Raw genomic sequence first — 72,089 nt, 5'->3', positions numbered from 1 at the left:
TAAAGTGAGACAAGTCTAAACTGAAAGACCCTCTACAAAACAAACAAACAAACAAAAAAAACCCCCAAAAAACCAGAGAAATACTCCTCAAAGATATTAAGGTGGTGAAAACCCAGGAAAGACTGAGACACTTGTCATAGATTAGATGAGACTAAGGAGACAGGACAATATATGGATCCCAGGTTGGATCCTCTAGGAGCTAATGATATTAGTTGATAAATAATAATCCGAATGAATTCTTGAAGTTTAGATAATAGTAATGTGTCAATGATGCTTTCTTAACTTTGACTAGTGTATTATTATAAATTAAGATGTTAACACTAGGGGAAGTTGGGTAAAAGGTATGTGGGACTTATCTATACTATTTCAACAAACATTTTGAAAATCTAAAATCGTTTTCAAATTTAAAGATATATTTAAAGTAATTATTAAAAAATATGCCATTCCAATCAAAATTCCACCAGTATTTTTCAAAGAGCTGGAGCAAATAATACTAAAATTTGTATGGAATCGGAAGAGACCCCGAATTGCTAAGGAAATGTTGAAAAACAAAAATAAAACTGGTGGCAAAACGTTACCTGATTTCAAGCTTTACTACAAAGCTGTGATCACCAAGACAGCATGGTACTGGCATAAAAACAGACACATGGACCAGTGGAACAGAGTAGAGAGCCCAGATATGGACCCTCATCTCTATGGTCAAATAATCTTTGACAAAACAGGAAAAAATATCCAGTGGAAAAAAGACAGTCTCTTCAATAAATGGTGCTGGGAAAACTGGACAGCTATATGTAGAAGAATGAAACTTGACCATTCTCTTACACCGTACACAAAGATAAACTCGAAATGGATAAAAGACCTCAACGTGAGACAGGAATCCATCAGAATCCTCGAGGAGAACATAGGGAGTAACCTCTTTGATATCAGCCACAGCAACTTCTTTCAAGATATGTCTCCAAAGGCGAAGGAAACAAAGGCAAAGATGAACTTCTGGGACTTCATCAAGATAAAAAGCTTCTGCACAGCAAAAGAAACAGTCATCAAAACAAAGAGGCAACCCACGGAATGGGAGAAGATATTTGCAATTGACAGTACAGATAAAAGGTTGATATCCAGGATCTATAAAGAACTCCTCAAACTCAACACACACAAAACAGATAATCATATTAAAAAATGGGCAGAAGATATGAACAGACACTTCTCCAAGGAAGAAATACAAATGGCTACCAGACACATGAAAAAATGTTCATCATCACTAGCCATCAGGGAGATTCAAATCAAAACCACATTGAGATACCACCTTACACCAGTTAGAATGGCCAAAATTAGCAAGACAGGAAACAACGTGTGTTGGAGAGGATGTGGAGAAAGGGGAACCCTCTTACACTGTTGGTGGGAATGCAAACTGGTGCAGCCACTTTGGAGAACAGTGTGGAGATTCCTCAGGAAATTAAAAATAGAGCTTCCCTATGACCCTGCAATTGCACTGCTGGGTATTTACCCCAAAGATACAGATGTAGTGAAAAGAAGGGCCATCTGTACCCCAATGTTTATAGCAGCAATGGCCACGGTCGCCAAACTGTGGAAAGAACCAAGATGCCCTTCAACGGATGAATGGATAAGGAAGATGTGGTCCATATACACTATGGAGTATTATGCCTCCATCAGAAAGGACGAATACCCAACTTTTGTAGCAACATGGACAGGACTGGAAGAGATTATGCTGAGTGAAATAAGTCAAACAGAGAAAGTCAAGTATCATATGGTTTCACTTATTGGTGGAGCATAACAAATAATATAGAGGACAAGGGTAGATGGAGAGGAGAAGGCAGTTGAGGGAAATTGGAAGGGGAGGTGAACCATGAGAGACTATGGACTCTGAAAAACAACCTGAAGGGGCGGGGTGGGAGGGTGGGGGAACCAGGTGGTGGGTATTAGGGAGGGCACAGATTGCATGGAGCACTGGGTGTGGTGAAAAAACAATGAATACTGTTACGCTGAAAATAAATAAAAAATTAAAAAAAAAATAAAGTAATTATTAAAAAATAGTTCCAGAAGAGAAACTTATTTTCATAGACTTCAGAGCAGATATTCGTGTTGTATCACACAGACCCCACCAATGTCAGCATGACCCTCTTAGGACATTCAGGCACAGGTTTGCAATTCTTGAGAAATTGAATGTTTCTAAAATTATAGATAAGGAACATGTCTACAAATTCATTTGGATAGCTTTATTATAAAATTGAGATCACCTAACAGTCAAATACAATACATAATGCTTGTATATTAGTATGTTGAGGTAGGTTATGTTTATTGTTGTAAAGTATTGTCATGCTTACATTAATTTTTTTGTAGACAGGGAGAGAGAGAGAGACTGAGTGTTTGAGTGTAGGACAGGGGAGGGGCAGAGAGAAAGAGAGTGAGAGGGAATCTCAAGGAGGCTCCGTGCCCAATGTGGAATCCAAGGCAGTGCTCCGTCTTATGACACTGAGATCATGACTTGAGCCCAAATCGAGAGTTGGACACTTAACTGACTGAGCAACCCAGTTACCCCTGTCATGCTAACATTTTCTAGGGATGTTTGGAATCATTGGAGTTTATTGAGTAATCCTAATTTATGAAGGAATTTTGCAAACTGAATCAGGATAATTTTCGCAGTCTCATATTTTGTATTATTACGCTTTACTAAGTAAAATGTATTTCATGTGTTATTTTTCATTTAATGAAAAATTTCCAATAAAGAAAAATTAAAATAGTTTCATATGATCTGTTTGGTAGTGTGGTTTCCAAAAAGTTCTTTGTCCAAGAGTGTGAAATGTAAATAGGGAATGAAAGAATATTTTTTAAAAAGCCACAGCTTATGAAAGGCTCTAAAGTTCTTGTCTAAAAAGTTATATAATGAAAAAGAATAAAGAATTAAAAAGGAGTAATCAACTCTAATTACCAGTAGTTCCGGTATATTTACTGCTGGACACAAACAATTAGTCTATTCATTAATTTAACAAGTGTTTGTTGAGAAATTAGTATGAGCCAGGCCACAGTTTAATTACTGAGGATGAAGTTGTTAGTAAAGAAGACAAAGCTGCTCTTCTTGTGCAGTATACATTCTAGGTAGGTAGGTAAATAAATAAACAAGCTAACGAACAAGTAAATAGAAATTTTAAGGAGTGATCGGGACTATGAAAAGTAAAGCAAGCTGGGAACATTGTTCATGGGGAGTGGGGAGACTATGATACGATACCATTTAAGCAAAGACCTAAGGGAAGTGAGGAAGCTTTCTGAAAATTGGCAACAGCAAGTACAAAGACCCTGAGGCAAGAGAGAGCTTTGATTGTCCAGGAACAGCAGGGAACTCAGTGTGAGTGAAGTGGAAGGCACAAGTAGGAGAGTGACAAGACGTGACATAGCTCATCTGAAAGCAAAGTGTCCCTGCATGAGGGAAACTAGTCACTTTGTAGTATTTCCAGAGAGAAAAATATAATATCATACTGTATTCATCTTACACAATTGAAGAGTTGGTAGAGTTGAAGAAATTTTGAACAAACAAAAGTTCTTTGTTATCAATTGATCATGTTTTGTTGTACTCTTGTTCTCTTGCTTTTGAAAATTATCCAGTGATCATACTTTTTCTAAAAACAGTACTGAAGATAGAAAAATTAATTCCTTTGAAATATTATACATTTGTAGCTCTAAATAAATGTACCCTGAAAAGCATATATCTTTATTTAAAAATTTATGTATTTTTTTTAATTTTTTATTTATTTTCAGCATAACAGTATTCATTGTTTTTTCACCACACCCAGTGCTCCATGCAATCTGTGCCCTCCCCAATACCCACCACCTGGTTCCCCCAACCTCCCACCCCCCACCCCTTCAAAACCCTCAGGTTGTTTTTCAGAGTCCATAGTCTCTCATGGTTCACCTCCCCTTCCAATTTCCCTCAACTGCCTTCTCCTCTCCATCTACCCTTGTCCTCCATATTATTTGTTATGCTCCACGAATAAGTGAAACCATATGATACTTGACTCTCTCTGTTTGACTTATTTCACTCAGCATAATCTCTTCCAGTCCTGTCCATGTTGCTACAAAGGTTGGGTATTTGTCCTTTCTGATGGAGGCATAATACTCCATAGTGTATATGGACCACATCTTCCTTATCCATTCATCCGTTGAAGGGCATCTTGGTTCTTTCCACAGTTTGGCGACCGTGGCCATTGCTGCTATAAACATTGGGGTACAGATGGCCCTTCTTTTCACTATATCTGTATCTTTGGGGTAAATACCCAGCAGTGCAATTGCAGGGTCATAGGGAAGCTCTATTTTTAATTTCCTGAGGAATCTCCACACTGTTCTCCAAAGTGGCTGCACCAGTTTGCATTCCCACCAACAGTGTAAGAGGGTTCCCCTTTCTCCACATCCTCTCCAACATACGTTGTTTCCTGTCTTGCTAATTTTGGCCATTCTAACTGGTGTAAGGTGGTATCTCAATGTGGTTTTGATTTGAATCTCCCTGATGGCTAGTGATGATGAACATTTTTTCATGTGTCTGGTAGCCATTTGTATGTCTTCATTGGAGAAGTGTCTCTTCATATCTTCTGCCCATTTTTTAATATGATCATCTGTTTTGTGTGTGTTGAGTTTGAGGAGTTCTTTATAGATCCTGGATATCAACCTTTTGTCTGTACTGTCATTTGCAAATATCTTCTCCCATTCCGTGGGTTGCCTCTTTGTTTTGTTGACTGTTTCTTTTGCTGTGCAGAAGCTTTTGATCTTGATGAAGTCCCAAAAGTTCATCTTTGCCTTTGTTTCCTTCGCCTTTGGAGACATATCTTGAAAGAAGTTGCTGTGGCTGATATCAAAGAGGTTACTGCCTATGTTCTCCTCGAGGATTCTGATGGATTCCTATCTCACGTTGAGGTCTTTTATCCATTTCGAGTTTATCTTGTGTACGGTGTAAGAGAATGGTCAAGTCTCATTCTTCTACATAAAGCTGTCCAGTTTTCCCAGCACCATTTATTGAAGAGACTGTCTTTTTTCCACTGGATATTTTTTCCTGTTTTGTTGAAGATTATTTGGCCATAGAGTTGAGGGTCCATATCTGGGCTCTCTACTCTGTTCCACTGGTCCATGTGTCTGTTTTTATGCCAGTACCATGCTGTCTTGGTGATCACAGCTTTGTAGTAAAGCTTGAAATCAGGTAACGTGATGCCACCAGTTTTATTTTTGTTTTTCAACATTTCCTTAGTAATTCGGGGTCTCTTCTGATTCCATACAAATTTTAGTATTATTTGCTCCAGCTCTTTGAAAAATACTGGTGGAATTTTGATCGGAATGGCATTAAAAGTATAGATTGCTCTGGGCAGTATAGACATTTTAACGATGTTTATTCTTCCGATCCAAGAGCATGGAATGGTCTTCCATCTTTTTGTGTCTTCTTCGATTTCTTTTAGGAGTGTTCTGTAGTTCCTCGAGTACAGATCTTTAACCTCTTTGGTTAGGTTTATTCCGAGGTATCTTATGGTTCTTGGTGCTATAGTAAATGGAATCGATTCTCTAATTTGCCTTTCTGTATTTTCATTATTAGTGTATAAGAAAGCCACTGATTTCTGGACATTGACTTTGTATCCTGCCACATTACTGAATTGCTGTATGAGTTCTAGTAGTTTGGGGGTGGAGTCTTTCGGGTTTTCCATATAAAGAATCATGTCATCTGCGAAGAGAGATAGTTTGACTTCTTCCTCGCCAATTTGGATACCTTTTATTTCTCTTTGTTGTCTGATTGCTGTTGCTAGGACTTCTAATACTATGTTGAACAAGAGTGGTGAGAGTAGGCATCCTTGTCGTGTTCCTGATCTCAACGGGAAGGCTGCAAGCTTTTTCCCATTGAGGATGATATTTGCTGTGGGTTTTTCATAGATAGATTTGATGAAGTTCAGGAATGTTCCCTCTATCCCTATACTTTGAAGCGTTTTAATCAGGAACGGATGTTGGATTTTGTCAAAAGCTTTTTCTGCATCAATTGAAAGGATCATGTGGTTCTTCTCTCTTCTCTTATTGATTTGTTCTATCACATTGATTGAATTGCGAATGTTGAACCATCCTTGTAACCCAGGGATGAATCCCACCTGGTCATGGTGGATAATCTTTTTAATGTGCTGTTGGATCCTGTTTGCTAGGATCTTGTTGAGAATCTTAGCATCCATATTCATCAGGGATATTGGTCTGAAATTCTCCTTTTTGGTAGGGTCTTTGCCTGGTTTGGGGATCAGGGTAATGCTGGCTTCATAAAAAGAGTCTGGAAGTTTTCCTTCTGCTTCAATTTTTTGAAACAGCTTCAGGAGAATAGGTGCTATTTCTTCTTTGAAAGTTTGGTAGAATTCCCCAGGGAATCCGTCAGGTCCTGGGCTCTTGTTTTTTGGGAGGTTTTTGATCACTGCTTCAATCTCGTTACTAGATATCGGTCTATTCAGGTTGTCAATTTCTTCCTGGTTCAATTTTGGGAGTTTATAGTTTTCCAGGAATGCATCTATTTCATCTAGGTTGCTTAGTTTATTGGCATATAACTGTTGATAATAACTTCTGATGATTGTTTCTACTTCCTTGGTGTTGGTTGTGATCTCTCCCTTTTCATTCATAATTTTATTAATTTGGGCTTTCTCTCTTTTCTTTTGGATTAGTGTGGCCAGTGGTTTATCGATCTTATTGATTCTTTCAAAAAACCAGCTTCTAGTTTCATTGATACGTTCTACTGTATCTCTGGTTTCTACCTCATTGATCTCTGCTCTAATCTTGATTATTTCCCTTCTTACATGTGGAGTTGGTTTGATTTGTTGTTGATTCTCCAGTTCTTTAAGGTGTAGAGACAGCTGGTGTATTCTGGATTTTTCAATTTTTTTGAGGGAGGCTTGGATGGCTATGAATTTCCCCCTTAGGACCGCCTTTGCTGTATCCCATAGGTTTTGGAGTGAAGTGTCTTCATTCTCATTGGTTTCCATAAATTGTTTGAGTTCTTCTTTGATCTCCTGGTTGATCCAAGCATTCTTAAGCAAGGTGGTCTTTAGCTTCCAGGTGTTTGAGTTCCTTCTGAACTTTTCCTTGTGATTGAGCTCCAGTTTCAAAGCATTGTGATCTGAGAATATGCAGGGAATAATCTCAGTCTTTTGGTATCGGTTGAGCCCTGATTTGTGACCCAGTATGTGGTCTATTCTGGAGAAGGTTCCATGTGCACTTGAGAAGAATGAGTATTCTCTTGTTTTAGGGTGGAATGTTCTGTATATATCTATGAGGTCCATCTGGTCCAATGTGTCATTCAATGCTCTTATTTCTTTATTGATTTTCTGCTTCGATGATCTGTCTATTTCTGAGAGAGGCGTGTTAAGATCTCCTACTATTAATGTATTCATATCAATATGACTCTTTATCTTGATTAATAGTTTTCTTATGTAATTGGCTGCTCCCATATTGGGGGCATAGATATTTACAATTGTTAGATCATCTTGGTGGATAGTCCCTTTAAGAATGATGTAGTGTCCTTCTGTATCTCTGACTACCGTCTTTAGTTTAAAATCTAATTTATCTGATATGAGAATTGCTACCCCGGCCTTCTTTTGAGGCCCATTGGCATGAAAGATGCTTCTCCATCCCTTCACTTTCAGTCTGGGTGTATCTTTAGGTTCAAAATGGGTCTCTTGTAGACAACATATGGATGGGTCCTGTCGTTTTATCCAATCTGCAACCCTGTGTCGTTTTATGGGCGCATTTAGGCCATTCACATTGAGAGTGATTATTGAGAGATACGTTTTTATTGACATTGTGTTATCTTTGAAGTCTTTCTTTCTGTTGATTGTCTCTATATTTCTGTTCAATGCTATTCTTATGATTTTTCCTCTTTTATAGAACCCCCCTTAATATTTCCTGCAGTGTCGGCTTGGTGGTCGCATAGTCTTTTAAGCCTTGCCGTCTTGGAAACTCTTTATCTCTCCATCCATTTTGAATGTCAGTCTTGCTGGATAAAGTATTCTTGGCTGCATGTTCTTCTCATTTAGTGCCCTGAATATATCTTGCCAGCCCTTTCTGGCTTGCCAGGTCTCTGTGGACAGGTCTGACGTTATTCTGATGGGCATTCCTCTGTATGTAAGGAGCTTCTTTGTCCTAGCAGCTTTCAAGAGATTGTATCTACAATTATGATTCCTCAATTTTACTATGAGATGCCTGGATGTTTTTTTGGAATTTATAATCTTGGGGGGGAGACCTTTCTACTTCTAGTACATGAACACTTGTTCCATTCGCAAGATTCGGAAAATTTTCATGAAAAACTTGTTCCACTATATCTTCTAGACTTCTTTCTTTCTCCTCCCCTTCAGGGATTCCAATAATTCTGACGTTGGAACGTTTCATGGCATCATTTATTTCCCTGATTCTGTTTTCGTGGCTTCTAAGCTGTTTGTTCCAGGCTTCCTCCTGATCCTTTCTCTCTATCTGTTTGTCCTCCAGATCACTAATTCTATCTTTTGTCTCAGTTACCCTAGCTTTTAGAGAATTTAGATTAGATTGGAACTCATTGAGAGCATTGTGAACCTCATCCCTGGTGGCCTTCAGCTCTGCCCTAACATTATGAACATCCTCCCTGGTGGCTTTCAGTTCTGCCCTAATCATTTCTGTTTGGTCATCCATGGCTTTCTCCAACCTAGCTATTGCCTGGATAATTGTTAGCCTAAATTCTCTTTCCGACATATTATCTATGTTGATAGCCGTTAGCTCTGTTGCAGAAGGCCCACCCTCTGTATTTTTCTTCTGTTGGGGATTCCTCCTCCTAGTCATTTTGGTGAGAGATGACTAGACAGATGTAGCTGGATATATTGACTGTGGTGCCGTCAAGGTGCACCCTGGAACGGTTCTGAGCACTCAGGATTCCCCACCCAAACGAGAGAAAAAAGAAAAGAAAAAGAAAAAAGAGAGAGAGAGAGAGAGATACAGGAAAAAAAGGGAAGATAAAAGAGAAGGTTCAGCCCAAATGGGCCCCAGGGTAAGATTTATGACGTATACAAACAAAAACAGACAAACAAAAAGACTGATAAAAGTATATGACGAGAGAAAAAAATATATATATATAAGCAAAAAAAGGAGGAGCCTCGTCAAGAAGAACCCCAAGTGTAAGATTTATATACTATCAGGACAAACATAAATACACAGAGATACTGGCAGAAGAAAAAGATGGGAGTATGGTTATAGATTCTCAGTGTGGGCGAGGAAGGTTATTTTGATTCTTCCTGGATGTATCTTGATATCTTTGTTAAAGGACTCAACTTTCCTAAGAAAAAGGGGGGTTAAAAATTGGTTCACCTATAGAGGTAGCATTGATTGGAGAAAGGGGGTTTTCTTGAAGTTTAACTCTATATGAATATTAGAAAATAAAAATAAAAAAGGAATAAACTGGACTAAACTAAAATTTTTTAAAAAATTAAAAAAATAGAAAAGCAAAAGAAAAACACGTGTGTATGTATCAAAAAATTCAGGTTAGAAGTTTATTATGGAATTTGATGTACTGGACATCTCACTGTGATGGTAAATAGGTTAAAAAATTATCTATATAAAAAAAGAAAAAAAAATGAACCAGAATAGTGGGAATGAATTAAAAATAAAAGTTGTATCTATGAAGTAGTGGTGGTTGTTCCCTTGTAGTCTTTTTTTTTTTTTTTCTTTCCTGACTTGTATTCTGGGGGAGGGGGCTGCCACGTGGGGTTTCAGTCAATGATGTTCCCTGAGTTAAGTCCTCCCGCCCCCCTCAAGGGAGTGGGCTCTGGGAAAAACAGTTTTTTCAGGCTTTTGTTTTCTGGAGGTTTTTATGTTTGTTCACTTCTTTTCTCTCGCCTTGACAGCTTTTGATGGTTTTTGGAGGTTTAGAGGAAAGTAAACTGCACCCCGACCTCCCTCTCAGAGAGAAGCCTCAGTCTGCTCCCCTGCAGGTGCTGCAGCCACTGGGCCACTGGCAGAGCAGGTTCTGAGTCGTGGTCCCTGGGGACGCAGGATCTCCTGCTTGTATGCAAAACCAAGGCAGCGGTGGCTATCTGGGCAGCTTCAGACCGGTTCCAAGCAGCGATTGCACACTGAAATTTTCCCGCTGGCTGGGGCTAAGAGCGCCAGGCTTGCGCGCACCTTTCCCAGGGGAGGGTTTGGAGCGCGGCGTCTCCAGCTCTATCGGCTCTATTGGCTCTATTGTGGCGTGGGTCCGAGAACACCAGGCTGGGCGTTCGTGCACCTCTCTCAGGGGAGGGTGAGGCACGTGTGCATCTCCAGGAAGGTGCGCGTTCTGCCATCTGGTGTGGCTCCCAGCCCCTCACGCGAGCCGGACTCCACTCGTTCTCGGGCGCGCTGGCGGCTCAGGGACAAAGACCAGGTTTCTCCGCCGCACTCTCTGGCTCAGCGCCAGGGGAGGCTGTCCTGGGTCTGGGGACTTAAGCCCCTGTCCCTAGCCGCCCCGATTCCCACAATATCCCCCCGCGATTCTTTGCTCTTTTGAGTGCTTTCAACCAGACTCCAAGTTAATGCTGGTCCCCAGATGCAGGGCACTCTCGTATTGGGGTATTATTTTCCAATCGGTCGCCTCTGGTGGCTCCCTCCCCCTTTTGTTTATCTTCCGATATCAGTCCTACGTTCCCACTCCACTTTACCTGCCCACTGGCATCTTCTGCCCCCCGTAGAGATCCAGACGTGTATAATTCTGATCTCAGGCTGATTTCATGGGTGATCGGAGTTCTTTGGTAGGTAATCAGCTCACTTTAGGGTACAGGTTGAAAAGGCACCTCCTCCTACTTCCCCGCCATCTTGTCTCCCCCCCTCTTCTGCCCATTTTTTAATATGATTGTCTGTTTTGTGTGTGTTGAGTTTGAGGAGTTCTTTATAGATCCTGGATATCAACCTTTTGTCTGTACTGTCATTTGCAAATATCTTCTCCCATTCCGTGGGTTGCCTCTTTGTTTTGTTGACTGTTTCTTTTGCTGTGCAGAAGCTTTTGATCTTGATGAAGTCCCAAAAGTTCATCTTTGCCTTTGTTTCCTTCACCTTTGGAGACATATCTTGAAAGAAGTTGCTGTGGCTGATATCAAAGAGGTTACTGCCTATGCTCTCCTCGAGGATTCTGATGGATTCCTGTCTAACGTTGAGGTCTTTTATCCATTTTGAGTTTATCTTTGTGTACGGTGTAAGAGAATGGTCGAGTTTCATTCTTCTACATATAGCTGTCCAGTTTTCCCAGCATTCCCTGCATAATCTCAGATCACAATGCTTTGAAACTGGAGCTCAATCACAAGGAAAAGTTCAGAAGGAACTCAAACACCTGGAAGCTAAAGACCACCTTGCTTAAGAATGCTTGGATCAACCAGGAGATCAAAGAAGAACTCAAACAATTTATGGAAACCAATGAGAATGAAGACACTTCACTCCAAAACCTATGGGATACAGCAAAGGCGGTCCTAAGGGGGAAATTCATAGCCATCCAAGCCTCCCTCAAAAAAATTGAAAAATCCAGAATACACCAGCTGTCTCTACACCTTAAAGAACTGGAGAATCAACAACAAATCAAACCAACTCCACATGTAAGAAGGGAAATAATCAAGATTAGAGCAGAGATCAATGAGGTAGAAACCAGAGATACAGTAGAACGTATCAATGAAACTAGAAGCTGGTTTTTTGAAAGAATCAATAAGATCGATAAACCACTGGCCACACTAATCCAAAAGAAAAGAGAGAAAGCCCAAATTAATAAAATTATGAATGAAAAGGGAGAGATCACAACCAACACCAAGGAAGTAGAAACAATCATCAGAAGTTATTATCAACAGTTATATGCCAATAAACTAAGCAACCTAGATGAAATAGATGCATTCCTGGAAAACTATAAACTCCCAAAATTGAACCAGGAAGAAATTGACAACCTGAATAGACCGATATCTAGTAACGAGATTGAAGCAGTGATCAAAAACCTCCCAAAAAACAAGAGCCCAGGACCTGACGGATTCCCTGGGGAATTCTACCAAACTTTCAAAGAAGAAATAGCACCTATTCTCCTGAAGCTGTTTCAAAAAATTGAAGCAGAAGGAAAACTTCCAGACTCTTTTTATGAAGCCAGCATTACCCTGATCCCCAAACCAGGCAAAGACCCTACCAAAAAGGAGAATTTCAGACCAATATCCCTGATGAATATGGATGCCAAGATTCTCAACAAGATCCTAGCAAACAGGATCCAACAGCACATTAAAAAGATTATCCACCATGACCAGGTGGGATTCATCCCTGGGTTACAAGGATGGTTCAACATTCGCAAATCAAAAATTTGTGTAATTTTTTTGTTAAAAAATTTTTTTATTATGTTATGTTAGTCACCATACAGTACCCCAGTAGTTTTTTTTTTAAGATTTTATTTATATATTTGACAGGCAGAGATCACAAGTAGGCAGAGAGGCAGGCAGAGAGTGAGGAGGAAGCAGGCTCCCTGCTCAGCAGAGAGCCCGATGTGGGGCTCGATCCCAGCACCCTGGGATCTTGACCTGAGCCGAAGGCAGAGGCTTTAACCCACTGAGCCACCCAGGCACCCCTACCCCAGTAGTTTTTGATGTAGTGTTCCATGATTCATTGTTTGTGTATAATATCCACTGCTTCAGTTTGGTCTCTTGAAAGTTTTTCAACTAGAGAAAAAAAAGTTAGACATAAATTCATATTCTGATACTTAAGTTGATTATTTGAACTTTTTAATTAGAAACTAACCAGACTGCATCCAACTTCTTGAACAAATTCCCCATTCCTGTGTTTATGTGCACATATGGGATTCTTGCATATGCTTCTATTCATGGGTTTGTGTACTCCATGGTTTACTTATAGGCTTGCATTGCCATATAGTAGAGTACATATAACATGTAATTAATAAGGTTCATTATGAGCGGGGTCCCAAAATTCTTATGGTCCCCCTTGGTCATTCTTGTTCAGATATCACATGTTTGGAATACTATTTCCTTTTTTAAAGGATAGACTTTGGAATAGGAAACGTTATCAAGCACCTCAGTAATTGAGGTGCAGTGCAGGCATTAAAATGTTACGTGGTTCAGTCATATGTGGAATTCAGGAAACAAAACGAATGACCAAAGAAAACAAGTGACAAACAGAAAACAGACTCAAATACAGAGAACTTGTGGTTGTCAGTTGGTGAGTTGGGTAGGGGGTTGGGTGAAATGAATTAAGGGGATTAAGAGGTCAAACATCCAGTTACAAAATAAGTAAGTCATGGAGATGAAAAGTACAGCAGAGGGAATATAGTCAGTAAGATGATAATAATGGTATTTGGTGACAGATGGTGCCTATAACTCTTGTGGTAAGCACTGAGTAATGTATGGAATTGTTGAATCATTATTTGCACACCTGAACTAATATAACACTAGATGTTAATTATACTTTGAATTAAAAAATGTGAGTCATTACATGTTGAAGATCTGAGAGGAATGAAAGTAGGTCACTGTGGATCCTACACTTTAAGAGGTAAATCCTAGAGATAATTTCACCTTCTCAACCACTTTCTTAAATGCAGTTTTAACCTCTTTGTTCCTCGGGCTATATACCAGGGGATTCAGCATGGGGATGACCATAGTGTAGAACACAGATGCGATTTTGTCTGAGTCCATGGAATGGGTAGAGCTAGGCTGGGAGTACATGAAGATGACTGTCCCATAGAAGATGGACACTGTAGTGAGGTGGGAGGCACAGGTGGATAAAGCCTTCTGATATCCCTCAGCTGAGTGCATTTTCAAGATAGTAATAAAAATGAACAGGTAGGAAATCAAGATAATGAGGAGAGCAATAAGAATATTGAAACTTGCTACAACAACAAGAACCAGCTCACTGACGTGTCTGTCAGAGCAAGAGAGAGCCATAACTGCTGGAACATCACAGAAAAAGTGATGGACTAGATTGGACATGCAGAAAGAGAGACTGAACGTGTCCCGAATGTGGATGGAGGCATTTAGGAAACCACAAACATAGGAGCCTATGGAAAGATGTGCACACACATTGGTTGTCATTATGGTGGTGTAATGTAGGGGTTTACACATGGCTGTATAGCGGTCATAGGCCATTGAAGCCAAAAGTAGGTTTTCTGCAGTGGCAAAGGCTACAAAAAAGAACATCTGAGCAGCACATGCATTGTAGGAGATGACCTTGTCTCCTACAAGTAACCCAGCCATGACCTTGGGAGTGACAGCTGTAGAATAACAAAAGTCCACCAAAGACAGGTTGCTGAGGAAAAAGTACATGGGCATGTGGAGATGGGAGTCCAAGAGAATCAGCACCATCATACCCAGGTTCCCAACCACATTGATGAGGTAAATGAGGGTGAACACAATAAAGAGGGGGATCTGCAGCTCTGGGGCATTGGTTAGTCCCAGCAGGATGAATTCAGTCACTTCTGTGTTGTTTTCCATGGGTGTTGTTGGGGAATCACAGGAAGCACTGTAGCAATGAGAAAAAATGGAACAGAGTCAAAAACAAAAAGGCAATTTAAGTGTAATTGAAACAGATACCCGAAGAGAGAGAGAGAGAAACAAAGAGAGAGGAGAAAGAAAGAAAGAGAGAAAAGAAAGAAAGTTGATAGATGTGCATTTTTTCATTATAACAGTAATTCTTCAAAATTATTCAAGTCTCTAGTATGAACTTAACAAAGAAATTTAATGCATGAATTACCTATATAGTTATACATTGATGAAACTAAAGGATCTTTCTGGATCATTTCCCACCATCTAAATTTTGTAAACTTGTAAATTGAGATGTGGAAAAAGGAATGTCTTGATCAAGATGGCGCGTCTGGAATCAAATATACCTGTCATTTCAGTTCAACGAGCTTGTAAATTTTGATACTTCTATGTTGTTTGTGTGCCAAGAACTATTCTACACAATATGTATGTATCTATTTTCTCAAAAAACCCCACGAGATTGAATAGTAATTAAGCCCATTTAAGTTATGAGGCACAGAGATTGATTAATGTATCTAATTTATAAAATTATTACTGCCAAGGGGCGCCTGGGTGGCTCAGTAGTAAAGTGTCTGCCTTCAGCTCAGGTCATGATCCCAGAGTCCTGGGATCCAGCCCCACATCAGGCTCCCTGCTCAGCAGGAAGCCTGCTTCTCCCTCTCCCACTCCCCTTGCTTGTGTTCTGTCTCTCACTGTCTCTGTCAAATAAATACATAAAATCCTAAAAAAAAATTATTACTGTCAAAACCAAGTTTTATACCCAAAGATTTGTTCTTTAGGCCACTGGTTTTAATTTTTAAAACACTGAGCTTACTTGGAATACTGCATTAAAAACTAATGATGTGTTTTATGGTGACTAACATAACACAATAAAACAAATGCAACATATATACTATGGAGTGTTATGCCTCCATCGGAAAGGATGAATACCCAACTTTTGTATCAACATGGTCAGGACTGGAAGAGATTATGCTGAGTGAAATAAGTCAAGCAGAGAGAGTCTATTATATGGTTTTGCTTATTTGTGGAGCATAAAAAATAACATGGAGGACAAGGGGAGATGGAGAGGAGAAGGGAGTTGGGGGAAAATGGAGGGGGAGATGAACCATGTGAGACTGTGGACTCTGAAAAACAATCTGAGGGTTTTGGAGGGGCAGGAGGTGGGAGGTTGGGTGAGCCTGGTGGTGGGTATTATGGAGGACATGTATTGCATGGAGCACTGGGTTTGGTGCATAAGCAATGAATTCTGGAACACTGAAAAGAAATTTAAAAAATAAATAAAAATTTTAAAAAATGCAACAGGTCTCTGTAATATAAATAAATAAACAAATAAATAACCCACTGAGTTTAACTCAATTTACAGTTACTCATTGTCTCCATTGTCCCAAAATCAGTGTTTAGAGGTTTATACTTAGGTAACTGAGGCATATAAGCAGAGTAGATGTAGTGGGCTAACAGGAGCAGTAAGGGCATAAACAACCATCAGAGGCAATGCAGAGAGCAAGGCACAACATTCAGTGTAGAGCTTGGGCTCTGGGAAGAGGTGCACATTAGCCCTGTCATTGACTACTGAAGGGTCATTAGTTCCAACCTTGGTACCTGGACTTGATTTTTTCCATATACAAAATGAAGATTGTCATGAGATCTACCTCAAAGTATTGTTTTGCTTTTTAGGTTTTTTTTTTTTTAATTCAACTTTTAATTTAAATTCTGGTTAGTTAACAAATATGGTAAAATTGGTTTCAGGTGTGGAACTTAGTAATTTATCACTTATTTATAACATCCAGTGCTAACTACTAGTGCCCTCCTTAATACCCATCACCCGCTTAGCCCATCCACTGCCCACCTTCTGCCATCAACCCTCAGTTTGTTCTCCATCATTAAGAGTCTCTTGTGGTTTGCCTCTCTCTCTCTCTCTTTCTTTATAGAAAGAAAGAGATCATGCACTAAAAACAATGAACAAAATGCTGAGTGTTTCGCATGGCCTGATATATATGCTAGCTGTAGTAGTATTCTTAGGATGGAATGATAGCCCTTAAGTTTGTTTGAGAAAGGTGAGTGGTGACATATAGGAATTCAGGGGTGGGTCAGTTCTGAAGCCTTATAGCCTCTCTTTGATTTCCTTGTTCTCACACATTTGATCCATGGATGATTTTGTTCCATCCAGGGTTCCTCAGTCTGTGCCCTCTGCCCGCTTGAGTGGCTGTTCTAGCCATTCCAAATAAGCCATTCTTTTGCTTAATTTCTTTCTTAAAATCCATATTTTAGCACAAGTCAAAGAATGTCCTTTCTGAAACTCATTCTTCCTCTCATTACTATCATTTCATAGTTGAATCACCAAGGTCAAGGGCGGAAAGGTCCTGGTCTGTTGGCTGACTTTAACCTGCAAGTCTGTTTTGGTGGTGAGCTCCACATTTAAAAATTTTTTATGTGATATGTTCTTGTGTAGGAACAGTGTCTTAAATCTTTTTAATTTGAATCTGAAGCCTTTAGAAAGACATCTCTCTTCTGCTAATCCTTCTCTACCACTGTCCTCTTGATTCTGCACATCTCTCAACAAGCCCAGGCTCTAACATCATCAGGTTTGTCAACCTCTGGCAGTTGGAACCACTCTTAGAATGTGGCATATTCTACAAACAGTAAGAGCTATATACATTTATATTTTTCTGTATGCACATCTGTACATGCATACATTTATGCATATGTTTACATACATGTATATAAACACATCTTATTTCATTGAAATTCATGGTAATATTGAGGTAAGTAGAATTATTTCTCCCAAGTTACCATTAAAATAACTGAGGATTTGGGGAGTTATGTATAGCTCTACAATTATACAGCTCAGATGAGGAAGATTCACGATTCAAATACAACTGTGACCAAATCAACCTCACCAGCAGCACTTGTCGATGTGGTAGCAGTAATAACAAGGATGACATTGCATGGGAAAGATTATAGTAGAGAACGAATCTGGTTAATTTAATTATAACACTTTTGCACTTTATAGAGTGGTTATTTCACTGTCTTCCATTTTTCTTTTTTTTTTTTAATTTTAATTTTATTTTTTCAGTGTTCCAAGATTCATTGTTTATACACCACACCCAGTTCTCCATGCAATACGTGTCCTCCTTAACCTCCAGTGAGAGGACAGAGAGAGCAAATAAAATGAATTTAAAAGTTACTGAATAAGAGCATCACTTCTCTTTTTTGTTTGGATGATCTTTTTAAAGACAGCAGCATGATGACATTCCATAAGTATCACTAATCCCCATTGATGGAAGTCTTGATGTTTAAAGCCCAGCCTCAGCTCACTGCTTTAGGAATAATGTTCAATTCACCTATTTCTTTGCTCAAATATATAGTAAGTAGAGCTGCCCCCACAGCTTTTGCATGAATTATAGTTCTCACTAAAGTATATATGGAACAATGAAGCTTACCTTGCTGCTGGAAAAAAAGGGACAGGCAATCTTGAATAGTGAGTCTGAAATCAGACTTTTCGCCATGGAATGATGCAGATATACTCTTAGAGATGTTCTCTATCAGGTATCAGTCAAATATTTCAAGACCTCTAAGGCAGGTAAAGATGGAGGAAAGATTCCGATAGGGAGTCACAAATCTGATCCATGTCTTGAATCTACCATTAATTCTTACTATGTTTTTGGAGGAGTCACTGTTCTTTCCTTATTTGTAAGATAAAGAATAAAATGACTTCTCCTACATCACTCAGCCTCATTCACGAATTGTGTCTGTGATAAGCAAAGGAGGGAAGCTCAATAAAACTCTTTGCTGAGGGGTTAGCTCTTTAAAGTCAATCAATATAATTTTCATGTTGAGATGTTTTCCCTGCCCATGATTGCAGGATTGAAGCACATCCTCAGGTCCAAGGTCAGGGAGGAAGGTGTGCATGTACTAGCAACTACTACCAGTCAGATGAATAAATGATGGCCAAAGGGGCTGAGCACATGGTCTGGCCCCTCCAAAAATGATGTCACGCTGAGTCATGTTGGGATTTCAGCAGCTAACTCATGGAGTCAGGAGGGAATTATGTAAGCATGGAGTTCTCTGTGCATGTCTCCCAGGAGGGCATCTGTAGCTCTCATCCACTTTCTTAGGGGGAACCAATGAAGCAGCCTGTGGGGCCCTAGCTGGATTTGATTAAGGTGCACACATGCTTTCATATCACTTGCTATTTCATATTTTTCCCCATCTTCTAATTAAAGTAGAATTTATAAACAATAACATCCCTGGTTTCTATTGTATAAATCTCAGAGTTTGGTCACACTTACAAGGTCATGTAACCACTAGCACAATCGTGACATAGAAGAGTTCCATCATCTAAACCAAACCCTCCAGCTTCTTTGTGAGCAACCCCTTCTCCCACCTGCCACCCCTGGAAACCACTAAATTGCTTTTGTCTGTGTAATTTTGCCTTTGCAAGAATGTCCTATAGATTGAATCCCAGTGTGTGTAGCCTTTGTATCTGGATTCCTTCACTTAGCACCTTGTGTCTGAGATTCATCCATCCTGTTAACTGTATTAATTTCCTAAGACTGTCATTAAAAAATACCACAAAATGGATGGTTTAAACAACAGAAATTTATTGTCTCACATTTCTGGCCTAGGAGTCGGTAGTTAATGTGTTGATGAGGTTGGTTCTGCTGGTGGCTTGTGGTTTCTGAAAGGGAGAATTTTTCTCACATTTGTCTCTGAGCACCTGGGTGATGTGTTGGCATTCTTTGGCATTCCTTGGTCTGCTACATCTCCTTGACTTCTATCTTCATCTACCCATGTGTTCCCCCTTATTCCTGTGTCTGTCTAAATTTCCCTTTTTAAAGAGACATGAGTCCTATTAGAGTTGGAGCTCACTCTAACACCAGTATGACCCCATCTTAAATAACTAACCCTGCAACAACTCTATTTCCAAATAAGATCACATTGTGAGGTATGGTGGGTTAGGACTTCAACAAAGGAGACATTGAACTGGAATTTGGACTTCTCATAAAAGCATTTTGTTACTTATATTGCTAAATCTGTGTTTCTATGGGGGGGGGTGTGGATTTGGACTTCCTATTCCTCAATTCTGCTAATCTCACTTTGTGGTCATTCGTTTATTTTTTAAATTTTTCTGTTTTAATTAATTTTTTGATTGTTTTACCTTTTTTCTTTTTTTCATTTAATTTTATTTTTTTGGTGTTCTAAGATTCATTGCTTATGCACCACCCCCAGTGCTCCATGCAATACATGTCCTCCTTAATACTCACCACCAGGCTCACCCATCTTTCCACCCTCCTCCCTTCCAAAATCCTGTTTGTTTCTCAGAGTCCATAGTCTCTCATGGTTTGTCTCCCCCTCTGATTTAGCCCAACTCACTTCTCCTCTCCAACTCCCAATATCCTCTGTATTATTCCTTATGCTCCACAAGTAAGTGAAGCCATATGATAATTGATTCTCTCTGTTTGACTTATTTCACTCAGCATAATCTCTTCCAGTCCCGTCCATGTTGATACAAAAGTTGGGTATTCATCCTTTCTAAGGGAGGTGTAATATTCCATTGTATATATGGACCATATCTTCTTTATCCATTTGTCTGTTGAAGGGCATCTTGGTTCTTTCCACAGTTAGGCGCTTGTGGCCATTGCTGCTATGAACATTGGGGTACAGATGGCCCTTCTTTTCACTATAGCTGTATCTTTGGGGTAAATACTCAGTAATGCAATTGCAGGGTCATAGGGAAGCTCTATTTTTAATTTCTTAAGGCATCTCCACACTGTTTTCCAAAGTGGCTGCACCAACTTGCATTCCCACCAACGGTGTAAGAGGGTTCCCCTTTCTCCATATCCTCTCCAACACACGTTGTTTACTGTCCTGTTAATTTGGTCCATTCTAACTGGTGTAAGGTGGTATCAAAATGTGGTTTTGATTTGAATCTCCCTGATTGCTAATGATGATGAACATTTTTTCATGCGTCTGTTAGCCATTTGTATGTCTTCTTTGGAGAAGTGTCTGTTGGTGTCTTCTGCCCATTTTTTAATGTGATTATCTGTTTTTTGAGTGTTTAGTTTGAAGAGTTCTTTATAGATCTTGGGTATCAGCCCTTTGTCTGTAGTGTCATTTGTGAATATCTTCTCCCATTCCATGGGTTGCCTCTTTGTTTTGTTGACCGTTTAACTAATTTATTTTTATTATGTTATGTTAGTCATCGTAAAGTACTTCATTAGTTTTTGATGTAGTGTTCCATGATTCATTGTCTGCATATAATACCCAGTGCTCATTGCAATAGTGCCTTCCTTAATACCTGCCACCAGACTAACCCACCTCCCCACCCACCTCTCCTCTAAAACCCTCAGTTTGTTTCTCAGAATCCATAGTCTCTCATGGTTTGTCTCTCCCTTTTATTCCCCCCCCTTCATTTTTCCCTTCCTTCTCCCAATGTCCTCCATGCTATTACTTATGTTCCATGTATAAGTGAAACCATATGATAATTGTCTTTCTCTGTTTGACTTATTTTATTTGTAAGTAGTACACTTTTTAAAACTGAAGTATATTTGACAGATAATGTTACATTAGTTTCAGGCATAGGACATAGCGATTAGACAAGTCTATATTTTATGTTGTTCTCACCATAAATGTAGCTACCATATGACCCCATACAATGCTATTACAATACCATTGACTATATTCCCTACATTGTATTTTTTATTACTGTAAATTATTCATTCCATATCTAGCAACCTGTTTCTCCCACTCCTCTTCACCTATTTTGCACTTCTCTGCACACCCCTCCCCTCTGGAAACCATTAGTTTGCTCTTTGTATTTGTGGGTCTGTTTCTTCTTTTTATTTGTTAATTTGTTCATTTGTTTTTTAGGTCCCATATACAAGTGAAATTATATGGTATTTGTCTTTCTCTGACTGACATTTCACTTAGCATTATACCATCTATGTCCATCCATGTTGTTGTAAATGGCAAGATCCCATCCTCTTTTACGGATGAGTAATATAATGAAATATTTCTCTATCAGTGGATACCTGGGTTGCTTCCATGTTTTGGCTGTTGTAAATAATGCTGCAATAAACATTTTATTTTGATGAAGTGCCATACTGTTTCACACAGTGGTTGCACCAATTTACCTTCCCACTAACAGTGTGTGAGTGATCCTTTTCCTCCACATACTTGCCAACACTGTTATTTCCTGTCTTTTTGATTTTAGACATTATGACAGGTGTAAAGTTATATCTCACTGTGGTTTTGGCTTGCATTTCCTTGATGGTGAGTGATATTGAATATCTCTTCATGTGTCTCTTGGCTGTCTGTATGTCTTCTTTGGGAAAAATGTCTATTCAGGTCTTCTGTCCACTTTTAAATCAAATTATTATCTATTTTTTTGGTGTTGAGTTCCATAAATTCTTTATATATTTTGTATATTAACCCTTTATCAGATATATGATTTGCAAATATCTTCTCCCACTCAGTAGTTGCCTTTTTGTTTTGTTGATGGTTTCCTTCACTGTGCAAAAGCTGTTTATATTGATAGTTTATTTTTGTTTTTGTTTCCTGTGCCTGAGGAGACATATCTAGAGCAATGTTGATATGGTTGATGTCAAAGAATTTACTGTGTATGTGTTTTCTAGAAGTTTTATGGCTTCAGGTGCACATTTTTGTCTTCAATCAATTCTGAGTTTAAATTTCTGCATCTTGTGTAAGAAAGTGGTTCAGTTTCATTCTTTTGCATGTAGCCGTCCAGTTTTCCCAGCCCCATTTATGGAAGACACTGTCTTTTCCTCATTGTATATTCTTTACTTCTTTGTCAAAGATTAGTTGAGCACATAAGCATGGGTTTATTTCTAGGCTCTCTGTCCTTTTCTAGTAGTCGATGTGTCTAGTCTTGTGCCAGTACCATACTGTTTTGATGACTACAACTTTGTAGTATATTTTGAAATCTGGGATTGTGATACCATCAGCTTTGTTCTTTTTCCAGGTTCTTTGACCATTTGGAGTCTTTTGTGGTTCCATATAAATTTTAGGATTATTTGTTCTAGTTCTGTAAAAAAATATTTTTGGTATATTGATAGGAATTTCACCAAATCTGTAGATTACTTTGGATAGTATGGACATTTTAACAGCACATTTTTCAATCTATGAACATGCAATATCTTTTCATTTGTTATTTTCACCTTCAATTTCTTTCATCAGTGTTTTGTAATTTTCATAGCATAGGTCTTTTACTTCCTTGGTTAAGTTTGTTCCTTGGTTGTTTTTTTTTTTTTTTAAGATTTTATTTATTTGACAGACAGAGATCACAAGTAGGCAGAGAGGAAGGCAGGGGCGGGGGGGAAGCAGGCTCCCCACCGAGCAGAGAGCCCAATGTGGGGCTCAATCCCAGGACCCTGGGATCATGACCTGAGCAGAAGGCAGAGGTTTAACCCACTGAGCCACCCAGGTGCCCCTCCTTGGTATTTTTTTAAAAAGACTATTTATTTTAGAGAGAGAAAGAGAGAAATAGAGTGGGGGAGGATGGGGCACAGTGAAAGGGAGAAAGTCATTTTTTTAAAGATTTTTTATTTATTTATTTGAGAGAAAGAGTGAGAGAGAACATGGGAGGGGGGCAGAGGGAGAAGCAGATTCCCTGCAGAGCAGGGAGCCTCTTATGGGACACGATCCCTGGATCCCCAGATTAGAAGCTGAGCCAAAGGCAGCCACTTAACCGACTGAGCCACAAAGGCACTGTGAGGGAGAAAGAGTCTTAAGCAGACTCTGCCCTGAGCACAGAGCTCAGCACAGGGTTCAATCCCATGACCCTGAGATCATAACCTGACCTTAAATTAAGAACCAGACATTTAACTGACTGGACCACCCAGGAGCCCCCACTAAGTGTTCTTTTTTTGGGTGCAATAGTAAATGGAATTATTTTCTTAATTTCTCTTTCTGGTACTTCACTATTAGTGTATAGAAATGCAATCAATTTCTGTGTATTAATTTTGTATTCTGCAACTTTACTGAATTCTTTTTTTCTGATTTTTTTAGTCTTTTCTTCAGAGTTTTCTATGTACAGTATCATGTCATCTATAAATAAGATAGTTTAACTTCTTCCTTACTGGTTTGGAAGCCCTTTATTCCTTTTTTTTGTCTGATTACTGTGGTTAGGTCTTCCAGTACTGTGTTCAATACAAGTGACAAACATGACTCATTTCTTTAATTAGGACTTAGAAAAGTTATTCAAATAAAGAAATCAATAAGACCCCAATGTTCATAGCACCAATGTCCACAATAGCCAAACTGTGGAAGGAGCCAAGGTGTCTTTCAACAGGTGAATGGATAAAGAAGATGTGGTCCATATAGGCAATGGAATATTACTCAACCATCTGAAAAGATGAATATCCAACTTCTGCATCAACATGAATGAGACTGGAGGAGATTATGCTAAGTGAAATAAGTCAGGCAGAGATTGTCGATTATCATATGGTTTCACTTACTTGGACATAAGGAATAACATGGAGGACATTAGAAGAAGGAAGGGGAAAGTGCAAGGGGAGGGAAATCAGAGGGGAAGACAAACCATGAGAGACTGTGGACTCCAAGAAACACACTGAGGGTTTTAGAGGGGAGGATGGTGGAGGGGTGGGTTGGTCTGGAGATGGGTATTAAGGAGGGCATGTATTGCATGGACCACTGGGGGTTATATGTAAACAATGAATCTTGAAACACTACATCAAAAACTAATGATATACTATATGATGACTAACATAACATAAAAAATTTAAAAAATTTTTAAAGAAATTCAAATATAGAAGCATAATTTCATTACAACAATAATTTTTCTTCAAAATTCTCCAAATCTAAATCACAAGCATGACATTGCAATTTTAGGTATAATTTATCTATAAAGCAATAGACATTTAAAATTTTTTCAGCAAGGTATTTTACAAATATCAACACACTGATTCTAAACCATAAGAGACTCTTGATCTCAGGAAACAAACTGAGGGTTGCTGGAGGGTGTGGGATATGGATTGGGTGCTTGGGTTATGGACATTGGGGAGGGTATGTGCCATGGTGAGTGCTGTGAATTTTGTAAGACTGATGATTCACAGACCTGTACCTCTGAAGCAAATAATACATTATATGTTAACAAAATAAAATAATAAAATAAAATAAAGTTTATACAGAGAGGCAAGAACAGTATAGCTAGTGCAGTATAGAAGAAGAACAACATCGGAAAATTGACCCCACCCAACTTCAAGATTTTCTGTAAAGCTGTGGTAATCAAGACAGTGTGGTGTTGGGGAAAAAAAGACACATAAGTCAATGTGATGGAATAGAGAGCCCAGAAATAGACCTCCGTTCATGTAGTCAATTGACCTTTGACAAAGGAACAAAAGCAATCCAATAAAACAAAGATATTCTTTTCAACAAATGGTGATGGAACAACTGGATATCCACATGCAAACTGAATCTAGAAACAGAACTTACTTACAGTCTTCACAAAAATTAAGTCATAGACCAAAATGTAAAATGCAAAACTATAAAATTCCTAGAAGATAACACAAGAAAAGTAACTTAGATGATCTTGGGCACGGGGATGACTCTGTGGATACAACACTAAAGGCACAATTCATAAAAGAAGTAATAAACTAGACTTCATTAATACCAGAAACTTTTGCTCTGTGAAAATGTCAAGAGAATGGGAGAACAACCCTCAAACTGAAAGAAAATACTTGCAAGTGACACATCTGGCAAAAACAAAACAAAACAAAAAACTGTTATGCCAAACATACAAGGAACTCTTAAAACTTAATAAGAAAACAACTCAATTTTAAAATGGACCAGAGCTTTAACAGACACCTCGCCAAAGACAATAATACAGGGGCTCCTGAGTGGCTCAGCTGGTTAAGTGTCCAACTCTTGATTTCAGCTCAAGTCATGATCTCATGGTTGTGATATTGAACCCCAATGCTGCTCATGGAGTCTGCTTAAGAGTCTCTCCCTCCCTTTCCCTCTGCCCCTCGCCACCACTCTCCCTCTCTTAAAAAAAAAAATAGAAGAAGAAGATAATACAGATGGCAAATAAGTGCTTTAAAAGATGATCCATATCCTGTGTCATAAGGGAAACATCAAAAGTAAAACATCAATAGATTTCACTATACACCTATTAAAAATGGCCCAAATCCAGAACACTGACAACATCAGGGAGGGTGGGGCAACAAGAACTTTCATTCATTGCTGGCCAAAATACAAAATGGGGGAACCACTTTGGAAGACAGTATAGAGGTTTGTTAAAAAACTAAACATACTCTTTCCATATCATGCAGCAATCTTTATTACTGGTATTTACCCAAATGAGTTGAAAACTTGTGTTCACACAAAAACTTGCACATGCATGTTACAAAATGGGGGAACCACTTTGGAAGACAGTATAGAGGTTTGTTAAAAAACTAAACATACTCTTTCCATATCATGCAGCAATCTTTATTACTGGTATTTACCCAAATGAGTTGAAAACTTGTGTTCACACAAAAACTTGCACATGCATGTTACAGCAACTTCATGCTTACTTGCCAAAACTGGAAGCAAACAAGATGTCCTTCGTTAGTTTAATGGATAAATAAACTGTGGCATCATTATTCAGCACTAAAAAGAAATGCACTATGAAGCCATGGAAAGACATGTAGGAACTTAAAATGTGTTGTACTACATGAAAGAAGCCAATCTGAAAAGCCTATGTACTGTATGATTCCAACTATATGAGAATCTGGTAAAGACAGAACTATGGAGGCACAAAAGATCAGTAACTGCCAGGGACTTGGGGAGAGAGGAGTGACTAGGCAGACCACAGGTCATTTTGAGAGCAGTGAAAATACTCTGTATGATACTATAATGATGGATACAATCCATTATACATTTGTCCAAAGCCATAATATATAACACCAAGAAAGAACCCTAAGATAAGCTATGGAATTTAGGTGATCCTATTCTTTATCTTTTTGAAAATTATAATGTGAACATGTTGATTCTGCAAGATGCATCAGTCAAGACAGAAGTATTAATTCCTTTAGATCTGATCTATATCACTCAATAAAATGTGACAAAAAGTACATACTCTCATTAAAAGTACATGGCACTTCTAATCAGAATCTTAAAACAATTTCTCAGTGAAATAAATAATTATAATTAGACATAACTTTATATTTAATATTTCAGTTAACTACTTAAATTATTTTTGTAAAAAACTAGCCAGACTCCATTTGCCTCTGACAAATTTCTCACTGCAAATGTGTATGTGCCTCCATGGACCACACACATGTGCTTTGTTCATGGGCTTGCTTGGGCTCCTACTTGACATGTATGTTTGCACTGACATGTGGCAGAGAAAAAGTAAGTGTAACAAGTGAATAAATCAAATATTATTAGCCAGGTTTGACAAGTGGGTTCCCAAATTTCTGATGCTTCCCATTAGCCATCCTCATTCAGGTATTATATTTCTGAATATGTTTTCTTTTTTACCAGACAATAAAGTTTTGAAGAGGTAACGATGTTACTTCAGAAATTTAAATGCAGCATGGGACTTAAAAAGTAGTTCATTGCATGGGGAAAGTCTGAGTGGAATTAAACAAAATTATTATGCATACTGAAATGTTAAATTGCCAATCCTATAGAAAAATTTGCTTTTTCCAATGCCTTCCTGAATGCACACTTTACCTCTTTGTTCCTCAGGCTATAGACCACAGGGTTCAGCATGGGGATGACCATAGAATAAAACACAGCTGCCATTTTGTCTGTGTCCATGGAATGGCTGGAGCTGGGCTGTAAGTACATGAAAATGACTGTCCCATAGAAGATGGACACTGCAGAGAGGTGGGAAGCGCAGGTGGATAAAGCCTTTTGGTGCCCTTGAGCTGACTGCATCTTCAAGATGATTATAAATATGAATAGGTTGGAAATCAATATAACCAGAAGAGCAAAAAGGGCATTAAAGCTTGACATAAAAACAAGAGCCACCTCACTAGCATGTTTCTCAGAGCAAGAGAGAGCCATGACTGCTGGAACATCACAGAAAAAGTGATGGATCATATTGGAATTACATAAAGACAGACTGAATATGTCCCCAGCATGGAAGGAGGCATTCAGGAAACCACAGATGTAGGAGCCTATGGCCAGACGAGCACACACACACCTGTTGTCATGATGGTGGTATAATGGAGGGGTTTGCACACAGCTGCGTAGCGGTCATAGGCCATTGAGGCTAAGAGATAATTTTCCACGGTGGCAAAGGCTACAAAAAAGAACATCTGAGCAGCACATGCATTGTGGGAGATGACCTTGTCTCCTCTAAGTAATCCAGGCATGACCTTGGGAGTGACAGCTGTAGAATAACAAAAGTCCACCAGAGACAGTTTACTGAGGAAGAAGTACATGGGAGTGTGGAGACGAGAGTCCAACAGAATCAACACCATCATCCCCAAGTTTCCAACCACATTGATGAGGTAAATGAGAGTAAACATGATAAAGAGGGGTATCTGTAGCTCTGGGGCATTGGTTAGTCCCAGCAGGATGAACTGTGTCCCTTCTGTGTTGTTATCCATCAATGTTATTTGGGAATTATGAGATATCCTGTAGCAATGAGAAATAAAGGAGAAAAGTAACAAACAAAAAAGAAATTCTAGTGAAACTGAAATGTATAAATACCATGTGCATTATTTCATTAATAATTTGTACTTCAAAATGATCCTGGTCTAATGTGAATGGCCTTAGATATAAATGTGTGTGTGTGTGTGTGTGTGTGTGTGTGTTTGCATACAGTGGATAGTATTATTATTTTTATTTTACCATTAAAGGAATTAAGGATTTGAAAAGTTATATGATATTTTACAATTATGTCACTAATATGGAGATGATTCAAGTTTGAAATTCAGTTTGACTTAATCAGAATCTGTGTGCTTTTAGCCCCCTCACAGACAGCATATATAAAGGTGACAGTGATAGTAAGGATGAGATTATAGGACAAAGTTTACACTGCAGTTAATCTTGCTAATTCATTTAGTTCCCTGTGTAGCTTAAAGTGGAGTCACTTCACCATTAGCTTCCTGCTGGAACATGACCCAGATCCTCGCCAATGTGACTGGGTCCAGTCAGATCCTGTGAGAAAACTCCAGGAGATGGAGGGCAAGAGTCTTCCTGGGCCAACACCCGGAATAAACATGGGAGGATCCCTCGAGTGTTTTCAAGTCATCCTTTAGATAGATCTGATAAGTGTGGCGAATCCTTAACTTGTTCTTGTCATTTAGAGGTAAGAGATATTGTCATTTAAAGCTAAGATATAATCGTTGTTGTTCACTTGTCTCAGTTGATTGCCTGTGGGTAAATCACATCTCACATGTAGCCCATGCCCTGCACATACGTCTAGATCCTGTTTGTAATTGGATCTTGTGAAAAGTATAAAAGAAGTGATTGTAAGAAACAAAGTTGTCTACTGATCGTCAGTCAGTAGTCCCCCCATCACTTCAGCTCCTCCAATCACCAGGATCCCCACCTCGTGAAGGTGACAGCCCCCCACCTTTCTTTTACTGCCAATGAGAGATGAACTGATAGTGAACAAAACAAAATTATTGTGTACTCAAACAGTGTTATCTATCTTATTTTTTATAGGGAAGTAGCAGGATGTTTCACAGGTATCACTAAAATCCCTACTAATGGAAGTTTTGACACTTACACTCCAGCTTCAACTTACTGTTTTTGAAAAAAATGTTCAAAACATCTATTTCTCAGCTCAAACAACTTATAGTATGCATAGTTCCATTTGCATGAATTACATTTTTCACTAACAGTATATATAGAATACAGTAGCTTACCTTGCTCCTTGAAGAGAAGGACCAGGCAACCCTGAATAGTGAGTGTGCAATGAGAAATTCATCCATGAAATAACCCATAAATAATGTAAAGAAGCTATATCTTAGGTATGATCAAAAGTATCCACATTCTCTAGGGCAGGAAAAGATGGATGAAAACACACAAAGAAGGACACAGGAACCTGGGCTTAAGTTCCAAATCTACCATTAATTCCTACCGTGCCCTTGGAGGAGTCACTTACCTTCTCCTTATTTGTAAGATAAATATAGTAAAAATACTTCTCCCACACATTTTACAGAGTTGTGTCTGTAAATAGCAAATAAGGCAAAGTCTACAAAATAACTCAGTAGGGGGTTGACATTTTAAAGCCACTCAATACAACTTTTATCTTGAGGTGAGTTCCTTGGCCACGGTAGCAGGCTCAAAGCAATTTCTCAGGTAGGGAGGAAACCCGAGTGCCATGATGACTATTAACATTCAGATGAATATATGATGATCACAGAGCCCAGTGTGCAATCTAGTCTTTCTAAAATGATGCCATGTGGACAGTTGTTGCTATTTCGGAGACTAATATAGGGGATCTGGAGTGAGATAGAGAGAGATGGGGTTCAAGGGATGGTCCCTTGAGAGCATCTGCAGCTCCTCATCCCATCTTATTACAGAAGAAGCAATTAAACTACCAATGGGGACCTAGCTACATGTATTGAATGGACATGCACAGTTGTCATCACCTGTTGGTATTTCTTTTTTTTTTTCTAAATATGTGATTTAGCTATTATTCAGCCTAGGCAGGGTCATATGGGAATATTTTGTACTAGCTTTGAAAGTTTTCTGTAATTCTGAAAAAATTATAAAATTAAATAATTAAATAATTAGGGGCATCTGAGTGGTGCAGTCAGTGACCAACTCTTGGTTTCATCTCAGGTCGTGATCTGAGATGGGAGGGATTGAGTCCCTCGTCAGGCTTGCACTAGGTGTGAGTCTACTTGAGATTCCCTCTTCCTCTCCCTCTGCCCCTCCCAGTTGTGCTCTCTCTTTATCCCTAAAATAAATAAATAAAATCTTTAAAAAATAAAATTAATTAAATTTCAATAATAGAAACATCACTATAAAGACAGAAGGGAGTCTTTTGATACACTACACTGTCCCACAAAAAGTAGCATGAACAGACACATGGGAAAATGTTCATCATCACTAGCCATCAGGGAGATTCTATCAAAACCACATTGAGATACCACCTTACACCAATTAGAATGACCAAAATTAACAAGACAGTAAACAACGTGTGTTGGAGAGGATGTGGAGAAAGGAGAACCCTCTTACACTGTTGGTAGGAATGCAAGTTGGTGCAGCCACTCTGAAAAACAATGTGGAGATTCCTCAAGAAATTAAAAATAGAGCTACCCTATGACCCTGCAATTGCACTACCCCAAAGATACAAATATAGTGAAGAGAAGGGCTATCTGTACCTCAATGTTCATAGCAGCAATGGCCACAGTCGCCAAACTGTGGAAAGAACCAAGATGCCCTTCAACAGATGAATGGATAAGGAAGATGTGGTCCATATACTATGGAGTGTTGTGCCTCCATCAGAAAGGATGAATACCCAGCTTTTGAGTCAACATGGACGGGACTAGAAGAGATTATGCTGAGTGAAATAACTCAAGCAGAGAGAGTCAATTATCATATGGTTTCACTTACTTGTGGAGAATAAGGAATAACACGGAGGACATGGGGAGATGGAAGAGGAGAAGGGAGTTGGGGGAAATCGTATGGGGAGACAAAGCATGAGAGACTGTGGACTCTGAGAGACAAACTGAGGGTTTTGGAGGGCAGTAGGGTGGGGAGTTGGGTGAGCCTGGTGGTGGGTATTATGGAGGGCACATATTGCATGGAACACTGGGTGTGATGCATAAACAATGAATTCTGGAACACTGAAAAGAAATTTTAAAAAATAAATAAAAATTTTTAAAAAATAGCATGACCATCCTAATGCATTCATGCAAAATCTTACAAATAGGGAGATGTTGAAGCCTATAATTAGACGGAGACAAAAAATGAAGCTCTGAGTGCACATTCCCAGAGGTAGTTTTAGTATAGAATGGGGCTCCTTAAGGAACAAATTAAATGCATAAACACTGTGCATTGCTTTGGGATTTTTGAAAGCATGTTATGTTTATTACTGACAGATATTTTCTGGCTTAGATTCTACATGGACATTTTGAATCACTTCTGTTAGGTGTATAATCAGTGCATATGAAGTAATTTTCCAAATTAAATCAGGCAGCAAACTTTTATATAATCTTATATTAATGTATTTCTGCAATTTATTAAATAGCATTTATCTGATGTTTACTTGGCACTTTATAAGCTATTACTTCTGAGTAAAAATTATAAAATGATTTGAAATCACCCAGCTGTTGAGATTTCCAGGAAATCAAGCCAAAAGTGAGGAGTGCAGGCACTGAGTGACAACATATATTGAAATATTTCAGCAAAGCAGAAAACAAGCTATAACTCTGGAAATGTTCTAGAAGTATATCTAGACCGTTACTTCAGGGAATAAACTACAATCATCAAAGACTCAAAGACTTAACAAATGGTACAACTGGACTCAAACTTAATTTATTCATTGTTTATAATTATTTATTAAGGATCTACAATGAATCACATAGTCATTTAGGTATTGGTGATCACGTGATAAAACAAATAAATTCACCATTCTTACGGAGTTGCATTCTAGTTAAGAGAGATAGTTAGCAAAGCAATACGCAAATAAATATACAACTGGTGAGTGTTTATAAGGACTACAAAGAATAAACAATGAATTTTGGAACACTGAAAAGAAATTAAAAAATATAAAAATTTTTAAAAAAGAATAATGCAGGGTGAGAAGTTGGTATATGTGGGAAGGAAAGTGACTATTTTTTAAAATTTTGTATTTAAATTTTATTTAACTAACATATACTGTATAATTAGTTTCAGAGATAGAATTTAGTGATTCACCAGTTGCATATAACACCCAGTGATCATTACTTCAAATGCTCTCCTTAATGCCCATCACCCAGTTATCCCATCCCCCAACCACCTCCTCTCCAGGAACCCTCAGTTTGTTTCCTAGAGTTAAGAGTCTCTTATGTTTGCCTCCGTCTCTGTTTTTATCTTATTTTATTTTTCTTTCACTTCCCTTATGTTCATTTTTTTGTTTCTTAAACTGACTATTTTTTAAAGGTGGTCAGAGAAGGTCTCTGTGATAGGGTAACATTTAAGGAGACCCTGAATGGAGCAAGAGATAATTCCATTCAGAGGGAACAGCAAGAGTCAAGAGCCTGAGGGGGAAGCATACTCGAGTTGTCAAGAGATAGCAAGGAAATCAGCGTGAGTAAAATGGGGGAGAATTCTGGAGAAGGGACAAGAGATGACCTAACACCACTAAAATATGAAAAAAAAATGGGAATCATTAATCATTTCAGAGCATTTTCAGACAGAAAAGTGTGCACTATTGGTATCTCTGGCATTTTTTGAGCATTATGAAAGTTTGAGGTTATATGGCAATAATGGAAATGCTTTTATTTTCCTTCTTTTTGTATTCTAGATCTTTTGTCATTTTAAAAGTTGTACTGTGGGGAGGGGGGTCGGGAGAGGGTGGTGGGGATATGGACATTGGGGAGTGTATGTGCTATGGTGAGTGCTGTGAAATGTGTAAACCTGGCGATTCACAGACCTGTACCCCTGGGGATAAAAATTACATTATATGTTTATTAAAAAATTTTTTTAATTAAAAATTTTTTTTTTATTTTGTTAACTTATTAAAAAAAGGTGGTACTGTGAATATGTTGTTGATTCTACAAAATGACTCAGTCAAGGCAAAACTAAAACTCCATTTAAGAGCGTCGGGGGGTACACCTGGGTGGCTCAGTGGGTTAAAGCCTCTGCCTTCAGCTCAGGTCATGATCCCAGAGTGCTCAGCAGGGAGCCTGCTTCCCTTCCTCTCTCTCTGGCTGCCTCTCTGCCTACCTGTGATCTCTGTCTGTCAAATAAATAAATAAAATCTTTAAAAAAAAAAAAAAGAGCGTCTGGGAGGCTCAGTCACTTAAGTGTCCAACTCTTGGTTCCGGTTTAGGTCATGATCTCAGGGTTGTGAGATCGAACGCTGTTTTAGGCTGAATGTGGAGCCTGCTTAAGATTCTCCCCCTGGGGGAGCCTGGGTGGCTCAGTGGGTTAAGCCTCTACCTTCAGCTCAGGTAATGATCTCAGGGTCCTGGGATCGAGCCCCGCATCGGGCTCTCTGCTCAGCAAGGAGCCTGCTTCTCCCCTCTCTCTCTGCCTGCCTCTCTGCCTACTTGTGATCTCTCTCTCTCCTTCAAATAAATAAATAAAATCTTTAAAAAAGATTCTCCCCCTCCCTCTGCCCTTCCCTCCCTCTTTTCCTCCCTTAGGTGATACCATTCTCTAAATAAATAAATAAATAAATAAATACTCCATTTAAACGCAGTATTTATGTGTCTTTTTTTTTTATTTTTTATTTCTTTTCAGCATAACAGTATTCATTGTTTTTTCACCACACCCAGTGCTCCATGCAATCCGTGCCCTCCCTAATACCCACCACCTGGTTTCCCCAACCTCCCACCCCCCTGGCCCCTTCAAAACCCTCAGGTTGTTTTTCAGAGCAGTATTTATGTGTCTTTAAATAAAATGTGCCAGTTAAACACACACTTTTATTTAGAATTATGTCACTTTTTCTTTAAGATTTTACAGGGAATATTCAGCTAAAGAAACAATATTAGACATAAATTTAAATTCTAACCTCAAGATTATTTTAAATCATTTTATTAAAAACTGCTTGCACTTTGTTTACCTCTGACTTTACCACTGCCTTGTGTATGTGCCCTCATGTCCATGGGCACACTTCTTTTTTTTTTTTTTTTTTTTTTTTTTTTTTTTTTTTTTTTTTTTTTAATTTTTTTATTTTAATAAACATATAATGTATTTTTATCCCCAGGGGTACAGGTCTGTGAATCGTCTGGTTTACACATTTCACAGCACTCATCATAGCACATACCCTCCCCAATGTCCATTTCCCCACCACCCTCTCCCATCCCCCTTCCCCCCCGATGGGCACACTTCTATATGTCTCTGTTCATGGGCTTGTTTGTCCCGCTGATTTACATGTATTTTTGCACAACCAAGTGATTGAGAAAATGCATGTGAAACAGGTGAATAAATCAAATGCAATTAATAAGTTTTTCAAGAAGTGGGACGCATGCTTTTTATGGCTTTCCTTGAGCCATACTAGTTCAAGTACTACATTTTTGAAGATACTTAATCTTTACAAGACAGCAGATTTTTCATGTGTTAAGGATCTAATGTCAGGAATTAAATGTCATGAAAGGCTTAAAATGTGAGTGGGATGACCAAAGAGAAACGAAACTAGATCATTATACTTACTATAATATTAAAATCCCAATCCTAGAGATGATTTTGCCTTGTCTGAAACTTTCTTGAAAGCATTCTTGACCTCTTTGTTCCTCAGGCTATAGACCACAGGGTTCAGCATGGGGATGACCATGGTATAGAACACAGATGCCATTTTGTCTGTGTCCATGGAATGGCTGGAGCTGGGCTGTAAGTACATGAAGATGATTGTCCCACAGAAGATGGACACTGCAGAGAGGTGGGAAGCGCAGGTAGATAAAGCCCTTTGGTGCCCTTGAGCTGATTGCATCTTCAAGATGGTTATAAATATGAATAGGTAGGATATGATTATAACTGAAAGAGCAAAAAAGACATTAAAGCTTGACATAAAAACAAGAGCCACCTCACTAGCATGTTTCTCAGAGCAAGAGAGAGCCATGACTGCTGAATATCACAAAAAAAGTGATGGACCAGATTGGACTTACAGAAAGAAAGACTGAATGTGTTTCCAACATGAATGGATGCATTCAGGAAACCACAGACATAGCAGCCTATGGCCAGACGAGCATACACACCTGTCATCATGATGGTGGTGTAATGGAGGGGATTGCATACTGCTGCGTAGCGGTCATAGGCCATTGAGGATAAGAGGTAACTCTCCACAGTTGCAAAAGCTGCAAAGGAGAACATTTGAGCAGCATATGCATTGTGGGAGATGACCTTGTCTCCTCTAAGTAATCCAGCCATGACCTTGGGAGTGACAGCTGTAGAGTAACAGAAGTCCACCAGAGACAGATTACCGAGGAAAAAGTACATGGGAGAGTGGAGATGGGAGTCCAGTAGGATAAGTATGATCATTCCCAGGTTCCCCAAAACACTGATGAGGTAAATGAGGGTGAACACAATAAAAAGTGGAATCTGAAGTTCTGGGTTATCAGTGAGACCCACCAGGAAGAAATCCATTACTTCTGTATTATTCTCCATGGGAATTGCTAAATTTTCTGTAGTAACGAGAAAGAAAGGAACATTTATATATATATATATATATATATATATATATATATATATATATGCCCTGTTCATTTCACTATGGTAATAGTTTATTCTCCATGATTCTTTGATCTAAAGCATAGATTTGAACAAAGTACTTAGTACTTAGTAGATAAATGATCTACATGGTTACCTATCATTGAAACCAAAAAAATCACTATATGTTAATTTTAAAAAAAGGTCACACAGCCAACTTCTTTCTTGTGCAAATGAACAAACTGAGATTCAGAAAGAGGTGATGATTTATTCAAGGTCACATACATTTCCCAAATCAGATCACCTAAGTCTATTGACAGCTTACATTTATAGAGTGCTCATTTCAAGTACACACTTACATTTAATATGTTTAAATATGCTTAATCCTCTCAACAAATCCACAAGTGATTGTGCTAGTTTACATTAAGTATTAATGGACAGAGTCAAGCTTTGGGCCCAAGTAATGTTATTTTCTAGACCTATGCTCTGAAAATTTTTTTTCTGTGTAGAAAGCATCTTTATTTTTTTTAAGTTTATTCAGTTAGCCAACGTAATAGTATATCATTAGTTTTTTATGTACTGTTCAATAATTCATCAGTTGCATATAACACCCAGTGTTCATCACATCATGCGCCCTTCTTAATGCCCATCATCCAGTTATCCCATCCCCCTACCCACCTCCCCTCCGGCAGCCCTCAGTTGAAGGTTTAATTTTTAACTTGAATTTGGAACTTTTGGAAATATGTCCATTCTCTGGTAACTACTTTTCTCTATCTCCTATCTACCTGCTCTTTCCTCCTGGTCATTTTGCAACTTCACTTTACATTCCTGTCCCTAAAGTCATTCATGTTTATATGTTTCTGACACACATGATAATATAACCTATTACTTTTTTTTTTTTTTTTTGCCTCCATCAGAAAGGATGAATACCCAACTTTTGTACCAACATGGACGGGACTGGAAGAGATTATGCTGATGGAAATAAGTCAAGCAGAGAGAGTCAATTATCATATGGTTTTGCTTATTTGTGGAGCATAACAAATAACACGGAGGACATGGGGAGATGGAGAGGAGAAGGGAGTTGAGGGAAATTGGAAGGGGAGATGAACCACGAGAGACCATGGACTCTGAAAAACAATCTGAGGGTTTTGAAGGGGTGGGGGAGCCTGGTGGTGGGTATTATGGAGGGCACGTATTACATGGAGCACTGGGTGTGGTGCATAAACTATGAATTCTGTTACACTGAAAAGAAATTAAATAAAAAAATAACCTATAACTTTTAAAACAAATAGAATATGCAGTGTTTACTAATAGGGGATAATATATTCAGATATTGATATCTTTCACTTAATATTCATAACAATATTAAAATTTGGCACTATTATCATTATTTTAACAAATAAGAAATGTGAAAATTTACTTCCTAAAATTACCTGTATAATATGAAGGCGATTCAAGATTCAAATGTATCTGTGAGTAAATTCACAACATTTTCTCTGAATCACTTCCACGTCAACATCTCTAGATATCATGAAAAGGGTGAGATGTTGGGGTAAAGAATATTAAAGGGGTATTATGCTAAGCAAAATAAGTCAGTCAGAGAAAGACAAATACCATATCATTTCACTCATATATGGACTTTCAGAAATAAAACAGATGGACATAGAGAAAGGGAGGGGAAAAATAAAATAATATGGAAATAGAGAGGAAGGCAAACCATAAGCAATGCTGAACTCTACTGAACAAACTGAGGGTTCCTGGAGAAGAGGGCACTTGATGGAATGAGCATTGGGTGTTATATGCACATGACGAATCGCTAAATTCTATCCCTGAAACTAAAAATATATATAAAATTAAAAATTTAAAAAAAATATTAAGGGGGAATACAGATCTAAATAATCTTATGAGGAAACTTCTGGAATCTTAAGAACTGTCCATTCAAACTTTGCTGGTGAACATCCCCTACAATGACAGGGAAAGATAGTAAACGGGAAGAAATTACCACCTGCTCGATCAGAATGTTATCCCTCTTATGACTTTGCCTATCCTCTTTAGCAACATGATTATTTCATGAGTGTCACTGAACTTCCTACTAAAGGGAAATATTTTGTAATTGGAAATAAAGCCCCAACCATTTCAGAAGAATATTCGTGACATTGTATTTTTAGCTTAAGTAACTCATAGCATCAGCTTCGTTGTTATTTTTACATGTATAATATTTCTCACTGAAAACGTGTACAGAATACAGAAGCTTACTCACCTGGCCCTTGACAACAGGTGCCTGAAATCCTGAATTTTTAGTCATTGATCTGAAAGTCTGCCAGGAAGGAATGTATCAGTCCAGGTGGAGATGCTCTGTCTTGGGCACTAATCAAAAGCTTCCCTTAGAATAGCCACTTATTTGATGCCAAACTTATTTTTTTTGTTTGTGAAATAGAAAATTATTAATACACAGGCATAAGTCATAGAACTGTGGCTGTGAATAGCAGACAAAAAGACTATAAAACAACTCAGTAAAGTGTTGTCATTTTGACTGCATTCAATATAATTTTCATCCTGGAAGTTTTCCTGTCACTGGTTGCAGACTTACAAAAAATCCACAATTTGGGGCAGGGCCAGTGTACTAACTACTATTCATATTCACTTGGGTAAATAAATTACCAAAACAGCTTAGTATATAGTCTGTTCCTTTCAAAGTGATGTCAAACAGAAGAACTACATTGGGATTTTTAAAAGATAATGAGTGAGAACCAGAAGGGAGTTTTAGAGGCCTGGAGACCTCAGGGGAATAAGCCCCTATGAAGACAGCTACAGATTATTCTCCTACTACTTAAGGAAGAAGCAATTAAACCACCGGTGAAGACCTAGCTTAGTTTGGTGAGTGAACACACAGATGTATTCACATTTTTGGGGGGGTTGCCATTTCTTCCTTTTTTTTTCAGTTTAGGTATAATTTATTACAGCAAATTTCATGAATTTTAGTGTATAGTCCTGAGAGTTTGGACAAATGGTGTATGACCATGGAACCTCCAGCACAATCAAAATAAGGAATAGTCCCATTTATCCACCCACCCAAGATTCCCCGTGTTCTTTTGTAGTAAACATCCTCCCCACCCCCCACCACCCTCAGGATTCCACCAATCCTGGAACTGATTTTGTCCTTAAGACTTTTCCTATGGAAGAAATGTCATATGAATGAGATCATATACTATCTAATTTTTTGAGTCTGACTTGTTTCATTCAGCATAATGAGTTTGTGAGATTTATCCATTTGTTGTATGTATCAGTAGTTGGTTTCTTTTTATTGTTGACTAGTATTCTATTATGTGGATCTAAGCACATCATTTACTTCTAGTTTGTATTGATTGCAGTTAAATCTGCTACATACATTTGCATACAGAACTGTGTATGAGCATAGGTTTGAGTAAATGCCTTGAAGTGATATTGTTAGCTGATACAGTAAGTTTATGTTTAACCTTATAAGATATTACCAAATGGTTTGGTTGTTGTTTTTTTTTTTTTAGATAATGCACCATTTTGCATTTCCATTGGTAGTGCATGATAATCTCAATTTCTTCACATCATTGCCGACCCTTAGTACTGTGTATGGCAGGATAGAGTATTCCTGACAGAATGAAGAGCCTGAGAATTCTATGGTTATGAGAAGTTATATCACTTACAGAGCTAAGAGAAGTCCATTAGCCTCATGACAGCCATTTGTCAGAACTACTGCAAAAGGAGAAATAACAGCTGCCCCGAGCTGTAATACCATTGGGGGAAAGTGAGGGATAAATCAGACATTTTAAAGAGATATTTAGGAAATGATCCAGCCATGTGGGCTTTGAAAAGCTCTGACATATTCCTGGGTATGTATATGTTCAACACTATGCAAGCACACAGGTGAAACAGACCAGATGCCTGTTACTCATTCCTGGCTGTTCTTGTGGTCTCACCCAAGAAGAAAGCAAAAGCCAGGGCAGATTTGTCAACTTGCCCAAAATTTGAATATATTTCCCAAACCATACACGGAATCGTCCATCAAAATGGGTCTAGGGAAAACTTCTGACACATCATCGGCTGGCTGCTGATGCAGTGGCTACGCCTAAGAGCACAAGCTTATAAATAAAATCAAGGTTAAAAAAAAAAAAGATGGAGTTGTGACTTCACTGGCCACACACAACAGAGAAATGCACTCTAAAATGAGGATAGTTTGATCAATCAAACAAAAATGAGTATAAAACAACAATTCCTGGGGGACATCTGGATGGCTCAGTTGGGTAAGCCTCTGCCTTCGGCTCAGGTCCTGGGTCCTGAGTTTGAGTCCTACATTGAGTTTCTTGCTCAGTAGGGAGCCTGCTTCGCCACCTGCCTGCCACTCCCCCTGCTTGTGCTCTCTGTCTCTCTGACAAATAAATGAAATCTTAAACAAACAAATAAAAAAAGACAACTCTAGGGATGGTCAGAATTCAAAGTTTCTATAATTTATTATCTTTTTTTTAAAGATTTTATTTATTTATTTGTCAGAAAGAAAGAGAACGAGAGAACAAGCACAGGCAGGCAGAGGCAGAGGGAGAAGCAGGCTTCCCGCTGAGCAAGGAGCCCAACGTGGGACTCGATCCCAGGACGCTGGGATCATGACCTGAGCCGAAGGCAGCTGCTTAACCAACTGAGCCACCCAGGCGTCCCTCTATAATTTATTATCTTAAGCATCCACGTTTTTAGCAAAAAAAAATTATGAGGCATGAAAGAAAAGGAAAATATGACCCAAACAAAGGGGAAAGCAGTCATTAGAAACCCTCTGAGGGAGCTCAGATATGTACAAAGAACTGAAGAAAACAAGGAAAGGAAAATACGATGCCAATCATTCACCTAATAAAGAATATCAATAAATAGATGACAGTTATTAAAAAAAACAAGTAACAATTTTGGAGTCACAATTTTGACTGCATTGAAATTCAATTTCTTTTCTATATCAAGAAACATCATTAATAAAATAAAAACCAAAGTACACACACAAAACAAATAATCATGTCAAAAAATGGGCAGAAGACATGAACACACACTTCTCCAATGAAGACATACAAATGGCTAGCAGACACATGAAAAAATCTTCATCATCATTAGCCATCAGGGAGATTCAAATCAAAACCACATTTAGATACCACCTTACACCAGTTAGAATGGCCAAAATTAACAAGACAGTAAACAACGTGTGTTGGAGAGGATGTAGAGAAAGGGGAACCCTCTTAACACTGTTGGTGAGAATGCAAGTTGGTGCAGCCACTTTGGAAAACAGTGTGAAGATTCCTTAAAAAATTAAAAATAGAACTTCCCTATTACCCTGCAATTGCACTACTGGGTATTTACCCCCAAAGACAAAATATAGTGAAAAGAAGGGCCATCTGTACCCCCAATGTTCAGAAGAATTAGTCCTACCAAGCCATTAAGCATATAATAAAGGACCAGAGAGTGAGATAAGCAGGATTGAGGAAGAAAAAGTCCAAATCCACATTCCCATACAGAAAGACAAATTTAACAATATATGTAACAAAATGCTCTTATGAGAAGTCCAAAGTCCAGTTCAACATCTCCTTTGTTGAAGTCCTAATCTCAGTACCACAGAATGTGATCTTATTTGGAAACAGGATTATTACAAATTAAATTACTTAAAATGAGGTCATACTGGGGTAGGATGGGCCCCAAATCTAATAAGACTCATGTCCCTTTAAAAAGGGAAATTTAGATAGACACAGGAATAAGGCGGGGATGAAGATAGAAGTCAAGAAGATGTAGCAGACCAAGGAATGCCAAAGAATGCCAACACATCACCCAGGTGCTCAGAGACAAATGTGAGAAAAATTCTCCCTTTCAGAAATCACAAGCCACCAGCAGAACCAACCCCAACAATTCATTAACTACAGACTCCTAGGGCCAGAAATGTGAGACAATAAATTTCTGTTGTTTAAACCATCCATTTTGTGGTACTTTTTAATGACAGTCTTAGGAAATTAATACAGTTAACAGGATGGATGAATCTCAGACACAAGGTGCTAAGTGAAGGAATTCAGATACAAAGCCTACACACATTGGTATTCAATCTATAAGACATTCTTACAAAGGCAAAATTACACGGACAAAAGCAATTTAGTGGTTTCCAGGGGTGGCAGGTGGGAGAAGGGGTTGCTCACAAAGAAGCTGGAGGGTTTGGTTTAGATGATGGAACTCTTCTATGTCACGATTGTGCTAGTGGTTACATGACCTTGTAAATGTGACCGAACTCTGAGATTTATACAATAGAAACCAGGGATGTTATTGTTTATAAATTCTACTTTAATTAGAAGATGGGGAAATATATGAAATAGCAAGTGATATGAAAGCATGTGTGCACCTTAATCAAATCCAGCTAGGGACACACAAGCTGCTAAATTGCTTCTCCCTAAGAAGGTGGTTGAGAGCTACAGATGCCCCCCTGGGGGATATGCACAGAGAACTCCATGCCTACATAATTCCCTCCTGACTCCATGAGTTAGCCACTGAAATCCCAACATGACTCAGCGTGACATCATTTTTGGAGGGGCCAGACCATGTGCTCAGCCCCTTTGGCCATCATTTATTCATCTGACTGGTAGTAGTTGCTAGTACATGCACACCTTCCTCCCTGACCTTGGACCTGAGGATGTGCTTCAATCCTGCAATCATGGGCAGGGAAAACATCTCAACATGAAAATTATATTGATTGACTTTAAAGAGCTAACCCCTCAGCAAAGAGTTTTATTGAGCTTCCCTCCTTTGCTTATCACAGACACAATTCGTGAATGAGGCTGAGTGATGTAGGAGAAGTCATTTTATTCTTTATCTTACAAATAAGGAAAGAACATGTGACTCCTCCAAAAACAAAGTAAGAATTAATGGTAGATTCAAGACATGGATCAGATTTGTGACTCCCTATTGGAATCTTTCCTCCATCTTTACCTGCCTTAGAGGTCTTGAAATATTTGACTGATACCTGATAGAGAACATCTCTAAGAGTATATCTGCATTATTGCATGGCAAAAGTCCGATATCAGACTGACTATTCAGGATTGCCTGTCCCTTCTTTTCCAGCAACAAGGTAAGCTTCTATGATTCACACACATATATATGTCAATTATGTTACATACACACACACACACACACACACATATGTGTGTGTGTGTGTGTATATATATATATATATATAATTTCTTTATTTAAATTCAATTTAGTTAACATATAGTATATTATTAGTTTCAAGGGTAGAATTTAGTGGTTCATCAGTTGCATATAAACCCAGTGCTCATTCCATCAAATGCCCTCCTAAAGCCGATCACCCATTACCCCATCCAACCACCCATCTCCCCTCCAGGAACCCTCACTTTGTTCCCTAGAGTTAAGAGTCTCTTATGGTTTGCCTCCCTCTCCATTTTTATCTTATTTTTCTTTCCCTTCCTCTATGTTCATCTGTTGTTTCTTAAATTCCTCAATGAGTGACATCATATGGAATTCTTTCTCTGAACTAACTTTTTCCACTTAGCATAATACCCTCTAGTTCCATCCATGTTGTTGCAAATATATTTTCAGTGAGAAATATAATTCATGCAAAATCCATTGGGCAGCTCTACCTACTATGAATTGTTTGAGCACAGAAATAGATGATTTGAACGTTATTTCTAAAGCAGTGAGCTGAGCCTGGGATTTAAATATCAAAACTTCTGTCAATGGGGAGTTTAGTGATACTTATGGAACACCATCATGTTGCTGTCTTTAAAAATATCAGCCAAACAAAAAAGAGAGGTGATGTTCTTATTCGGTAACTTTTAAATTCATCTTGTTTGCTATCTCTGTCCTCTCACTGGGGGTTAAGAGAGATAGAAGACAGTGAAATAACCATTCTATAAACTAAAAAAGTGTTATAATTAACCATATCTATATTCCACTGTAATATTTCCTGCATCATGTCACCCTTATTATTATTGCTAGCACATCTACAAAGACCAATGATAAGGTTACTAAAGCACAGGCTTTTGATTTGGTCACAGCTGAATTTGAATCTTGACTCTTCTTTATCTGAGCTGTATAATTGTAGAGACTTACATATCTCCTCAAATCCTCAGTTCTCTTAAATATTAATGTGGGAATAATAATTCTACTTACCGCACAATATTACCACGAATTTAAATGAAATGAGATGTGCTTCTATACACGTATGTAAACATATGCATATATATATATACATATATATGTACAGACATGCATACAGAAAAATATATATGCATATAGCTCTTACTGTTTGTAGAACATGCCACATTCTAAGAGTGGTTACAACTGTCAGAGGTCGACAACCCTAATGACCTTAAAGCCTGGGCTTGTAGAGGGAAGAGGCAGGATCAGGAGGACAGTGGTAGAGAAGGATTAGCAGAAGAGAGATGTCTTTCTAAAGGCTTCAGATTCAAATTAAAAAGATTTAAGACACTGTTCCTACACAAGAATATATCACATAAAAAAATTTTTAATGTGGAGCTCACCACCCAAACAGACTTGCAGGTTAAAGTCAGCCAACAGACCAGGACCTTTCAGCCCTTGATCTTGGTGATTCAACTATGAGGTGATAGTAATGAAAGGGAGAATGAGTTTCAGAAAGGACATTCTAAATGTCCTCATTCTAAAATATGGATTTTAAGAAAGAAATTAAGCAAAAGAATGGCTCATTTGGAATGGCTAGAACAGCCACTTAAGCTGGTAGGGGACAGACAGACTGAGGAACACTGGACAGGACAAAATCATCAGTGGACCAAGTGCATGAAAACAAGGAAATCAAACAGAAGCTGTAAGGCTTCAGAACTGATTCCCCCCTGAATCCCTGTGTGTCCCACCCACCTTTCTCAAACAAACATTAAGAGCTATCATTTCATCCTAAGAATACTACTACTGCTAACATGTATCCAGCCATGCTAACCATCTACCAATTGTTATTGTTTATAATGCATTATCTCTTTATTTCGTTCAACAATACCTTAAGGTAAATCTCATGACAATCTTCATTTTGTATATGGAGAAAATCAGGTCCAGGTACAAAGGTTGGAACTAATGACCCTTCAGTAGTCAATGATAGGGCTAATGTGTACCTCTTCCCAGAGTCCAAGCTCTGCACTGAATGTTGTGCCTTGCTCTCTGCATTGCCTCTGATGGTTGTTTATGCCCTTACTGCTCCTGTTAGCCCACTACATCTACTCTGCTTATATGCCTCAGTTACCTAAGTATAAGGTTCCAAACACTGATTTTGGGACAATGGTGACAATGAGTAACTGTAAATTGAGCTAAATTCAATTATACTTAAGACCAATGGACTGAAGAAATGCTCTCGGGTACAAAACTTGGCTTAGCAGTATAATGTTGTAAACATAAATACATGACTTAATCTCTGTGCTTCATAAATTAACGCGGGGGTAATAACCAGTCAAACTCATAGGGTTTTTGAAAAAAAAGAATGAATGTATGCATGGTGTCTAAACTAGTTTCTGTCTAGAGCACATACAAATGTAAACATTTAATGACCCATGGAACTGAAATGACAGATATAGTTGATTCCAGACATGCCATCTTTTCTTCTTACTTTTTTTTAAATTTAAATTCAATTAACCAAGGTATAGATATGCCATCTTGATCAAGACATTCTTTTTTCCATACTTCAGTTTACAAATTTACAAAATGTGGAAAGTGGGACATGATCCATGAAGATCCTTCAGTTTTAGCAACGTATAACTATATAGGTAATTTATGCATTAAATCTTGTGTCAAGCTCACACTTGAGATATGAATAATATGAAGTAAGAATTTTTGGTATAGTAAAACCATGCACATCTATCTATCCGTCTATCATCTTTCTATGTATCTCTTTCAATTTCACCTCAAATACTTTTGTTTTTATTGTTTCTTTATCTCTCATCCCTACAGTGCTTCCTGTGATTCCCCCAACACCCATGGAAAACAACACAGAAGTGACTGAGTTCATCCTGCTGGGATTAACCAATGCCCCAGAGCTGCAGATCCCTCTTTTTATCATGTTCACCCTCATTTACCTCATCACTCTGGTTGGTAACATGGGGATGATTGTTTTGATTCTCTTGGACTCCCATCTCCACACTCCCATGTACTTTTTCCTCAGTAATCTGTCTCTGGTGGACTTTTGTTATTCTACAGCTGTCACTCCCGAAGTGATGGCTGGGTTCCTTGTGGGACACAAAGTCATCTCCTACAATGCATGTGCCACTCAGATGTTCTTTTTTGTAGCCTTGGCCACTGTTGAAAATTTCCTCTTGGCTTCAATGGCTTATGACCGTTATGCAGCAGTGTGCAAACCCCTCCATTACACCACCACCATGACAACAGGTGTGTGTGCTTCTCTGGCCATAGGCTCTTACATCTACGGTTTCCTGAATGCCTCCATTCATATTAGGGACACATTCAGTCTCTCTTTCTGCATGTCCAATCTGGTCCATCACTTTTTCTGTGACGTTCCAGCCGTCATGGCTCTCTCTTGCTCGGATAGGCATATCAGTGAGCTGGTTCTTGTTGTTGTAGCAAGCTTCAACATCTTTTTTGCTCTCTTCATTATCTTGATTTCCTATCTGTTCATTTTTATCACCATCCTGAAGATGCACTCAGCTAAGGGATATCAGAAGGCTTTATCTACCTGTGCCTCCCACCTCACTACAGTATCCATCTTCTATGGGACAGTAATTTTCATGTACTCCCAGCCCACTTCCAGCCATTCCATGGACTCAGACAAAATCTCATCTGTGTTCTACACTATGGTCATTCCCATGCTGAATCCCCTCGTCTATAGTCTAAGGAACAAGGAGGTTAAAACTGCTTTCAAGAAGGTGGTTGAGAAGGCAAAATTGTCTGTAGGCTTTACCTCTTAAAGTCATAGGATCCACAACAACCTTTGTCATTGTTGTCAGGTCTCTAACATGCAATGATCATTTTAATGCTTATGTTGGACCTAAATTACTGAGGTGATACCATTTCTTGCTCAAAAATCTATAACCTAGAAGAGAAAATATATGTCCAAATATGTGATATCTGAAGGAGGATGACCAAGGGGAATCTTAAGAATTTGGGGGCCTTGCTTGCAGTAAGCTTTATTAAATATATATTAATTACTTTTTCTACCATATGATAATGCAAGCCTCCATGCAAACCATGGCACACACAAACCCATGAATAGAAGCATATGCAAGAATACCATATGTGCACATACACATTGCGGGGGGAATTTGTTCAAGGAGTTGAATGTAGTGTGGTTAATTTTTAATAAAAATGTTTAAATAACCAATTTAAATATTAGAATATAAATTTATGCCTGACTTTATTTATTTCTGTAGCTGAAAATTTACAAGGGTCCAAAATGGGGATTAAGAGTACATTACCTTCATGAGCACTGACAAATGTATAAAATTGTACACTTGAAACTAATACAACACCGTGTGTTAATTATACTTGAATAAGAAAAATTTAAGATGATGAAAAATTTTAAGTGAAATAAAAATGACAGATTTTTTCTTGAGAGCAAGAGTGTTGGGGGAGGGGCAGAAGAAGAGAGAGAGAGAGAGAGAAAATCTTAATCATACTCAATAATTCTTTAGTTGCATAAACCACCCAGGGCTCATCATATCACATGTCCTCCTTGATGCCTATCACCCAATTACCACATGCCTCCTCGCCCTTCCCCTCCAGCAATCCTCAGTCCCTTTCCTTCCATATAATTTAGAATTTTTCCGTAAGAAAGATTTATTTATTTACTTACTTAATTTCTTACTTATCAGCATGAATTTATATATATCTGCTTTATACTTTGGGGTACAATGTAGTCCTATGTTATTTACTTTCTTGTTCAAATTGTTCCATCTTTGGCCACTGGGAGCACTTTCAGTTTTACTCTTGTTTCCTTTTGATACACACAACCCTCTTGTTTTCTGAGCTCCTCCTTACTTTCGGGAACTACAAGACGCTCCAGGCTCCTCTTGTGGTATTCCTGTCCTAACTCAGTAATCAGCTCTTTCTCCAAAGAGCCCATCTCACTCTCAGTTGTAACTCAAAAGAACCCAAATCCTCTAGCCTTCTTTCCTTTAACTGGTACATTAAATAGCAACTAGCTACAGGAGGCTGAGTACCTTCCTAAATGGTTTTGAGATGTCTTTGAGTAGGGATTGTGTGTGTTTTTCGTTTTGTCTCACAGTTCCTATTCCAAATCCCTGTCTTTGTCTCACTTGTTCATCACTTCAAGCACCACACCACCTCCTGTGTCTCTTCTTTTCCTGTCTCTATACTGCTTTTCCCCAAGGTGATATAGACCACTCCCTCTCCTTCATTCTTTCAAAGAACTAGTTACAATAATCTTGTACTCAGACAAAATGGAGGGGAAATGAAACCAAGAACAATGTAAAGTAGACATTTGCTATAACTGATGCTCAGGTTCTTGTAGGAAGCATCATCTGTTGCCAAAACATCTCTTATCAGTCATCTCCTGAAACCTTGGCTTCCCATTGTGTTGTTAGGCTCTATTTCTCTTTTCAAAGTTGAAAGTCTCAAAGCCCTATCCCCCTAGCTGCTCTGGGAAAAGACAACATACATTTGCTCCATCAGTAATGCATGTTGGAAAAATATTTAGGAACTATATAGAACAAAGAATAATCATGGACTAGACTGTAGAGTATACATTTACTGAGATTTGTATCCCTACCATCCAACCAGAACCACTCAAATTCACCACCACTGTGGCCTATTGCCAGTTCTTGGTCTTGATATTTCTTCTTTTTTTCCCCCAACATACACTGTAATTAACTTATTTTCTTTTCTTTTTTTTTTATTGTGTTATGTTAGTCACCATAAAATACATCATTAGTATTTGATATAGTGTTCTAGATTCATTGTTTATGTACAACACCCAGTGCTCCATACAATACATGCCCTCCTTAATACCCGCCACCAGGCTTGATATTTCTTAACCTACTAGCAGCTCTGACACCCATTCCCTCTTGGTGCATTTCTCATCACTTAGTTTCTAGGACACCACTTACTTTTACTGGCTACTCATCTCTCTGACTTCATATTGAGAAAGTTCCATGTCTTAGAAGCTCAGATTCAGTTACTAACTGTATGGGAGTATCCTGACTTTCCCCAGAAAACATTACTTCTTTTTCCAGAGTATTGAGATTTAAGCTAAGCACACTGCCTTTCAGCTAAGGATAAAATTTTGAAGTTGGCTTATCTGATTGTTTTTTGTGGCGTTATGACTCAATTCTGGCCAATGGAATGTACTCAGAAGTAATGCAGGCAGCTGTTGTATCACTTTCTTGAGAAGAAGTCATTTATCCTTTACTCATATCCCTCTCCTCTTCCCCTAATAGAATAGTTTTGATGAGGACAGACTTTTAACACTGCAGGAGATCGTAGGGAGAGAATTTGTGAACTGAACCTGTCCCCAGAATGACCAAGACATACCAGCTATACAGATAATTCTTACAGAAATTCATTAACTTCCACTATTTGAGAATAAATTCCTGTCTTATTTTAGCCACTGTATTTTGGCTTTCTTAGTTACAGCAGTTTAACCTAATTTCTAATTCTGTTAGATTAATTACGGGTACAAATTCTTTGCAGCTTTCTTCTCAAGAGTTGGAGTCATTCTTCATGCTTGATTTGTACTCGAATCTGCACCAACCCTTTGACATCATGGATTGATATTATGTGGCAGAAAAAGATATTGTGAGAGTTAAGAGTCTAGACTTCATGAAACTGTTCAATTGTACTTTCATACTGAAAATATTATGTAAGAAATCTGGTTCACCCTCTGGATGAAAGACCTTAAAGATGTAGAGAGTAACCTGAGCCAACAGTTAGACATGTAAGTCTATCTTGAACCTTTCAGCCCAGTGGACCATGCAGAAGATATGCAACCTCATGAGTGAGCTATGTGAAATCAGCAGAGTAACTGTCCCCGTGTTGAACACATACTTAGGATGGCAATGAAGATAGACAGATAGGAGGTCAAGACAGCTCTAAGAGCAAAACAGACATTGAAATCTACAAAGATAAAGAGCACAATCTCCTTTATATAGACATAAGAGCAGGAAAGAGACAGATTTGGGGGTATATCCCAGAAATAGTGATGAACCACACTGGAATGGCAAAAGGTAAATTCAGTATGAATGGCAGATTCAAGAAAGCCCCAGACATAGCAGCCTACCACCATTTGAGAACACACGTTGGTGGTCAGAATGGTGGTGTAATGTAAGGCTTACACAACTGCATGCTGATCATAAGCCATGACGGCTAACGGGAAACACTCTACACTGGCAAAAGCCACAAAGACAAACATGCGAGGAACACATCCACCTCAGGAGATACTTTATGTTCTGTGAGAACCCAGCTATCACCTTGGGAATAAGAGCCCAAAAGTAAACACAGTGCACTGGAGAGGTTACATACAAATGAAAAATTGAAACAGACTCATAAGTACAGAGAACAAACTGGTGGTTGCCAGAGGGGACACCTGCGTGGCAATGGGCAAAATGAGTGAAGGGGAATAGAAGGTACAGGCTTCCAGTTATGGAATGAATAAGTTACAAGGATGAAAACTACTGCACAAGGAATACATTCAACGGTCTTGTAGTGGCATTGCATGGTGACACATGGTAGCTACATTAGTGGTCAGTAGAACATAACGTATAGAGTTGTTGAATCACTATGTTGTATATCTGAAGCTAATGTAACATTGTTCATTAACCATACTTCAATAAAAAAAATTTTTTACTGAAAAACATTTTTTAAAATTTTATTTAAATTAAAATTAATTTATTTAAATTTAATTTAAATTTTAAAAAACTAGATTTTTTATTGAAAAAAAAGATTTTTTTAATTGAAAACCGACAAACAAAAAAACTTTAAACAAATGTTTAGGGGTGCCTGGGTGGCTCAGTTGGTTAAGCAACTGCCTTCGGCTCAGGTCATGATGCTGGAGTCCCCGGATTGAGTCCCACATCAGGCTCCCTGCTTGGTGGGGAGCCTCCTTCTCCCTCTGACCCCTCCCCTCTCATTCTCTCTTTCTCTCTCTCAAATATATAAATAAAATTTAAAAAAAAACCACAAATGTTTAGATCAGCTTTATTTGTAATCACCAAATGCTGGAACCAACACAAATGTTCTTCAATTGAGAATAGGATAAACAATTGGAAATGAGCATGCACTGAAATACTACTCTGTAGGAAAAATATTCCACTCTGACACAGGAAACAATACGGACAGGCCTTAAATGATAAATGAAAGATTACAGACTCAGAGTACATATTCTATGATCACATTTAAGGACACTGTTGGAAAGGCAAATTTATTTGGGCAAAACAGTGTATTGGTTGTCGGGGCAGTGGGTGGGAGAATGGGTTTGTCAGAAGAGGTTTGCATGAAGTTTTTTAGGTGATGGGGCTTACTGGATATAAATTTGACAAAATCTTACAACTATCTGCTGGGATTGTGGATACTAATGTACAGAAATTATACTTAATTATAAACTGACAAAAATCAGAATAAATGACAAGTAATACAAAAGCATGTGTGTTCAATGAAATAACCAGCAAGGCCCCCACAGGCAGTTTAATTGCCTCCATCCTGGGAAAGTGGGATAAGGTGCTAGAAATGTTCTCCCAGGGGAAATTCCCAGAGAGCTCTGTGTCTCTATAATTCTCTCCACATCCCAATGCACTAGCCATTGAAATCCCAATATGATCCCACATGTCACCATTGTAGAGAACCCAGTCTACATGCTGAACCTGTTTGGTGATCATTTATTCATTTGCTAGTGTGCAGAGGCCTTATCCCAGGATTTGCTATGACCTACCAAGGATATTCAGGGGAAACTCCCCAAGATAAAAATTATATTCATTAACTTAAAAGTGATAACTTCTTATGGAGACATTTTACAGACCCTCCCTTGCTTCTTATTTACAGACACAAGTCTGTGAATTATGGAAGAAGTAAACTTGTCATCTTTATTTTACAAATAAGGAGAGGTAAGTGATCCCTCTAAGGACACAGAAGGAATGCAAGGTAGGCACAGAACTGAACCATGTTAATGTTCTTTCTTCCATTTTCCCCTATCTTAGAGACCTTACGAATATGTCTCAGAGTAGTATTTATGCGTTATTCTGCATCTGAGATTCTGATTCAGACCCACTGCTTAGAAATGGCTCTTCCTGCTCTCCCAGCACACAGGTGAGCATCCATATTGCGTAAACATTTTTAATGAGAAACGTAATCAATGCAATAGCAATGAGACAGCTCTGTCGACTTCAAGACTTTGAGGACAGAAATAGATATTTTCAATGTTTTTCCAAAATACTAAGGTTAGCCTGGGCTATAAATGTCAAAATTACCATCAGAAGCGAGTTTATTAATACTTATGGAATATTGTTCTACTTTCCTAAAGATATGAACAAAATAGACACAGATGATTCTCTAAACAATCAAGAGGTGATTTCATTGTGTTCACAAAAAGCTGGCCTCTAGCTGGACATAAACAAATAAGCAAACAAACAAAAAACTGCGAAGGTGAAATAACCTTTAACTACAAAATTTCTAACATAGATTAACAAGATCCAAATGGCATGTTAAACTTTCCCCTACAATCTCAAGCTTATTGTCACTAGCACATCCACACATGGTGACAGTGACTGGCTAAAAACAGAGTCTTTTGATTACACAGAACGTGGATTTAACTCTTGAATCTTGACTCTTTCCCAGGATAGCTGTGTAATTTTAGATAACTTGTAACACATAACTTCTAAAATAACTTCTAAAATCCTCATGCTCTACAATGGTGAAGGAGGAATAACAATACAATCTACCATATACACACACACATTGACCTATAAAGCCTTTCTTATTGTTTGTAGAACATAGACTAGGCTCCAAGTGGACACGTGTGTTAAGGTTGGCAAACAATGTTATCAGGGGACAGGCTTGTGCAGGGAATTTTCTGAAGTTTAGGAGGAAGATGTTAGTAGCAGAAGAGAGATACCCTTCCAATGCTTCAAATGCAAGTGAACGGATTTATAGTACTGTTCCATGGAAGAGCAGATTCCAATGAAATATTTTATTACATGACACTTGCCACCAAAACAGATCTGCAGGGTGAAAAGAGCCCACAGACAGGAACAGAACAGCCAAAGACAGGAAAAGAGCCCTTGATCTCTGATTCTGCTGTGAGGTGGCAGTCACGAGAGAAAGAATGAGTTATCCAGGGGAGGACTATCGTCCAAACTAATGTATAGATTTCAAGGAAGATTTTAAGCAAAAGAAGGCTTGCACGGACCTGTTGGGGCAGCCTACTCCATGAGTGAAGTGAAAACAGAAGGAGAAATCCTGGAGATCACAGAAAACCTCTGAGGCCCTTGTGTGTGAGAAAGGCAAATTGAAGAGACTCTTCAAGGTTTCAGACATCACACACACACCTGAAGCCCTAGAGGGTGCCCCCATTTTCCCCAGAGCAATGTAAAGATAATCATCCCATGCTAACAATAATCTTATAGCTCATTAGACCGTGCTAATCACCCAGATTTTATTGTTTTTTAAGCATTACCTTATTTAATTCTCATAACTATATTGCTGTATACTGCTATATCGTAGGTCTCGTTACTGTCCTATTTTTCTGCAGATGGAAATAGGAGGTTCAGATAGGTAGCTTAAGATTAATGGCTCCTCGTTAGTAAAAGGTAGTAGAGCTGCTATGCACCTCACCCTGGAGCATAAGCTCTACACTCGGTTCTGTGCCTTCCCCTCGATTGCTCTGCTGGCTGTCCTACCCCTACTGCTCCACTATCCCACCATATCTACTATGCATGTGTCTCTTGGATACTTCACTGGGAAATCTCCCACCATATCTACTATGCATGTGTCTCTTGGATACTTCACTGGGAAATCTCAAACATGAACTTGCACCAATGGAGACAATGAATGATTGTGCACAGTTTAATTCAATTTGATTCAAATACAGTTTAAACTATCACCCTAGGAATCCTCTGTGGGCTCAAAGGTTGGCTTGACCTTGAGCATAGCTTCTCAATGAATACTCACTTGAAATAAAAAAAAATTATTCAACCTCTGTGCATCATAGTTTATTTCCCTCCCAGTTTTTTTTTTTGTTGTTGTTGTTAAAGGTTTTAAGGGGTGCCTGGATGGCTCAGCGGGTTAAGCCTCTGCCTTCAGCTCAGGTCATGATCTCAGGGTCCTGGGATCAAGCCCTGCATCGGGCTCTCTGCTCAGCAGGGAGCCTGTTTCCCCCTCTCTCTCTGCCTGCCTCTCTGCCTATTTGTGATCTCTGTCTGTCAAATAAATAAAGTGAATCTTAAAAAAAAATTTACATAATCTCTACACCCAGCGTGGGGCTAGAACTCACAATTCCAAGAGCAAGTGTTGCAGGCTCTACTGACTGAGCCAGCCCGGCACCCCTCTGTGCATCATAGTTTAAATGAATATAATAACAAATCAAACTCATAATGTTCTTGAGAGGATGTGATGGATGTACAGATCTTCTTGTACTTACAATGGGGTTATGTCCCTAGAAACCCATTGTACATTGAAAATATCATAAGATGAAAATTCATTTACTGCATCTGACCTACTGAACATCAGAGTTTAGCCTCTCTCTACCGTAACCATGTTTCCAGCTCTTAATATTAGTGTACAGTTGGGAAAAAATCATCTCACAGGAAGCCTACTTGATAATGACACATTGAATATCTCAGGAATTTGTTGAATACAGTACTGAAAGTGAAACACAGAATGGGTGAGCTGGTACAGGATGGTTGTAAATGTATCAGTTGTTGACCCTCATGACCCTGGCTGACCTGGAGCTGTGACTCACTGTGATCCTCAGCATCAAAAGAGGATTCTATTGGCTATTGCTAGCCTAGAAAAAGATCTAAATTCAAAATTTGAGGTATGGCTTCTACGGTATGTGTATCACTTTTGAACCATGGTCAAGTTGAAAAATCATTAAGTCAAATCATCGTAAGTTGGAGACTGTCTGTACATCTAGAGTGTCTATGGCAGTTCCTGGCAAGTCAGCAACATGCAAGTATCTGCTTTTTCCAGGCTTGGGAAAACTGAACTGTATTCCTTCTGGACAAGCCATCTTGATCAAGTTAGTTAATTTTCTACATCTCCATTTACAAATCTATAAAATTTTGGAATTGAGAAGAAGGTCCCTACTTACAGTTTGTAAATCTACATGTAATTAATGGATTAACTTTTGTTGTCAAGCTAATGTTTTATCTGGAGGATCTCAAAATACTATATGTACACTTTCCACTGTAAGTTTTTTTGTTTATCACCCATATATTTCTTCTTGTAGCATTAGTGTTTCTCAACATTGATGGATAACAAGACAGAAGTGACACAGTTCATCCTGCTGGGACTAACCAATGACCCAAAACTGCAGCTTCCCCTCTTCATAATGTTCACCCTCATCTACCTCATCACTCTGGTTGGGAATTTGGGGATTACCATGTTGATTCTGTTGGACTCCTGTCTCCACATGCCCATGTATTTTTTCCTCAGTAATTTGTCTCTGGTGGACCTTTGTTACTCTACAGCCATCATTCCCACTGTCATGGTTGGATTACTTATAGGAGACCAGGTCATCTCCTACAATGCCTGTGCTGCTCAGATGTTCTTTTTTGCAGCCTTTGCCACTGTGGAAAATTATCTCTTGGCCTCAATGGCCTATGACCGCTATGCAGCAGTGTGCAAACCCCTCCATTACACCACCACCATGACGGCAGGTGTGTGTGCTCGTTTGGCCATAGGCTGCTATGTCTGTGGTTTCCTGAATGCCTCTATTCAAATTGGAGACACATTTAGTCTCTCTTTCTGTATGAACAATGTAATCCATCACTTTTTCTGTGATATCCCCGCAGTCATGGTTCTTTCTTGTTCTGATAGACATGTCAGTGAGCTGGCTCTTGTTTATGCAACCACTTTCAACATCATTTTTGCTCTCCTGGTTATCTTTGTATCCTACCTATTCATATTTATCACCATCCTGAAGATGCACTCATCTACTGGATATCAGAAGGCTATATCCACCTGTGCCTCCCACCTCACTGCTGTGTCCATCTTCTATGGGACAGTCATCTTCATGTACGTACAGCCCAGCTCCAGCCATTCCATGGACACAGACAAAATGGCATCTGTGTTCTACACTATGGTCATCCCCATGCTGAACCCTGTGGTCTACAGCATGAGGAACAAGGAGGTCAAGAATGCATTCATTAGGACTGTTTTAGAGTCAAAATTATCTCTAAGATTGTGATTTTAACATTATACAATGTACACTAATCTAGTTACAATAAAAGCATGGTGAAATTAAGCTCCTGATGTGGTAATCCTAACTTATTCAGAAGTCTCTTGTCCTGAAAAAAAAGCAATTATGTTTAGAAATATAGCCCTGATGGAGCACTGGGTGTGGTGAAGAAACAATGAATACTGTTACGCTGAAAATAAATAAAAAATTTAAAAAAAAAGAAATATAACCCTGAGCAAGAATGGCTAAGATGTCTTGAGGCTTAATTATCAAAGTTTATTCAGGATATGGGTTTTATTCCCTTTTCTACATGCATTTTTTCAACCACATCAATGCAAAGACACATAAAATAGGGACACAGATGACACCATGAGCAGAAGTGCATGCATGTGCCCATGAGGATACATACACACTAAGGTAGGCAATTTCCCAGAATTAAATGGAATGTTGTTAGTTTTTAATAATAATAATAATAATAGTAATAATTTAAATATTTAGTTCATTTATTAAAATAGAAATCTATGTTCAATATTTTTCACCTCTTTAGTTGAATTCTAAGAATCCTAACTTCAGAATGAAAATAATATACTACTCAATGAAAGGATCTGATTTTGGGGAGTTCATTTTATTAGGAGATGCATACATATAGCATCTTAAGTGAATTAATATTTCTGTTTTAACTGAGTCATTACATAGAACTAACATGCTCATATTACACTTTCCAAAAGGTAAAAAAACAGCCAGAGTATGAGAAGATGGAAGAAGACTAAAAGTATTTTTTAATTTCTTCAGATATTATTACCAATTCTCATACTACTTTTGTTTTAAAGATTTTGTTTATTTATTTGACACAGAGAGAGATCAGAAATACACACAAAGGCAGGCAGAAAGAGAGAGGGAAGCAGGTGCCTCACTGTGCACAGAGCCCGATGCGGGACTCAATCCCAGGACCCTGAGATCATGACCTAAGCTGAAGGCAGAGGCTTAACCCACTGAGCCACCCAGGTACCCCAATTCTCACACTACTTAAAGCTCACTGAAAACCAGTAATGTACATTTTGGTTCTGGAAATTCTTTGAAATGATTAATGCTGGTATTTCGTGTTTCTTTTGTTGATTTAAATTATTTTTTGTTACCTCTTCATTCTTTTACCCTACTTCATTCACATGATTTTCTTCCTATTTCTTCACAATCTGACAACTTCAGTCATGTTCCTGATTAGGACATTTGTACTTGCTTTTCTCTGTGTAGAATGTCCCCTTACTCCATTAAGGTCATTGCTTAAATGTTACTCTATTACAGACTGCTTTCCTGACCACCTTTATAAAATAATCCCCTTTTACTCACCATGTACACGGTTCTTTCACTCTGTTATTCTTCATGTCCTTAAAAAACTCATATTTTGTATATTTATTTGTTTTCTTGTTTATGACCCATGTCCCCCAACTAGAATTTAAACTCTGTGAAAGCAGTGACTTACATATTTTGTTTACAGCATAATCCTTAGTACCTAAATTGTCTGTTTCATAGTAGATTCTCAACAAATGAATAAATAAAGTAATTAAGCTTTGAGTACAACTGAATCAGTATGTTGAATCTTTAAACTATTGATAATTATTGCATATTATACACAACATAAACCTTTTATTTATTTTCTTATTTTTTCATTGGTTAAAATTTTTTTTAATTTAAATTCAATTAGCCAACATATAGTGCATCATTAGTTTGGATGTAGTTTTCAGTGATTCACTAGTTGCATGTAATACCCACTGCTCATCATCATATTTATTTATTTTTTAATATAAACCTTTTAGATAGATATACACTGCATTTCAAGAAGCAGAGCTGATTTTTCTGCTTTGTTGAAACATTTTTATCTACATTCTTATTTAGTGCTTGCATTCCAATATCCAGACACAAGGATTTCTTGGATCCCATAATCAAATTAGTCATCTAAAACAATCTCATAATTTTCACTTAGCATTGATGCCTCATGAGATGGCAAACAACACATTAAATAAATACTAGTTAGTAAATCATAAAAAGACATCAAATATGAGATTATTTAAGGGTTAGTATCTGATTATATTTGAAAGTTACTTTGTTACACATGAAATATTATGAACTGAAATGATTCTGAATATGTCTGTAGAATGTAATCATGGCAATATCTGTGAATAACAAAGATAATGCACATTCAATATGGTAGTATAATACATAATCTTTATGCTTTTAATTTTGATCCTCAGAGAGCACTATATACAAAACCTACCCACATAAATGTGTACCCTCATTTAATTTGTCATCTCTAGATAATAGGAGTCTTTAATATTTCAGTATTTGTAAGATTGTGTTTGACTATGCTAATATTTTTATGCTACTATTTGGGGGTAGTGTAGAATAACACAAATATTCATTTCTATTTTTATGGTGATGTTTTTCCTTTTGCAAACATTTTAAATTATTATTTTAAATAATTACTTCATTTTAGAACTATTTGAGAGTTATAGAAAATTTTAAAATGGTGCAGAATATTTAATGTCCCTGAGGCAGTCTGAATAATGGCCTGCAAAGAGATCTGCATCCTATTTTCTGGAACCTTCCAAGATTACCTTTTGTGGCCTAAAACGACTATGCAGATGTGATTAACTTTAGGATTTTATCCCAGATTTTCTTCATGGACCATCAAAGAAATCCTATGTATATTTTTAAGAGGGACTCCAAGAGATGTGACCACAGGTAAAAAAGGAGTAGACAGTGTGACTTTGAAAACAGATTGAAGTGATGTGACCACAAATCATGGATGATAGCAGAGAAGATTGTGATGCAAGAAATGTATTTCTCCTTAGATCCTATGGAGGGAGGATGGTTCTTCTGACACACTGACTTCTGTCCAGGAAAACTGTTTTTGGACTTCTGGTTTCTGAATGAATGAATGAGTGAATGAATGAGTATATGAAAGATTGAATATGCCTTGTTTAAGCTTCCAAGTTTCTGTTCATTTGTAACAGCAACCATAGACAACTAATACAACTCTTGCTTGGTTTCCCCTACAATGTAATATTATATTAGCTGGGACATCTGTAAAATTAGGAAACCAAGATTGGCACCATATTATTTTCTAAACTTCTTTATTCAGAATTCATTAATAGTATCCTTTTCCTCTTCTTGTATTTAGTTGTCATACTTCTTTAATCTCTTGGTCTGTGACAAGTTCTCTGTCTGTGCCTGTTTCTATTGACCTTGACTGCTTTGAGGAGTACTGTTCACATATCTCATAGAATGTTCTTCAGTATAATGTTTTCTCATAATGAGATTGGAATTATAGCTTTCAGAGGGTACTAACACTAAGGTGAATTGTTCTGATCACATAATAACAAGGGTACATGCTATCAGCATGAATTGTACCTGATAACATTAACCTTGATCACATGTCCTATGTGCAGTTTACAAGGTGTCTCTCTGGTATAGTTACTTTTCTCCCCTTTTTCTAAAGTCTGTTTTTAATAAAGAAGTCACAAAATCCTGAATGGGAAGAAACTGGAGAGGGAGACAAACTATGAGAGACTCTTAATGCCAGGAAACAAACTGAAGTTTGCAGAAAGGAGGGGGATGGGGTAACTGCACGATGAGCATTAAGGAGGGCACATGATCTGATGAGCACTGAGTGTATATGCAACTAGTGAATCATTGAACACTATATCAAAAACTAACGATGTAATATAAGTTGGATAATTGAATATTGGTTTTTAAAAAAACTTAAAGAAGAAGAAGAAGAAGAAGAAGGCAGCGCCTGGGTGGCTCAGTGGTTTGAGCCTCTGCCTTTGGTTCAGTTCATGGTCTCAGGGTGCTGAGATTGAGCCCCGCATCAAGGTCTCTGCTGAGCAGAGAGCCTGCTTCCCCCTCTCTCTCTGCCTGCAGCTCTGCCTACTTGTGATCTCTGTCTCTGTCTAATAAGTGAAAAAAATCTTTAAAAAATTTTAAAAAGCAAGCAAGGAAGGAAGGAAGAGAAAGAAAGAAAGAAAGAAAGAAATAGAGAAAAAAGGAAAGTAAGAGGTATAAAAATCGAGTTCACACTCCAGGTGTTGTGGCACTAAGCTCCACATTCTGGAAAAGGCAATATTTAAATAACTTATTTGAAGTTCCTCTGTTAAAAATATTTGTCTCTTTCCTCTCAATTATTTATTCACTCAATCATTATTTAAATGAATGTGTTCTCATTTGTTTTGTATTTGGGGTGACAACCAATACTAAGTTATTTATTTTTGCTCAAGTTATTCCACTTTCATCATCTGAAGCTCTTTCAGTTGACTCTTGTGTCCCTTTGGCATTGGTTCTTTCTTCCATGTTTTGAGCTGTTCCTTTCTTTATGTACTACATTATGCTCGGGTCTCATCTTCTATTTTCTCTACTCCCATCACAGAATCAATTATTTCTCCTAAGACCTCTTAATTATTTACTAGAGAATGATATTAAGCTAAGACTTAGAGTGGCACCTAGGTGGCTCAGTTTAGTAAGCCGTGACTCTTGATTTCGGCTCAGGTCATGATCTGGGTCATGGGAGTGAGCCCCGTATCAGTCTCCACACTGGGCATGGAGTCTGCTTGAGATTCTCTCTCTCCCTCTAACTCTCCCCCTGCTCACACTCTCTTAAATAAATAAATAAATAAATAAATAAATAAATAAAATAAGTCAAGACTTAGATGCTGAGTGTGCTTGCTGATACTGGAGTTTCATTTCTTCTATGTCTTCTTGTTGACAGAGGTAAGAAGTATATATCTATGTGATTTGTATACATTCATAATTATATTAGTTTCTCTGCCTATCCATTGCATCTATATTAAACTAAAAGTTAGTGCATACTGATGTCTCTGACTCTAGTCTATTTCATTCCAAGTTCCCCCTTTCTTATCTGTAATTTCCATTTGTGACAGTGAGAAACTTGGGTCTCAACAATTTCATTCATTAATTTACTTGTGTGACCAGTTTACAAGTAGAGCAGTTCCATAATTGTTAATCCATACCTCCATAAGAAACATGTACTATACTAACTACACATGTGCTTTAGCAACTGAAGTATAATATCTTAAAATAGTTTCTTTTATTTTAGCCTTGCACTTTCTAATCAACACACTGTTTTCCAGTTTTACTTAGGTTAGCTCATTTCTTTCCCTGTCTCCTTTCATGGAGGTTAAGTCATTGTAGTACATTTAGATTTTTTTTTCACAGCCTGTGTTCACTCCTGGGATTCTCCTGTGCTCCTGGCTGATTCTTTCAATTTATATGTATTAAATTTTACTCTTTGTTATGTATAGCTCTATGGGTTTAACAAATGTAGAGTTGTGTATTCATCAAGACAGTACCACAGAGAATATGTTATCATCTTAATATTTTCATTTCCATTCCTTTCATAAACAACTACTCCTACTTCCCCAACCCTTGGAAATCACCAAGCTTTTTATTCCCCCCAACTGTATGTTATATGAAGGAATCACACAATATGGAGACTTTGGGAATGAAGAAATCACACAATATGGAGACTTTGTTCACAGGTGACAAGATTATCTATATAGAAAATCTGAAGGAATAGACCAAAAAAAAAAAAAACTCTCTTGGGCCTAATTGATTATAGCAAGACTGTACACTGTACACTGTAAGGTTAATATATAAAATTCCATCACCTTCCTCTATATTGGCAATGAAGAAGTTGAAGTTGAAATTAAAAGCACAAGACTTTTTATTTTAGCTTCCAAAAATGATATATTTAGTTAAATCTAAGAAAATATATGCATGATCTAATGAAGAAAACTATGAAATCCTGATTTTGATGAATAAAACCAAAGAACTAAATAAATGGAAAGATATTCCATTCTCATGGATAGGAAGACTCAATATTGCCAAGATACCATTTCTCCCAACATTATCTATAGACTCTTTACGGTCTCAAATGAAATCACATATATAGATATATATGGTAGTATATCATACAACAGAATGAAATCTCACCATTTGCAACAATGTGGATGGACCTAGAGAGTATAATGCTAAGTGATATAACTCAGTCAGAGAAAGACAAATACCATATGATCTCACTCCTATGTGGAATTTGAGAAACAAAACAAATGAGCAAAGGAAAAAAAGGTGAGAAAGAGAAAGAGAGAGAGAGAGAGAGAAACCAAGAAACAGACTCTTAACTATAGAAAATAAACTGATGATTACCGGAGATGAGGTGGGGAAGGTGGTGAAATAGCTGATGCAGATTAAAGAATACACTTATTATTAAGGGGAAAAAAAGACAGTGAGGTGTTGGGAAAAGAATAGACCAATGAAACAAAATAGCCCAGAAACAGACTTACATAATATACTCAACTGATTTTTGATAAAGGAACAAAGACAATTCAATGGAGCAAAGATAATAATCTTTTCAACAAATGATGTTGGAGTAACTGGATGTCCTCATGTAAAAAACATGAATCTACACACAAATCTTACACAAAAATTAACTCAAAATGGATCACAGACCAGAATGTCAAAAGACAAAATTACAAAACTCCTGAAAGGTAATATAGAAAAAAGCTTAGATGACCTTGGGTTTGGCAATGACTCTTTTAGATAGGATACCAAAGGCACACTGCATGAAAAAAACTGTTGATTAACTGGACTTCATTAAAATTAAAAATATCTACTTTATTAAAGATATCTTCAAGAGAATGAGAAGACAAGCAGCAGAGTGGGAGAGATATTTGCAAAAAGCAAATCTGATTTTAAAAAAGTTACATATATGAGGAACTCTAAAAATTCAACAATAAGTAAACAAACAAGTCAATTAAAAAGAGAGAGAGCAAAGACTTTAACAGACACCTAACCAAAGAAGATATACAGAAGACAGTTGGGGTTGAGGGAGGAGAGAGATAAACAGTTGGAGGACAGAGGATGTTTAGGGCAGTGAAAATGCTCTGTATGATACTAAAATGATGGCTACAAATCATTATACATTTTTACAAATTCATATAATGTACAACACTGAGAGAACCTAAGGTAAACTACGGACTTCGGCTGATTATGACATATCAGTATAGGTGTATCAGTTGTAAATGCACCACTCTGGGGAGGGGGCAGATTGATAATGTCATCAACTACCCGTGTGTGGGGATGGGGCTATATAGGAACTCACTGTATCATCCTCAATTTTGTTGTGAACTTAAAATTGCACTTAAGAGGGTATATGAAATATAAAAATAAAAAATGATAAAATATAAGAATATAAATAAAATATATTTTAGAATAAAATAGAATAAAAATAATATATGTGATCTAAGAAATTTTATCAGTTAACGGATTGAAGTTAATGGACTGGACAAATGTTAGATGAGACAAAATTGAATTCAGAGTTACTATATCAAACTTAGAATGCAAAAATATTCAAAATATAATACTCTCTAGCTCCATCTATGTCATTGCAAATGGCAAGACTTCATTCTTTCTTATGGCTGAGTAATATTCCATTGTGTGTATATATCGCTTCTCCTTTATCCATTCATCAGTCGATGAGAGCATATTATGCTAGGTGAAATAAGTCAGTCAGAGAAAGACAAATACCATCTGACTTCACTCATATATGGAATTTAAGAAAGAAAGCAAATGAGCAAACGGACAAAAGAGAGAGACAGAGGCAAACTGTTTCTCGAAACAGACCCTTAACTATAGAGAACAGACTGATGGTTACCAAAAGGGAGGGAGGTGGGGGGATGGGTGAAATAGGTGATGGGGATTAGTGAGGGTACCCATTGTGATAGCACTGCGTGATGTATGTGTTGAATTACAAAAGTATGCCAGAAAACTAATATGACACTGTATTTAACTAACTGGAATTTTTTAAAAACTTAAAAAATGAAAAAATATTCAAAATACAGCTTATAGAGTAAAGAAATAGGAAAGAAAAGAAATAGGAAATAGGAAAAATGGATTAAGAAACTCCAGCATGCTCGATTATGCTGAGTGAAATAAGTCAAACAGAGAGAGTCAAGTATCATATGGTTTCACTTATTTGTGGAGCATAACAAATAATATAGAGGACAAGGGTAGATGGAGAGGAGAAGGGAGTTGAGGGAAATTGGAAGGGGAGGTGAACCATGAGAGACTATGGACTCTGAAAAACAACCTGAGGGTTTTGGAAGGGGCGGGGGGTGGGAGGGTGGGGGAACCAGGTGGTGGGTATTGGGGAGGGCACAGATTGCATGGAGCACTGGGTGTGGTGAAAAAATGAATACTGTTACGCTGAAAATAAATAAAAAATTTAATTAAAAAAAAAAAAAAGAAACTCCAGCATGCTGTTGTATGAAATCCATAAGGAAATAACAGAACAGAATGGAACAAATTATAAAACAGAAAATAATTCCAAATTTTCACCCAAAAAAATTCCAACCTCCTATTGAAGAATCACCCTAATTTCTGAGAAACACGTGAATTTTTTTTTATGGGACCATATTGTTATACAAGTTATTGTTATACAAGTGGAAAAACAAGGAAAGGACAAACTTTTACACGGCCAGAGCAAAAATACACATAGTCAACAGGCCTGCATCTGACTTCTCAACAGAGGAAAGGAATAGAAGTCATCAGGCAGTAGATACATATCTTCAGAAGGCTGAGGGAAAATAATTATCATTCCATATTTCTATATTCAGATAAACTACCACTTGAGTGAGATGACAAATTAAGATTTTATCAGTTATATAAAAATTGAAAGTTAATTTCCATTCACAGGTCCAGAACCAGAGTGAAAGTGTTTCAACAAGATGCATTTTATCAGATTGGGCAATTTAGAAGAAGGAAGGGAGCATTTTTTGTTCTTCTACTTTTCTACTTCTCTTTTGATCTTTCTTATCTGCAGCAAGAGTGTCTTCTGTCATTCTGTTCACCTTTCTTTGTGCAGTAAAGATAATGGAACAGGACCTGCCCTGCCTGCGAGGTACATATTAGATGAGGTTCACCAGAAGCAGCCCTCCAGACTCAATGATTTGAGTTCAAGCAGTTCATTTGTGAGTTTGCCCACAGCACTCATAGGACAGTAGGGAGGTGAGATGAAGAAGGGAAGGAAGCCAACACATGGTTTCAACAGTAAGTAGAAAATGTGTAAAACATGACTCAGGGTTGTTCCCCCTGCAACATGAAGAATCTGGGGGTTTTTGTTCTACTTTTTCTGACTCATGATGATGGCTGACACCAGCTAAATTCAATGCCCCACACAAAGCCTAAGTATATTATTGCAGTACAATAAGTCCTCAGTCTAAAAGTTACAGATTCTTTTTTTTCTTAATAATAATAATAATAATAATAATAATAATAATACAAGGGTAATGAGCACCAGGGCATGTGGGAAGAGCACCAACAGCACTGGTTTCAGAAGGGGAAACTGAAGGAAAAAAGCAGCCCATCAACCTACAGATTTGAACCAAACTTTCAAATTGACCTCTCAGAATTAAGGCAGAATTTCAATCTCTGTCTCTCTGACACGTGTCATATTTGTGGACTCCTTGTAAACTCAAGAACAGAAATTTATCAATTTCTTAAAATTTGTAACATTTAGCTATAGCACCAAAGAAAATAGAAAGGAGAAAAACATAATAAAAATGTGGTAGATTAAAACCAAAATTAATTTTCAGAAATGGGGATAAAATGTATATCAGAGGGAATATAGTTGATGGTGTTACAAGATTTGTATGGGGATACATGATGGCTTCACTTGTGGTGAACATAGCATAATGAAGAGAGTTGTCAAATCATTATGTTGTACACCTGAAACTAAATACTTCAAAAAAAAAAGAAATACATTTCTGGGACGCCTGTGTGGCTCAGTTGGTTAAGCAGCTGCCTTCGGCTCAGGTCATGATCCCAGCGTCCTGGGATCGAGTCCCATATCGGGCTCCTTGCTCAGCGGGGAGCCTGCTTCTCCCTCAGCCTCTGCCTGCCACTCTGTCTGCCTGTGCTCCGCGTTCTCTCTCTCTGACAAATAAATAAAAAATCTTTTAAAAAGAAAAAAAAAAGAAATACATTTCAAATATCAAAAATAAAAATAATTTTAAATGATTAATCAAAACTTCTCTTGATTTTTGGAAAAGTCACCTTAATTTTTTAAGTGGGGGAGGGGAGAGAAATGAGAACTAGGGTGCAAATATATGTATGTGTTACACAACATAAAAAATTACATCTCTACACACAGCTTAATTGTTTCTTCCTTATGTAAGTACAATGAAAAGAAGTGATTGCCCTCATGGGGGCTCTGCTTCCCCAGAGAGTTCCATTCCTGTACAATTTTCTCCTTACATTTTCTCCTTGTTCTTGTTCATTAGGTGCTGAAATCCCATCACAATTCTGTATGCCATTATTTAAAAGAAACAGACACTGAGCAGAGCCCATTTGTTCATCATTTTTTGAACTAAAAGCTAACCTTGTTGTAGACACCAGCTTCTGTCCAAACTGGGTATTTGCAGTGAGTCTGCAATGACAGGCAGGGAAGACATCCTGAAATAAAAATTAAACTCACTCATGTTGAAAAGTTAAGCCCTTACTAAGGGCTTACATCTGCCCTCATTTGCTTGTCGCAAATACAATTCTAGAAAGTCTGTGGTACAGATAATTTTATTATATCCTTATCATCAATAAGGAAACTGAGGTCAGTAGGAGGTAAATCATATTCTGAGTACTTCAAAAAAATCCATGGTAGATGCACTACTTAAATACAGGTTCCTTAGAAGCCCTATATTAATGATCCTTTCTCCATATCTGACATTACATTTTTCCAGGACTGAATTTCTGATTGCAGACTCACAGTTCAGCACTGTCTTTCCTTTCTTTTCAAGAGCAAGGTAAGTTTCTAGATTCAATCTACACTTGGAGTGATTGATGCAGAAGCAGCAGGTGTCTACCTCTTCTGTGAGTTTTTGAGCTCCTATCTGGTTGTTTGAACACTATTTCTGAATATTGGCATAAGTATAGGAGTCAGGGAAAAACACTGTAATCAAGAAAGTGCAGAGGAATATTTCTGACATTCCACGCTGCTTTTCTTAAAAGGTTAAGAAAACCCTGTGATAGATGGTACTCTGATTAGGTAGGTGTTAAATAACCTACCTACTCTGATTAGGTAGGTGTTAAATAAGTCCTATTTACTGTGTGTTTTGTCACTGAAGGGATAGCTAACCAAACACAGTGAAATGACGCTTTCTTCCTTACCAGAAAGATCATCAGGACGCCACTAAGACCCTTACATATTTTTCACTATTATTTCCCTACAACCTACCCCATTATTACGTGTTCATCTAGAAAATCTGGAAATAAGTGATTAAAGCTACAGGCATTCGGATCAGTTAGACAGGTATCTATCTATATCTTAACTATCTCATACCAGGTGTAGAATTTTAAGAAGACACATAACTTCTCAACTCCTCATTTTCTTAGCAGTAAATAAGGCTATTTGTATATGTGTGTGTGTGTGTGTGTGCATGTGTGTGTGTACATACCCAATTTATATCTCTTCCTCTTCTGCTCTATTTATCATCATGACCATGATCATTATCATCATCATCAGTATCATCTATTATGATAGTTGGGAAGATGATCCATAAGGACACTTCTTATCCAAAAGCTTATTACTCTAGAGAGAGTTGTCACTAAATTGGGCTGCCATGACATGCTTCAGAAATAGAGAATATTAAAGAACAAATCATTGCTCTAATAAAATAATGCTTGTACATTTCCATTTCTGTGCAACCACTTTTGTTCATCATTGTGTTCCTTTCTTTGCCATAGTACATCTTGTGATATGCAGATCAGTTCCATGAAGAATAACACAGAGGTGAAAGAATTCATCCTGCTGGGACTAACCAATGTCCCAGAGCTGCAGGGTCCTCTCTTTCTAATGTTTACCCTCCTCTACTTCATCACTCTGATTGGGAACCTGGGGATGATCATGCTGATCCTGCTGGACTCTCGTCTACACATTCCCATGTACTTCTTCCTCAGTAACCTGTCTCTGGTGGACTTTTGTTACTCCTCAACAGTCACTCCCAAGGTCATGGCTGGATTACTTATAGGAGATAAGGTCATCTCCTACAACGCATGTGCTGCCCAGATGTTCTTTTTTGTACTCTTCGGGACTGTGGAAAGTTACCTGTTAGCTTCAATGGCCTATGACCGCTATGCAGCAGTTTGCAAACCCCTCCATTACACCACCACCATGACCACAGGTGTGTGTGCTCGTCTGGCCATAGGCTCTTATGTCTTCGCTCTTCTAACTGCTGCTATTGATATTGGAGACACATTCAGTCTCTCTTTCTGTATGTCCAATGTGGTCCATCACTTTTTCTGTGATATTCCAGCAGTCATGACTCTGACTTGCTCAGATAAAGACATTAATGAGCTGATTCTTGTGCTTATATCAAGTTTTAATATCTTTTTTGCCCTTCTTATAATCTTGATTTCCTACATGTTCATATTCATCACTGTTTTGAAGATACAGTCAGGTGGGGGATACCAGAAGGCTTTATCTACCTGTGTTTCTCACCTTGTTGCAGTTTCTATATTTTATGGGACAGTCATCATCATGTATGTACAGCCAAGTTCCAGTCACTCCATGGACACAGACAAAATGGCATCTGTGTTTTATTCTATGGTCATTCCCATGCTGAACCCTATGGTGTACAGCTTAAGGAACAAAGAGGTCAAGAATGCATTCAAGAAGTTTGTTGAGAAGGCAAAATACTCTCTAGGTTTAGTCTTCTAGTGATCCAGAATCCACAAAAGTTATTTCGTCCCACTTAGATCCACTCCATGCCATAACTCAATGTTCATAGCCATATAGGGTATTAAAACATATCAGTCACTCGAATGTTATTCATTACTTTAATTTTGCACCAGATCCAAGCATCCAAAATGTAGAAAAAATATGATAATTTTTAAATCAAAACAGTTTATGAATAAACTTTCTTTGTTACTATTGTGTTGGACATAGTTTTTTCCTTTGTATACTTCAGTAATGGTAAGAAAAAATAATGGGTAAGAAAAAAAATAACCACTTAAGAGATTGGACCAGGTAGTAAAGAAAACAGTGGATAATGGAGTTTTCCCCAGAAAGAAAAATTAGGGTCTCATAAAGAAATATATCACATCACCCAGGTAGAGGGACATTGGTAATGTCAGTTCCATAAGATTTATAAACTGAAATTGCTGTCTGTTCTGAATGGAGGTTCTTTCCCCACCTGTTATATTTACTCAGGCCCAACATTATCTATTGGCTATTAATGTGGAACAAACTACATGTTTTTTTTATGCATGATTTGCTAGGCAACAAAAAGCCACACATGAACTGGGTGGAGAAGACTACTTAACTTGTACGATAGACTAGACATTGTGTTTCTATTGACTAGTTGGGATCTAGGTTGTCTCCTTGCGGGACGTGGATAATAAATTTTCTGTATGGGAAGAAGTGTGAGATGGATATGTGATGGTCATAAACATTACATTGGAAAATACTGGTTAGTTCTTTTCCAAACTATGTTTATTCCTGGAAACAAACATAGGCTCTATGTCTCTGCCCTGCATATAGTTAATTGTGACTATGTGCTTGTGTTCTTGTCCATGGAATGTGGGTACAGGTCATATATGCCACTTCCAAGTCTGCCCATGAACCTCCCCATGTGATGTCCTGGTCATTCTATTTGTCACCAGCTGGGTGGAGAGAATCAAGACCACAAGGGATGACAAAACCACTAAATGGAGAGAACCTGGTACAACTGAATCTCTGTGTACTTTCCTACAGAACAACTAATGGAACCATATGCAAGCAAGAAAAACTTCTGTGGTCACGCCACTGCCATTCTGGAGTTCGCCTGTTGGCTGCTAATATTATTTACACTAACAGATAGAGAGAGTTTCCCACGCGACCATCTGGATGCTGTTGTGGGAGTGGGGAACGTATATCCTGGAAAAACTATCAAATTTCTCTAATACAATTTGATTCTACAATGATTACTTTGTGAATCCTCACCCAGCCTCCATATCATACCCAAAGTGCCTAGCCCCAACAAAATTAGCACAGATTTTGGAGAAAGACAAATTCAATGCGACTTTCACTCCAAGCCAAATTTTGTGATATAGGGCAAGTTATTAAGTGTTCTGAGTTTCTAATGGGGGAAACCAGTGCTCTCTCACAGACTTATATTAAACGGGTACTGAATGAGCCAGATCTTAGCACAGTACCTGAAAAAGAGTAGTTGCACAAAATATATTTGCATCCTTTCCCTTCTATTCTTTTTCTTATCCTTTCATTAATCTAATTTGCCAACCTTCTCCATAGAACTATTAAAACACTTACAGATTTTACAATTGTTAGATCTTCTTGGTGGATTAAAAAAAAAACACAGATTGGTTTGTTTTTGTAGGTTTAACTTAGTACTGAATTGCAAGTCTTTGAGACCAAAAATGTTATCTTACTTAGGTATGTGTTCTCAGAACCTAGACTAGTGTATATTCCATAGAACTCAAGAGTATCTAATGAAATGTGATCCTGTGTAAGAACAAATTAACATGGAAAAACCCACAAATATTTATGTTTATCATTTTTTCTTTCATGATACTGATCAAAATATTGTATATTCACTTTTGTGTGTTTACTCCTTTTTTTGCTTTTTTTTTTTCTCCATAAAAATTAAAGTCTGGGCACCTGGGTAGCTCAGTTGGTTAAGCATCTGCTTTCAGCTCAGGTCATGATCTCAGGATCCTGGGATCGAGCCCCGCATCAGGCTATCCACTCAGCAGTGAGTCAGCTTGTGTCTTTCCCTCTGTGATCACTCTTGCTTTCACTCTCTTTCAAATAAAAAAAACTAAATCTTTAAAAAAAAAATTCTATGCATCCTGGTACAATTTCTGGTCTGGTGTCTAACAAAGACTCAGGCCTAGATCAGATCTGAGGCTCAGTAAAAGATTTTAAGGAATGAACAGCTGCATGATAAGAGGAACCAAACAGAGAAACTCAACATCTGTTTGTAAAATGTCTGAACACAGACAACAGAACAAGCATGGTTATGTTGCAGTCACACATTAAATTGAGAACACAGCTGAACACTATAAACAGCATAAAGATTTTATATCAGTTTCCTATGACTGCTGTACCAAATGAGCACACTCTGGGACCTTCAAACAACATGCATTTCCTTTCTCACAGTTCTGGAGGCCAGTTGTTGGAAATCAGTCTCACTGGGATAAAACAGAAGTATTAGTCTCTGGGGTGTGGAGGGGAGAGTCTGTCCTTTGTAGATTTCTTTTTTTATTATTATTATGTTTAGTTAGCCAACATATAGTACATCATTAGTTTTTGATGTAGTGTTCATCAATTCATTAGTTGCCAATAACACCCAGTGCTCATCACGTGTGCCCTCCTTCATACCCAGTTACCCCATCCCACCATCTCCCTCCCTTCTGTAACCTTCAGTTTGTTTCCCTATAGTTAAGCACCTTTCATAGCTTGTCTCCCTGTCTGGTTTCTTCCCATTCAGTTTTCCTTCCCTTCGCCAGTGGTCCTCTGCGCTATTCCTTATGTTCCACATATAAGTGAAACAATAATGATAAGTGATTTAGTTTCCTCTTGTAGTTTTGATTTACTTTCCCCTAATGCCTAATGACTTTGAGCATACTTCCATGTGCTCATTGGCTTTTATTAAATCTTCAGTGGAATGTCTGTTCAAGTACTTTGCTCATTTTTCAACTGGGCTATTGAGTATTTTGCTGTTGAGTTGTATGAGTCCTTTGTATATTCTGCATATTATGTCTTTATCAGAAATGTGATTTGCTAATATTTTCTTTTATCCTGTAGTTTTTCTTTTCACTTTCTTGAAAATGTACTTTGATATACA

General features: G+C 37.9%; 3 protein-coding genes and 2 pseudogenes across 5 annotated transcripts; 2 read left to right on the top strand and 3 right to left on the bottom strand.

Moving 5' to 3' along the window:
- Window positions 1-13,520: 13,520 nt before the first annotated feature.
- Window positions 13,521-14,477, bottom strand: LOC308351184 (olfactory receptor 5B3-like; the record flags this gene model as incomplete). Its single annotated transcript, XM_080816647.1, has 1 exon — window positions 13,521-14,477. The coding sequence occupies exon 1, from the start codon at window positions 14,463-14,465 to the stop codon at window positions 13,521-13,523; it is 945 nt and encodes a 314-aa protein (XP_080672773.1). The 5' UTR covers window positions 14,466-14,477.
- A 12,672-nt stretch (window positions 14,478-27,149) lies between these two features.
- LOC308351070 (olfactory receptor 5B2-like) lies at window positions 27,150-28,096 on the bottom strand (annotated as a pseudogene). Its single transcript has one exon. The product of its transcript is annotated as an olfactory receptor 5B2-like (transcript).
- A 6,719-nt stretch (window positions 28,097-34,815) lies between these two features.
- LOC308351069 (olfactory receptor 5B2-like) lies at window positions 34,816-35,759 on the bottom strand (annotated as a pseudogene). Its single transcript has one exon. The product of its transcript is annotated as an olfactory receptor 5B2-like (transcript).
- Window positions 35,760-45,799: 10,040 nt separating this feature from the next.
- On the top strand, window positions 45,800-46,744 carry LOC308351067 (olfactory receptor 5B3-like; the record flags this gene model as incomplete). The annotated part of the gene is made up of 1 exon (XM_080816550.1): window positions 45,800-46,744. One exon carries the CDS (start codon window positions 45,800-45,802, stop codon window positions 46,742-46,744), a length of 945 nt encoding a protein of 314 aa, XP_080672676.1.
- Window positions 46,745-55,251: 8,507 nt separating this feature from the next.
- LOC308350678 (uncharacterized protein) lies at window positions 55,252-68,962 on the top strand (the record flags this gene model as incomplete). The annotated part of the gene is made up of 2 exons (XM_080816189.1): window positions 55,252-56,186; window positions 67,990-68,962. The coding sequence occupies 2 exons, from the start codon at window positions 55,252-55,254 to the stop codon at window positions 68,960-68,962; spliced, it is 1,908 nt and encodes a 635-aa protein (XP_080672315.1).
- Between the last annotated feature and the right edge of the window lie 3,127 nt (window positions 68,963-72,089).

Source organism: Martes martes (assembly GCF_963455335.1).
Source record: "Martes martes genome assembly, chromosome: 10".
NCBI classification, from domain to species: Eukaryota; Metazoa; Chordata; class Mammalia; order Carnivora; family Mustelidae; genus Martes; species Martes martes.
The sequence above is the reverse complement of the archived record's forward strand: the minus strand, read 5'-3'. Positions and strand labels throughout refer to the sequence as shown.